Here is a 72,089-nt window from a genome sequence, read left to right on the forward strand (position 1 = left end):
CATTTATAGATTTTTCTGTATTTTCATGACTATGAAAATTGTACATTCACACTGAAGGCAACAAAACTATGAATTAACACATGTGGAATTATATACTTAACAAAAAAGTGTGAAACAACTGAAAATATGTCTTATATTCTAGGTTCGTCAAAGTAGCCACCTTTTGCTTTGATGACTGCTTTGCACACTCTTGGCATTCTCTTGATGAGCTTCAAGAGGTAGTCACCAGAAATGGCCTTCCAACAATCTTGATGGAGTTCCCAGAGATGCTTAGCACTTGTTGGCCCTTTTGCCTTCACTCTGCGGTCCAGCTCACCCCAAACCATCTCGATTGGGTTCAGGTCTGGTGACTGTGGAGGCCAGGTCAACTGGTGTAGCACCCCATCACTCTCCTTCTTGGTCAAATAGCCCTTACACAGCCTGGAGGTGTGTTTGGGGTCATTGTCCTGTTGAAAAATAAATGATGGTCCAACTAAACGCAAACCGGATGGAATAGCATGCTGTGGTAGCCATGCTGGTTCAGTATGCCTTCAATTTTGAATAAATACCCAACAGTGTCACCAGCAAAGCACCCCCACATCATCACACCTCCTCCTCCATGCTTCATGGTGGGAACCAGGCATGTAGAGTCCATCCGTTCACCTTTTCTGTGTCGCACAAAGACACGGTGGTTGGAACCAAAGATCTCAAATTTGGACTCATCAGAACAAAGCACAGATTTCCACTGGTCTAATGTCCATTCCTTGTGATCTTTAGCCCAAACAAGTCTCTTCTGCTTGTTGCCTGTCCTTGGCAGTGGTTTCCGAGCAGCTATTTTACCATGAAGGCCTGCTGCACAAAGTCTCCTCTTAACAGTTGTTGTAGAGATGTGACTGCTGCTAGAACTCTGTGTGGCATTGACCTGGTCTCTAATCTGAGCTGCTGTTAACCTGCGATTTCTGAGGCTGGTGACTCGTACAAAATTATCCTCAGAAGCAGAGGTGACTCTTGGTCTTCCTTTCCTGGGGCGGTCCTCATGTGAGCCAGTTTCTTTGTAGCGCTTGATGGTTTTTGCAACTGCACTTGGGGACACTTTCAAAGTTTTCCCATTTTTTTGGACTGACTGACCTTCATTTCTTAAAGTAATGATGGCCACTCATTTTTCTTTACTTAGCTGCTTTTTTCTTGCCATAATACAAATTCTAACAGTCTATTCAGTAGGACTATCAGCTGTGTATCCACCAGACTTCTGCACAACACAACTGATGGTCCCAACCCCATTTATAAGGCAAGAAATCCCACTTATTCAACCTGATAGGGCACACCTGTGAAGTGAAAACCATTTCCGGAGGCTACCACTTGAAGCTCATCACGAGAATGCCAAGAGTGTGCAAAGCAGTCATCAAAGCAAAAGGTGGCTACTTTGAAGAACCTAGAATATAAGACATATTTTCAGTTGTTTCACACTATTTTTGTTAAGTACATAATTGCACATGTGTTAATTCATAGTTTTGATGCCTTCAGTGTGAATGTACAATTTTCATAGTCATGAAAATAAAGAAAAATTTTTAAATGAGAAGGTGTGTCCAAACTTTTGGTCTGTACTGTATGTCCGGAGAGAACTTTGGGACTGCTCAAGTTCACAAGTTCAAGACCTGACCTTAAAGGGGGCGTTTGACCAGGTTACTGTATGTAATGGGGTTGCCCAAGAGCCGAGGGCTGACACCAAGTTCCCCCACTTTGCAGTGCAGGGGGAGTTGCTATATCAGGTGGCCAAATTAAGGGGCGGTGAGATAGTAGAACAGCTGTAGTACTGGTGTTGCTGAAACTTCATAGGACTATCTGCAGCTGGAAAAGGCCTTGCTGGCTACAGGACTCATTTCATACTTTTGTTTTCCCGTTAACCCAAAGAGGGACTGTTTATCCTTATAGGACGCTGCTGGAGTGTATGCCACAAAATAAACCCGCAGGAAGTTTACCCAACCTGTGTGTCCTGTGTCTGCCTCCGGAGAACCGATCAAGTCGCTTTAACACAAGGGGTTAACAGACTTAGCAGCCGCGAATAGTCAGGAGCAGAGATGAGCAACTGTTTCAATATTCGATTCGGATTACGATCGCCGAATTAGCAATATTTGCAGATTAATTCGTCGAATATTACTAAATGCCATTGGATTTATAGTAACATAGTAGCATAGTTTTTAAGATTGAAGGAAGACTACAATTACATTACAACATCATTCGGCAGAGAGTTCCATAGTCTCACTGCTCTTACAGTAAAGGATCCGCATCTGTGATTATGATTAAACCTTCTTCCCTCCAGACGTAGAAGATGCCCCCGTGTCCCTGTCTCAGGTCTCAGAGTAAAAAGATCAGTAGAAAGGTCTTTGTACTGTCCCCTAATATACTTGTACATAGTAATAAGATCACCCCTAAGCCTTCGTTTTTCCAAACTAAATAATCGCAAGTGTAATAACCTGACTTGGTATTGCAGACCCCCCAGTCCTCTAATAACCTTGGTCGCTCTTCTCTGCACCCGCTCTAGTTCAGCTATGTCTTTCTTATACACCGGAGACCAGAACTGTACACAGTATTCTAAGTGTGGTCGCACTAATGACTTGTATAGAGGTAAAATTATGTTCTCCTCATGAGCATCTATGCCTCTTTTAATGCATCCCATTATTTTATTTGACTTTGCAGCAGCTGCCTGACATTGGGCACCAAACGTGAGCTTGTCGTCCACCAATACACCCAGGTCTTTTTCAGTGACAGTTTTGCCCAGTGTTTTACAATTAATCATATAATTATACATTTTATTTCCTCCCAAGTGCATTACCTTACATTTATCCCCATTAAAGCTCATTTGCAATTTATCAGCCCAAACTTCTACTTTACATTGATCCTCCTGTAATATAAAATTGTTCTCATCTGTATTGATTACCCTGCAGAGTTTAGTGTCATCTGCAAATATTGAAATACTACTCTGTATGCCCCCTACAAGGTCATTAATAAATAAGTTAAAAAGAAGCGGGCCCAGTAATTACCCTTTGTTTCCTATCATTGAGCCAGTTATTAACCCACATACATATATTTTCCCCTTTCCCCATTGTTCTCATTTTATGTATCAACCTTTTGGTGGAATCGTATCAAAGCTTTTGAAAAGTCCATATACACAACATCCACTGCATTACCTTGGTCATGTCCAGAACTTACCTCCTCATAAAAACTGATCAGATTAGTTTGACAGGAACGGTCCCTCGTAAACCCATGTTGATATTGGGTCATGAGGTTATTTTTCTTCAGATACTCTAGTATAGCATCTCTTAGGAAACCCTCCAGGATTTTACCCACAGTAGTGGTTAAGCTTACTGGCCTATAATTTCTAAGTTCGTTTTTTGTCCCCTTTTTGAATATTGGCACCACATTTGCTATACGCCAGTCCAGTGGTACAGACCCTGTTATTATGGAATCTTTAAAGATTAAAAATAATGGTCTATGACTTTACTTAATTCCTGCAGTACTTGAGGGTTTATCCCATCTGGACCCGGGGATTTGTCAACTTTAGTGATTTTTAGACGCCGCCGTACTTCCTGCTGGATTAAGCAAGTGACATTTAATGGAGAATTTTTGTTATCACTAATCATGTTTTCTGTAATGCGATTTTCTTGTGTAAACACTGTTGAAAAAAAAATCATTTAACATACTGGCTTTTTCCTCATCCACTATTTCACCCAGACTATTTTTAAGGGGGCCAACACTATCATTTTTTAGTTTGTTACTATTTATGTAGTTAAAGAATGTTTTGGGATTATTTTTACTTTCTCTGGCAATGAGTCTCTCTGTATCAATCTTTACTGCCTTGATTTGGTTTTTACAGAATTTATTTAATTTTCTGTATTTCTGTTAACAGACTTCGCAATTGCCAGTCGCGATTAGTCAAGAGTAGAGATGAGCGAATGTTTCAATATTCGATTCGGATTACGATCGCCGAATTAGCAATATTTGCCGATTAATTTGTCGAATATTACCGAATGCTATGGGATTCAATGGGGGGCAAAAAAATGCATATACAACACCTTCAAAAGGGCCCAAAAGCTTCCAAAACACATCAAATTAGGGATAAACACCTGGAAAGTGCCATCAATTGACCCAGAGTACAAGTGCTATAGTGATTATTATTACAGCAACATTTATTCTGTGGCACTTTACATGTCAACAGGAGTCACCGTCGGTAACTCACTGACTGGTATAAGAGAAGGAGAGGACCCAAACTGTGAGGGCACACAAACAATCTTCAAGGGATGGGTGAGGATACAGTAGGTCAGGGTACAGCTAGTCGTGCAGCGGTATGCTGGAGCGAGTGTTACCGCAGATTGTACGTTTGTCACAAGAAGTGGGTCTTCAGCTTCCTTTTCAAGGTTTCCATGGTTGACAACAGCCTGATGTGTTGTGGTACAGCGTTACACAGTAGGTGAGATGCACAGGACATATCTGCTGAGAGCCTAAATCACAGTAAGGTTTCAGGAGCTCACAACTGAGTAGATTAACCCCAGCACCTATTAATATGAAAGCGGAAGGCTTCTAATGACTGCAGGAGTGGGAGGAATAAGATGCTGGGGTCTTCTGGCTCTTCTCTGTCATGGTAAACCCGTGACACCTTGCAAGCTTCAACACAATGTTCACAAGGTAGACAGAAACAGTGGTCGGTCTCCTAGACAACGAGCTAACACCTTTATGATGATAGAGGTCACCATCTCCTTAGCTTGCTGCTGGTCTGGTACTTTTCTGTGGAAATGAGCTAGTCTCCAACCAGCCTAGAATATTTCCAGTTAATTATGGTACGACGCCATGGTATTAGCAGAGCACCCAGTACCAGAAGCGAAGCAATCCAAAATTTCCTTCTCAGGAATTTTATTTAGTAGACGGAGTGGCTGTCCAAGCACTACTCTCTCACAAAGGAGCTGAAGACACTGAGTGGCAGTAGGTGCAAGTTTCTCCAGCATGTTAGATATCAGAGCTGGGAGAACAGAGAGAGCAGCTCAGTGGTTAGTACTGCAGCCTCTGTAGGTAGTTTGTATGTTTTCCCCATGTTTGCGGGGGATTCCCCCAGGGTGCTCCGGTTTCCTCCTCTGTTAAAAAAAGCAGCCATACAGGATTGTTCACAGTTAGTGCTGAGTTAGAATGCTCGAGTGCTCGGACCGAGTATCGAGCCCAAAGTAAGTCTATGGGAAACTCGAGCATTTTTACGGCGCCTGCCCCCGGCGGTCTGCAGAGGGGCATAAAAATTGGCCAAATAGATGGGAACAGTGCTCAACTGACATGGGATCAGCGTGGGGAAGACCCCTTGAAGCATTTTGGACTCCCAGGTCACTGCTGTCAACAATGTTGTCAGAGGTATTACGCCACTTTTACGGACTCACAATAAAACATGCAAAAACTCAACCAAAATGTATTTTCCCGGGAAAAATGTTAAGGAACATTCTTTCCAGGGTAATGACTTTTATATAAAGCAAAATAAATAAACTAAAACAAAAATGTTCCTCCACACCTGGGGCTATGTTCACACGTAGCGTTCTTGATGCGTTTTTGCACTTTTGCATTGCTTTCAACCATGACAAATGCATTCACTGGGAAATGTAATTTTAACATTTTTACAACCTTATCTGGCCATGTGGTGTGTGACACATCATGAGACACATGCATACAGTGCTGAAAAGACATGGGAACAGCATGGGTAAGACCCATGGAAGCATCTCTGAATCCCAGGTCACTGCCTAAAAGTACGCCCATCACAAGTGATCCTTGGCGCATGCGAAGATGCCTCTGTCGTTACAGACTTGCAACAATCACCGTCCATGTCCTTGTCCCAGTGCAGTGTTCAGTTGTCCCTACCCCATTCCTTGGAATGCAAGCACAAGTATGCAGCCAGCCAAACACAGGCTGCAATACTAAACTGCCAAATTTTAGGCAGGTGCTTGCACTTGAAATGTTACCTTTTAGGCTAGTGGAGGTGGAAGCTGTCCACAACCTCATGGCGGCGGCCGGGTGTCCATACTCGGTCCCCAGCCACCACTATTTCTACAGGTATCGTCTCCGCTTTCCACAAGCATGGGTCCCACAACATTACCCGAGCCCCCCACCAGTGCACTGGGAGGGACCGTCTAACTACAAACACATGGACAAGTGAATGTGGTCAGGGATGGTACAGAGCCAGTCCACAGCTTGTCGGTGAGAGTTGTACTTCACCACAGCCATATTCTTTAGCTCGGTGAAAGGACTTGGGAAACCGTATCTACTCCAGCTGTCATTTCTCCCAGGAAGTCCTCTAATGCAGCTTGTCGCATAAGCAATGGCAGCCCGTCCAACATCAGCTCGCACTTGTTGGTGGTGCTTCGACACACAAAAATCTTTCTTTGTGCCTTTAATTTCATGACTACATAGTTTGGCAATGGCCTGATCTACAATGCGGTTTGAGAAATGACATGCATAAGCACGTCCAATCCACATTAAAAAAGCAGCCATAGAGTTCCGGGAACCTTCCCATACCCACACACTTTTCTTAGCCAGGGCTGCTTCTCTGCAGGGTTAGACAGGCCCACTAGAGAACCGGAGACTCCTCCGGTGGGCCCTGGCTTCTCCTTCAGGAGATTTTATAGTGCCGAGGTGAGGTCATGATGATGATAGAAGCCACCATCTGCTTAGTTTTCTGTTACTTAGAATGCAAGCACAAGTATGCAGCCAGTCACCCACCCACAGGCCGCAATAGTACACTGCCAGATTTCTGGGCTTCTGCTTGCACTTGAAATGCAGCCTTTCAGGCTCTTCACAACCTCATGGCGGCGGTGGCCAGGTGTCCATCCTCGGTCCCCAGCCACCACTATTTCTCCCGGTATTGTCTACGCCTTCCACAAGCAAGGGTCCCTGTACATTAGAGCTGGTACTTTTCTGTGGGAATCTGCTTGCCTCCTACCAGTCTGTAATATTTGCAGTGAACTCTGGTACGACGCCATGGTATTAGCACTGCCCCAAGTACCGGTAGCGAAGCCATCCCCAATTTCCTTCTATGGAATTCTATTTGGTAGACTGAGTGGCTGCCCAAATACATTAGTTTCTCACAAAGGAGCTGAAGATAGAGTGGCAGTAGGTGCAAGTTTCTCTTGCCTGTTAGATATCAGAGGATGAACAGCAACATATTGGCTTAGTGGTTAGAAACTAAAGCCTTGCAGCGCTGGGATCCTGGGTTCAAATCCCAGCAACGACAACATCTGAAAGGATTTTCTATGTTCTCCCCGTGTTTGAGTGGGTTTCCACCTCAGTTAGAAAGGAGTCATAGAGTGTACGGGAACCTTCCCACACACTTTTTTTAGACAGGACTGCTTCTCGGCAGGGTTGGACAGTACCACCTGAGAATCCTCGGGTGGGCCCTGGCTTCTCCATCAGGAGAGTTCATGATAGCTCAAACTTTGCCGCAGCTATGGAGCTCTTGAGTGGAGGAGAAAGGTGAGCACTCAGAATCAAATCCCTGGTGGGCCCAATGTTTTTCAATTTGAAATTGCTTCTCAGTGGGAGTTGTATTTCACCACAGCCATATTCTTTAGCTCAGTGAAAGGACTGGCATAGAGGGAACTGTTTCTACTCCTGCTGTCATTTCTCCATCACCAGATTCTGCCCATTGTCAAGTTATACAGATTTCTGATTCAAATAATGGACAGTATTTACAGATTGTCACACATGACCATGCCTGGCTGTATGTTCATCAGTAAAAGCCACAGATCAGGCGGCTGTGTTACAGCTTTCAAGAACTCTGCAGCAGTGGGTGGTTTTTCACCTAAGCATTACGCATGTTATCTTCAGCACAGCCTGCTGCCGCTTGGCCAAGGCAGTGCTGCAGTGCTTTCAGTTTGTGACTGATGTGGTAATTTCGGAGATGGAGGCCGAACTGGAGAAGGAGGTGCAGGAGCTGAACAATGTGATTACATTGGGGTTACATTGGCGACTCTGGTTTTTATACTAAATAAATATCCTACTGTGTTTTTATTTTTATTATTTTTTTTTTTTTTACGTTATTTTGTAAGACAAATGCATTCACCGGGAAATGTCATTTTTACATTTTACAACCTTATGTGGCCATGTGGTGTGTGACATATCATCAGACACATCCTGTTTCATTTATGATGGAGGGACTCTGAAGGTCACAAAGCCTATTTTTATAGGGTCATCAGTAGAGATGAGCGTTGTTCTACTCGAACTGTTCGCCAATCTCAAATTCGAGCTGTTTTGGGCGGTGTTCGAGCCGTTCGGCGAACACGAACAATTTGAGAAAAATTCGGCTGTTAGAGGTTATGTTCGATAACTGTTCGTGCACCAAAATCATAACTGGATTTTTTCTCAGTAATGATGAAAATTAATGTTAATACGCAGTTTGAGTGTACAGCGGGGTGGGGGGAGGGGCAGGAGATGGATCTCTGCAGGAACAATGAAGATATCCATTTTTTTTTTCTCTTTCCCGCATTTACAGTGGGGAGGTGCAATCTGTCAGCCTATCAGCAGCGCACACACGGAGCGAAGTGCTTTTTTTCACACAAGCAAGGGCATGTGTCATTGGCAGTGTATGTCACATGTCCTTGCCCTATAAGACCAAGCCATTTTCCCCGTCGCCACCATTTTCTCACTGCTGCAGCTGCGAGTTAGACGGCACCGCTGTTGCTGTGTGCGCTATACCTTGTTAATTTCAAGCCAATTTTCGCACAAATCTACAGATAGCTTGGGAGTAGGGAATAGTTGTGATTGCAGTCCTTTTAAGGACTAGGTTACAGCATTTCCTATGACTTTTATCAAGCAGGTCTGTGCTCTTAAATAGATAGATTGTGGGAGTAAAGACTAATTGTAATTGGAGTCCTTTTCAGGACTAGGTTACATCAGTTCCTATCAGTTTTTGCCAGGCAGGTCTGTGCCAGTGCTGTGCAAGTTTTTTTCACAGCATTTGGCTGAATCTAGCAAAGCTAATCCTTTTTGGCCTATTGCAGAGTGTGTTAGTCAGTGGAGTAGCCTATCTGTGTTGCAAGATATACCACCTGTGTATAGAATACCAATTTTTTTACTGCACCTAGTGAAGTAAAATCTTTTGGGCATAGCATCATTCTATTAGACCATCTATACTGACCTCCATCAGGTTGCAAATTGAATATAATTTTTTTCTGCATCTAGCTCTCAAAAAATATTGGGCTTCTAGCTGTGTGTGGGACTTGTTGTATTAGTCCATCTATACTGACCTCCATCAGGTTGCAAACTGAATATATTTTTTTCTGCATCTACCTCTGAAAAAATATTGGGCTTCTAGCTGTGTGTGGTACTTGTTCTATTAATCCATCTATACAGACCTCCATCAGGTTGCAAACTGAATATATTTTTTTCTGCATCTACCTCTGAAAAAATATTGGGCTTCTAGCTGTGTGTGGGACTTGTTGTATTAGTCCATCTATACTGACCTCCATCAGGTTGCAAATTAAAAATAATTTTTATCTGCATCTACAGTACCTCTGAAAAAATATTTGGGCTTCTAGCTGTGTGTGGGACTTGTTCTATTAGTCCATCTATACTGACCTCCATCAGGTTGCAAATTGAATATAATTTTTATCTGCATCTAGCTCTGAAAAAATATTTGGCCTTCTAGCAGTGTGTGGGACTTTCTCTATTAGTCCATCTATACTGACCTCCATCAGGTTGCAAATTAAAAATAATTTTTATCTGCATCTACCTCTGAAAAAATATTTGGGCTTCTAGCTGTGTGTGGGACTTGTTCTATTAATCCATCTATACAGACCTCCATCAGGTTGCAAACTGAATATATTTTTTTCTGCATCTACCTCTGAAAAAATATTGGGCTTCTAGCTGTGTGTGGGACTTGTTGTATTAGTCCATCTATACTGACCTCCATCAGGTTTCAAACTGAATATATTTTTTTCTGCATCTACCTCTGAAAAAATATTGGGCTTCTAGCTGTGTGTGGGACTTGTTCTATTAATCCATCTATACAGACCTCCATCAGGTTGCAAACTGAATATATTTTTTTCTGCATCTAGCTCTGAAAAAATATTTGGCCTTCTAGCAGTGTGTGGGACTTTCTCTATTAGTCCATCTATACTGACGTCCATCAGGTTGCAAATTCAAAATAATTTTTTGTCTGCATCTAGCTCTGAAAAAATATTGGGCTTCTAGCTGAGGGTGGGACTTGTTGTATTAGTCCATCTATACTGACCTCCATCAGGTTGCAAATTAAAAATAATTTTTATCTGCATCTACAGTACCTCTGAATAAATATTTGGGCTTCTACCTGTGTGTGGGACTTGTTCTATTAGTCCATCTATACTGACCTCCATCAGGTTGCAAATTGAATATAATTTTTATCTGCATCTAGCTCTGAAAAAATATTTGGCCTTCTAGCAGTGTTTGGGACTTTCTCTATTAGTCCATCTATACTGACCTCCATCAGGTTGCAAATTAAAAATAATTTTTATCTGCATCTACCTCTGAAAAAATATTTGGGCTTCTAGCTGTGTGTGGGACTTGTTCTATTAGTCCATCTATACTGACCTCCATCAGGTTGCAAATTGAATATAATTTTTATCTGCATCTAGCTCTGAAAAAATATTTGGCCTTCTAGCAGTGTGTGGGACTTTCTCTATAAGTCCATCTATACTGACCTCCATCAGGTTGCAAATTAAAAATAATTTTTATCTGCATCTACCTCTGAAAAAATATTTGGGCTTCTAGCTGTGTGTGGGACTTGTTCTATTAATCCATCTATACAGACCTCCATCAGGTTGCAAACTGAATATATTTTTTTCTGCATCTACCTCTGAAAAAATATTGGGCTTCTAGCTGTGTGTGGGACTTGTTGTATTAGTCCATCTATACTGACCTCCATCAGGTTGCAAATTAAAAATAATTTTTATCTGCCTCTACAGTACGTCTGAAAAAATATTTGGGCTTCTAGCTGTGTGTGGGACTTGTTCTATTAGTCCATCTATACTGACCTCCATCAGGTTGCAAATTGAATATAATTTTTATCTGCATCTAGCTCTGAAAAAATATTTGGCCTTCTAGTAGTGTGTGGGACTTTCTCTATTAGTCCATCTATACTGACCTCCATCAGGTTGCAAATTAAAAATAATTTTTATCTGCATCTACCTCTGAAAAAATATTTGGGCTTCTAGCAGTGTGTGGGACTCATTGTATTAGGCCATCTATACCAAGCTCCACCAGCTTTGAAATTAATAATAATTTTTAGCTGCATCTAGCCCTGAAAATAATTTTTCCCAATAGTGGTAGCAATAGAAATATGGGGCGCGCGCCTGGCTAACAAAAATATACGCTTCATAACACAAAACACCAGCCTAGCGCACTGCATTAATAAGATGGCATCATCGTCTCTCCCAGTGCTAGGCCTACTACGCAGGCTAGTATTCCTGTGCCTAAAACACAATGTATGGGTCCGCGCTAGCCACTATGCTGAGGGGTATAAAGCTGCTGCTAACGCTTTATAACAATTCAATTGGCAGATTTTCACAGAGCTCTTCCACAACGCCCACCCATCGGGCAACAGTTGCCCACCCTCCCTATGGGATCTAGTGGTGAATAGTTGATGCCATTAATCAGAGCGTCAGTTGCCCCGTCAACGTGGCAAGCATACGGTAAGGCATGGGAAGAGTGGACATGACTAGTAGCAGGCAGACGGGTTGACCAATGTGAACAAGCCAGATCACAAGTCACCATAGAATTTCTCCACCAGCTAATGATGAGGGGCATATCAGGGGCGTCAGCGCAGCGGTGTCTGACCGGAGTAGCATTTCACTTCCAACTACTGAATTGGGGAGATGTGACAAAGATTCATCATCAGACAATCCATAAAAGGGTGGAAAAGGGGTCAGCCAAGTCAGGAATGTAGACGTCCCGTCCCGTGTCACTAAAACTGATTTCTCACATCTTATCCCTAACACCATTAACATGACACTCACAATTTGAAGCAGCACTAATGTCTACTGCATTTGTGATCGCCTTCTTCGGGGCGCTATGTATAAGCGAATTAGTCCCTCAATCCAAAATTACCACCAGTGGACGCTTATTACACCAGGAAGTAGTCATAGCCAATAATGCAATACGTGTACGCATACACCAATCGAAAACGGTTCCAGCGGGCAGGGGCACTTGGGTACTTCTACAACCCACAAACGGTACACTGAGTCGGGTAACAATAGTAAAAACATATCTAACCATAAGATCACAAAGTAATTTCTTCGTATCACACATTGATGGAACGCCATTATCAAGATACCTGTTCCAAGCTATATTTAATAAATGCATAACATCGGCAGGGAACCACCCCAAAGATTACGGGACACACTTATTCCGCATAGGTGCGGCCACGGAAGCAGCAAGAGCAGGACTGTCAGAAACGGAAGTTCAGAGGATAGGGAGATGGCGATCCACGTGTTTGGCGAGATACATAAGACCGGACTTGTTATCCTAACGTGGTTTGTTTCTTTTACAGGTGACGCTAAGCCAACAGTGTGAGTGATAGGCCACTCGTATATATATTGGGCACAAAAAAGGGCGAAAGTCCGCCCAGGCGGGAGGAAATTAGAGTTTCATAACACATATTTCAACTGGAGAGGTATTAGAGGCCTGCTATGGCCACAGGTACTAATGGAGGTAATCAAGGTAGGGAGAGAGGCAAGAGGTCCGGTCATCTTAGTTATACAGGCCGGGGGAAACAACCTAGGTCATCACAAGAGCGCATAACTAATGGCAATAATGAAACTAGACACTGAGCGCTTCAGAGAATTTTTCACAAAATTAGCTATAGTATGGTCAGAGATTGTGCCGATAGCGGTATGGCAAGGTGCGCGAGACATCACGGCCATCGAATGGACAAGGCGGGTAATAAATATTCGGATGGCAAAATTTAGAAGAGACAGAGGCGGTGTAGTGATACGACACTGACAACTGGAAGGAGATAAAGCAGGCCTCATACGGCCCGACGGTGTTCACTTAATAGATATTGGACTGGACATATTCCTGTCAGGACTCCAGGACGGAGTGGAACAAGCGTTAAGAGTGATGGGTGGGGGTCAGAGTCCTGCATACGAGTACGCTGGATCCTCCGTGGCCTGGAAATAGAAAGGACATGTTGGAGAGTTACACTTGTTGGCCAACTTGCTGGAGTGGGGACCCAGGGCATGCTGCAACAAGCTGAATTATTTTAGAAATAAAATGCCTTTCTAATGGAATGAGTATAAAGAGTTAATAAAGCTGTGACCGATCCTCACCCATCCAGTTGTAAGAGTTATTGGGTTGTCCATGAAAGGGGGGCGGTAGGGGGGCTGAGCATCTGGGTTTGGTTGGGGGTCCCCACAGTCTGCCTAGGCTAGATTAATTTAAAAATTCTTATTAGATACACAGGCGGTGGAGCTTGCTTCGCAGCTGGGCTACTACGCCCAAAGTATTGCCTAGGCTAGATGCAGTTAAAAATTCTACGCTGACTAGCAGACACTGAAGATTTGGAGCAGACCTCTGAGTAAACAGCTCTTCAGACTCAACCATCTGTGTTACCCCAAGCCATAGTGTATGTAGTTTCTTACAGTTAAAAGGGGGGGGTGCGACCCAACCCACCTGGAAATGACGATGCCAACGTCACGTAAGACACAGCAAGGGGACTCCCAAAATTGTGGCACAGACACCACTTAACCCTAGAACGCATACCTGTGGCCTTGCAGGCCCGCCCAGTTAATTGTTTTCTATTTTCTGCAAGATTGCTTTAGTTAGAATTTTGAAACTCTAGGTATTCTTCATGTATATAGTTGTTTGTCATTTGAGTTTGAGTTATTCCATGTTATTTGCACACGGGCCTAAAGTGACCCAGGTATGTGAAAGTGTAGATTTTTATGGTCATGCGTTCTAGGGTTAAGTGGCATCAATTGCCCCACTGTTGCTTAAAACGGTTGGTGAGGTGATTTTACCAAATCCCCAAGCTTTTAGTCTCCCAAGGATGACACAGGGGTAGAAATGTCCTTGCGAATCCATGATTTGATCATCTTTATGAACGTGAGTCTGTCTACATTCTCAGTGGACAGCCGCGTGCGCTTATCTGTCAGCACACCACCAGCAGCGCTGAACACACGTTCAGAGAGAACGCTGGCTGCATGGCATGACAAGATCTCCAAGGCGTGAGTGGCGAGCTCCGGCGATTTTTCAAGATTGGAATACCAAAATGAGCAAGGGTCCAGTGACACAGTCATGGCTTCGATGTTCACTTGGAGATTCTCCTGTACCATCCTCTCTAGGCATTGACTATGTGTCAGACTTCTTGTCTCCTGTGGCCTTGCAAAGGATGGTCTAAAAAAGTGGTGAAACGATTCCACAAAATTGCTGTTACCAGCAGATACTGTGTTACTGTTACTGTTTGAGTGATGAAGACTCGACAGTCCCACCGTTGGCAAGTTAGAACTGTGAGATTCACTACGTGCACCACTGGTGTTTTGTGGAAAAGCACATGTAAGATTCTGCAACAGATACTCCTGCATTCGTCAATACCTTTTTATGGCAGGAATTATTTCGGCAAATATACTTTTGTACCGGGGATCTAAGAGTGTGGCAACCCAGTAGTCGGGATTACTTCGAATTCTGACAATCCGGGGGTCATGTTGCAGGTAGTGCAGCAAGAAGGCACTCATGTGTCTTGCACATCCAGAAGGACCAAGTCCTTGTTGTGTTGGTAGCGAGGTAAGAATCATGCTTCCTTCCTTTGCCCTTTCCCTCCAACCTCGCACAACAGAAATGTGATCAAGGTCTCCCTCATCTTATGAGTCTTCCATGCCCATTGCCAGTTCGTCCTCCACTTCTTCCTCGGCTCCTGCACCTTCCTCAACAGTTTGGCTGCTACCATGCGCCCTGGTTAATCCCTCTCCCCCACCCTCCCATGCCTGCCGCCTTGGTGCTGCCAACCGTCTGGACCTTGGAGATGTTATCCCTTCCGCATACGACTCCTCCTCTACTTCCTCCACCTCCTCTTGTCCCACCATCTGACTCCGAATTCTGTTTAACATGTGCTCCAGCATGTAAATCACCGTAATAGTCATGCTGATAATGGCATCGTCAGCACTAAACATCTTCGTCGCCATTTCAAGACTGTGCAGAAGGGTGCATAGGTCCCTGATCTGAGATCACTCTTCCAGCATGATTTGCCCCACCTCTGGATCTCGTTGGCCCAGGCTATACGTCAGAACGTATTGCACCAGGGCTTGTTGGTGCTGCCACAGTCGCTGCAACATGTGCAGAGTTGAATTCCACCGTGTCGGCACATCGCATTTCAGCCGGTGAACTGGCAGGCCCAACGACTTCTGTAGAGATGTAAGTCGTTGAACTGCGGGATGCGAACGGAGGAAGTGAGCACACAGCGACCGTGCACTCTGCAGAAGGCCATCTAGTCTGGGATAGTGGGCTAAAAATTGCTGGACAACCAGGTTCAACACGTGAGCCATACAAGGCACGTGTGTGACATTGCCCCGGCGAAGGGCCGCACCCAGGTTTGCAGCATTGTCGCACATGGCCTTCCCTGGTTGCAGGTCCAGTGGAGACAACCTTTCATGAAACTGGGTCTCCAGAGCTGACCAAAACTCCTCAGCTGTGTGACTCACATTTCCCAGACATTTCAAAGTAAACACTGATGCGTTGAGCCCTGCTGCCAGCATAGTAAGGAGGTGTGCAGGATTCCTTCTGCGCAGTTAGAAAGCAGGTGGCATTACCAGACAGGCTTTGGGTGCAGGTGGAGGACCGAGAGGAGGTTGAGGAGGCAGAAGCAGTGGAGGAAGTTTGAGATAAAGAGGATTAACACACAACTCGTGGGGACGGTAAGACTTGGACAGCAGCCCCTTGTCCTGCTGTCACCATAGTTACCCAGTGCCCAGTCAGCGACATGTAACGCCCCTGTCCATGCCTTCTCGTCAAAGTGTCTGTGGTGAAGTGCACCCTGTCACACACAGAGTTTCTCAAAGAAGCGGTGATGTTGTGTGCGACATGCTAGTGGAGCGCAGGCACACCTTTCTTTGAGAAGTAGTGCCGACTGGGCATCTGGTACTGGGGCACTGTGACGGACATAAGGTCTTGAAAATCCTCTGTGTCCTCCAGGTGGAAAGGCAGCATTTCTGTAGCCAACAGCTTGCAGATAGTGAAATTCAACCTCTTAGCTTTCTCATGGCTAGGAGGAAATGGTCTTTTACTTTTCCACATCTGAGGGACCGAGGGTTGGCTGTTGTGCTTAGACGGTGTTGAGTAGGGTGTCCCCGGCAACTGCCGGTCTGTGAGGAAGATGCAGGCGGACATGTTAGGTTGCCTTGATCCAAAGGTGGTGCTCTCGATGTCGGAGAGCGCTCAACACTAGCAGGTGTTTCCACTTCCCAATGAACTGACGACCTGCCAATCACACTGGCTGTTGCGGGTAAATAGGTGGCAGGTCTGCGTCCAAAAACATGTGTGACTGCTGTCCCCCCAGTCACAGAGGATGAAGAGGCTGCGGATGCACAAGATGGGGCAGACGGTGGTTGGCCCAGCCGGCTAGGCCGCATTGTAGCACAGTGAGCTTCCCACTGCAACTTATGCTTCATATCCATGTGACGGTACATGCATGAAGTACTCAAACTATGTATTTTTTGGCCTCTACTTAGCTTTTGCTGACAAATAATACAGATAACACGAGTTGGGTCATCCTTATCGATCTGAATAAATGCCCAGGCTATGCAAGGCTTAGAGCCCATGTGACCTGAAGAGCCACTACGACTTGTGGTCAGAGGCAGAGTTGTGGTTGAGGATGCAGTTGTTGACGTGCTTCCAGTACTCCGTCTCTGTTCAGGAAGGCGCAACCTAACCTCGTCGTCAATAGCATCTGTGATGCCCCGCTGCGCTTGGTATCACAGATCCTACAAGAGTGCATTGATGGAATCCTCCACAAGAGGCCCCCATAAACATTCACACATCTCCACCTTCCACCTCAGACCAGCAGAGGGAGCCCGTTAGGGATATAAATAGGGAAGGTGGAGCTAGGCAGTTCAGTTCCTCTGAAGAGTTCCTGCAGTAGAGAAGCCTAAGAGAGGTCAGTCTGCAGTGGAGCTCAGTCTAGTCTAGAGAACGCAGTTAATAGTTCAGCAGTGGAGCACGAGGCTCCTGCTTGCTAGATTCAGGGAGCCCAGATAGAGCTTAAGGTGTGCCGGTGCCGTAAGATCAGTGAAGCGCGGCAAGCTGCCGTTAGTGTGTATAGCCTAGTGAGTAGGCCGAAGGCGAGTGGCGAGTTAGTACATAAGGGGCAGAGGAGCTTAACCAGCTCATCCCCAAGCATTTACCGGACACAGGATCCGAGCTTACCGGTATCTCTATGACCCAGTAAGGCATAACCGGAATCCCTGGAGAACTACAAGTCCCAGGATCGCTAAGGTGCTGATATGTAACAGAGCCAGGAGATGCTTAGGCCCCGCATACTGGGAGCGTGAACTCCAAGAGAAGGCCCTACCACAAGGTCAGCCAGCGCAGGACAGAGACAAAGTTAGGCCTAGCTCCAGGCAGGTCAGTAACTTACCACGCAGAGGCAAGAAACAGGAGGCCCTACACCCGCTCATTGTGGAGGATCCTGATATGCACCCTTCACCCTACAGTGCTCCGGGATGTGCCTGAATTTCCACCAGTAAAAGGTACTGAAGTGACTACCGTGTCCGTTCCCGTTCTTGCTCTGACCCAGCTGGGTCTCGCCTGTCCTGCATTCCCCCTGCATACGCTGCCCTGAGACCTAGCTCCACCTGTGGGGAGCTATACCATCGAGCTGCCTTATCACCGGCCTCAGTGGACTGCTGCAGCGCTGGTGCTTGTCACCAGATACCACAGGTGGCGTCATGAACTCTTATAAAATTAACAATTATCCACCCTTTTAAAGAGAGACCCCAGGGTACGGGCCAGGGAGCCGACCACTGCGACATCCCCAAGGCCAGGCAAATGCCCGGGTACCGAGTCATCCCCATCCCCAGGGCTAGTCACATCCTCCCCCACCTCCTCTGCTGACCTCATCGACTGTCTGACTGTGGGTTGACAGTAAGTGGGATCTCCAACCTCGTCATCATCACCCTGTGTGTTATCACACCCGTCGCCCTCAGAGCCAACCTCTTCCTGCCCTGACCGAAAAGTCAAGTTGTCGCTCCAATCAGGTATTTGAGTCTCATCATCGTCTTCATCATTGTCTCCACCAACAGGAGTTACAGTTTGGGAACAAGGGTCTACATTATGCTCAGAACCTTCTTCATCTGGTCCTGGATCCAACTTATAAAGATTCTGGGCATCGGATCAGATCATTTCCTCATCTGGATAAACAGAAGCTCTGGAGCAGACCTCCGTTTCCCAGGCTATAGTATGAGTAAACAGCTTGGCAGACTCAGCCATCTGTGTTACCCCATACTCAGACGGGCAGCTGGAGACTTGGGAGCTGTGAGGAAGCAAGTGCGATTGGGGTGACACCTCTGAGGACTGGAGTATTTGTGATGTTGAAATTGAGGTGATGGAGAGTCCACTTGAAGGAGCACTTGATATCCGTTGGAGCACCTGCTGTTTTTGTGCCTCATCTAGAATTTGTAGCGATGGGCGTGTCCGTAAAAATGGGATCGTATCACATTGTCCACGAAAAGAAGTCTTAGTTTGGCTGGAAGATGGTCTTTCTTCTGCAGATGTTACTCCCCCCCCCCACCGTGGGGGGCCTCGACCCACCGGCGGACAGGCACCAATATTGGGATAGGGGGGCTGGCCGTCAGGGTCCACCGCGGCTCTGGCACAAACCCGGCGACACAGAGGTGGCACAGGCAGGAACGGACTGGCCGTGTCGGCTTCTCACTTTTTGGATTTTAGAAGGGCATGACATCCCTATATCTGTGTCTCCCCCTCCTTTTACTCCTCCACCTCTTTTATTTTCGCATGACTATATGTACTTGTCACTTTTCCATGTGTTAGTTGTGTCTTCTGAGCAGTTTGTCAGCTTTTGGACACCTTTGAAGGTGTTTTCTATGTGTTTCTATGTGTTTTTGTTTGCCTGCCATTGGTTTTAACGGTGTTCGAAGGTGTTCGACGAACAGTTCGACGAACAGTTCGGCGAACACACGGGTGTTCGACGAACCGAACCGAACTCGAACACTACGGGGGTGGCTCAACACTAGTCATCAGGCAGCCCTTACTATTCTTAAAAGGCCAGCAGTCGGCCCTCGCTATTGTTAGAGAGCCATCAGCCGGCTATGTTGTTGTTGTTCCCATTATTAACGAGTGGGTCTCCTATACTGTTATTGTGTATGCAGTGACTGCAAGGCCTGCCAAAAATTTGGACGCAACCCAATACCCCTTTGAAGAGACAGAGAGGAGGGTCTCAGTAAAAACAATCTTCCCATTATAAAGGAGCGGGTCTCCTCCTATAGTGGTAATGCCCATGGTGTGACTGCAAGGGCTGGCAAAATTTGGGAAAAACCCCAATAACAATTTAAAGACACAAAGAGATGGTCCACAGTAACGACATATTTCCATTAGAAAGGAGAGGGTCTGCTATACAGTTATCGTGTATGAAGTGAGTCCAACGGCTGCCAAAATTTAGGAAAAATACCAATAACAATTTAAAGACATATAGAGATGGGCCTCAGTAATGACATATTCTCATTAGAAAGGAGCTGGTCTTCCATACCACGCCTCCTGACGAAGCCGGAAGGTGAAACGTGCGTCGAGGCTAGCGCACGGACCCCCAGCATACTCTAATCTATCGTACATCATGACACAAGGTAATTCCTATGCTATATACTGTCCCTAAGCCTATATTGGGACATTGAGAGATAGAATTAGGTTGCATATAATTTTTTGCGATGACCTATAAAACTAATCACCAACAACATTTCAGTATGCCCCATGGCTCTATATGATCATTAGGAAACCTTACCCATATGCATGGGATCCAGAGTATCTCTGTAATTCTTTTACTGTGATGGACATTTGAGGCTAGCGCACGGATCCCTAACATTTTCTAATTTATTGTACATCATGACATAAGGTAATTCCTATACTATATATTGTCCTTAAGCCTATATTGGGACATAGAGAGATAGAATTGGGTTGCATATAATCCTTTGTGATGACTTATAAAATTAATTACTAGCAACCATATGCATGGGATCCAGTGTGCCTCTGTAACTCTTTTACTGTGATGGACATTTCATTATTTTGTATATAATGCCATTTCAGTCCTCTCCTTCTTTTCATCCCAAACCTTTTATATAATCTATTTCTATGCTGTATATTTATACTGTATTAAATAAAATTTATCATCTTTTCATAAAACTGACCCCACAGTTTGTCTGAATTCCTGTCTGTTCTTAATGGAATATAACAATGATAGATCACCAGTTTGGTGATATAGATTTGGGAATTCGCTGTTTTTTAGGTCTCCCATACTGTTTGCTTATGCAGTGAATGCAACGGCTGTCAAAAATTTGGAGGAACTCCAATGCACATTGCAAGAGATGTAGAGGTCGGAGGGAAACCTGAAAACAATGTTCCCATTATTAGGAAGTGGGTCTCCCATACTGTTTGCCTATGCAGTGAAGCAACAGCTGCCAAAAATTTGGAGGAACTCCAATGCCCCTTGCAAGAGATGTAGATATGTTGATATGGTACATATGGTGATGATATGGTGGTGGAGGATGAGGATGCAGAGAAGGAGGAGGACAAGAGTAAATAGACAAAATCAGGTAGCGTATACACATGTCAGGGTGTGAAGACAGAGGTGCATGGGAATAGAGTTAGACTTCCCCAAAAGAAGACACTGTACTTGAGTTTATGTTACGCTGCTATCATTCGGTGGTATTGAGAAGTCTGGCCCAATGCAGCCCTTGTTCAATTTTAAAAGAGTCAGCCTGTCAGCATTTTCAGCTGATAGGCGGATGCGCCTATCGGTTATAATTTCACCGGCGGTACTAAAAACCCGCTCTGACAAAACGCTAGCGGCAAGGAAGGCCAGAACCTCCAATGAGCAGAGAGCCAGTTCATGCCACGTGTCCAGCTTGGATACCCAATAATTATGAGGCACAGAGGAATCACAGAGGATGTTGGTACGGTCGACAAGGTACTCCCTCACTATCTTTCGAAACTTTGCACTCCTTGAGAGAGTACCCCGCACGTCAGGGCCTGTGCGCTGGGAAGGACTGAGAAAACTGTCCCAGAGCTTTGACAGTGTTCCTCTGCCTCTGCTGGATTGCATTTGTGTCTCTCTCACCTGTACTCCTTGGTTGTCCAACGAACTGTGACCTTTGCCACCAGCATTTTCAGATAGGATTTTTTTTAATAATTCCACAACAAGTGCCTTCTCGTACTGCACCATTTTATTAGGCTTGTCCTGCAAGGGAATAAGAGACATAAAGCTCTCCCTGTAGCTTGGGTCTAGAAGCGTCACCAACCAGTAATAACTGTCACCCAAAGTTTGGACAACATGAGGGTCATGGGAAAGGCAGCGTAACATAAACTTAGTCATGTATGCCAGACAGCAAAGAGGCAAGACTTCCGTGTCCTCACCAAGAGGACGACTGACCATGCTGTCCTCCTCATCTTCTTCCTGTTCCTCCTCCTCCCTGTCCTCAGGCCATCCACGCTGAACAGACGGTATGACAGTTGTGCAGGTAGTACCGTCTATAGTGCAGGAAACTAGCTCCTGTTCTTCCTACTCCTCTTCCTCATTGTCACCCAATCCACGTTGGGATGAGATGAGGCTGGGCTGACTTTCTAAAATGGGCACACAGGCGGCATACTTTGACAAGCAGATCCAGCAGATTCGGGAAGGTTTTGAGAAACCGCTGAACCTTGAGGTTAAGCACATGGGCCAGGCATGGTACATGTGTGAGCTCGCCTCTCTTCAGAGCCGCCACCAGATTCCGTCCATTGTCACACATGACTATGCCTGGCTGTAGGGTTAGCGGTGTAAGGGATAAATCTGCCTGCTCTTTCAGAGCTGTCCACAACTCTTCAGCGTTGTGTGGTTTGTCACCTAAGCATATTAGCTTCAGCAAAACCTGTTGCCGCTTGGCCGAGGCAGTGCTGCAGTGCTTCCAGCTTGCAACTGATGTGGTTATTTCATAGATGAATGCTGAAGAGGAGGAGGTGCAGGAGCTGTAGAATGTGGGGGCAACCCTGATTGACCCAGGGCCCACAATCCTCGGCATCGGGAGGACATGTTCTATCGCAAGGTCCGACTGGGTCCTGGCTTCCACTATATTAACCCAGTGTGCCGTCAGCAAGATGTACCATCCCTGCCCACAAGCACTTGTTCACGTGTCCGTGGTTAGGTGGACTTTCCCAGTAACTGCGTTGTTGAATGCACATCTAATATTGTAGGACACGTGCTCGTGTAATGCGGGGACGGCACACTGGGAGAAATAGCGGCAGCTGGGGACCGAGTACCGAGGGATGGCCGCCGCCATCAGTTTGCGGAAAGCTTCCGTATCCATGAGCCTAAAAGGCAACATTTCAAGCGCAAGCATTCACGAAATGTGTGGCCTGTGGGGCATTAGCTACATATTTGCGTTCCAAGGACTGAGGTAAAGACAACTGAACGCTGCGCTGGGACAAGGACATGGATGTTCTTGCTGTGAGAGAGCCAGAGTAACGCATGTTGATTGTGCATGTGAAGGCTCATGCATGTAGTAGTCAAATTATTGCACTTTTTCCCTCTACTGAGTTTTTTATCGCAAATTTTGCAGATAATGTGTGTCATCCTCGGTCTCAAAAAAGGCCCAGGCTAGGCAACCCTTGCCGTCCCTGCGAGCTGTAGATCCGCGACCGCTGCTGACCACAGCCACAGCTGTGGCTAAGGATACAGTGCTTGTCGCAGTTGCTTCACTAAGTGTGTGCACCATAGGATGCAATGTAACCTCCTCATTTTCCTCCACTTCTTCACATGAGCTACTCGTCTGCGTGCCTCTGGGTTTACACCAAGTAGGATCTACAACCTCATCATCATCCAATGTGCTATTCCATTCTTCGCATTGACAGTCATCCTCCTCCTCTTCTTGCCCTGGCAGCACAGTACAGTCCGCGTGGCCCTCAGGTACCTGAGTCTCTTCAGGATCACCTCCCCCCACCCAGGAGTTAATGTCTTAGTATGATGGTCAGGAAGCTGCTCGGACCCAACTATAGTATAGTCTGCTTTCTATACCATATGCTTTGAGTTTATCATGTCTGTATACCCCTGTGTGAAGAACAATATCTGCACCAAAGAATTAAAAGATGAAATATAACCTGTTTTATATTCCATGTTAGAAAGAAAACCAATTTCTATTTTATCATGTGTACCCCTGTTAGAACAATATCTACACCAATAGTTAATTTCAATAGAGTATAACTATTATAATGGGGACCAACAACTATTCCACTACAGCCAGCCCAGTAGATGGAGACTCAATCAGGAGTGTTCACATTTCCCTAAATTAGGGCCTAACACCACCAAAGTGGCAGCAATTTCACCACAGTAGAAGTAGTTTAATGGAGACCAAAACCTCCTCCACTACAGTCAATTTAGCAGATGGAGAAACTCAATCAGGATTCTCCACATTTCCAAAAAATAGAGGCAGACCCCAGAAAAGTTTCACTACAGTAGAAATAATATAATTAGGAATGACACCTCTTCCAGTAGAGCCAACCCGGGAAATGGAGACCTAATCAGGAGTGTTTACATTTCCCTAAATTAGGGTCTAACACCACCGAAGTGGCATAAATTTCGCTAGAATAGAAGTAGTTTAATGGAGACGAAAACCTCCTCCACTAGAGCCAACTCAATAGATGGAGGCCCCAATCAGGATTTTCCACATTTCCAAAAATTAGGGCCGAAAACCAGCAAAGTGGCATCAATTTCAGTAGAGTAGAAATTATAGAACATCTCTTCTACTACAGCCAACCAAATAGATGCAGATCCAATCAGGATTCTCCACATTTCCAAAACTTTGTGGCAGACACCACCGAAGTGGCATCAATTTCAGTAGATTAGAAGTAGTATAATGGGGACAGACACCTCTTCCACTACAGCCAACCCATTAGATGGAAGCCCAATCAGGATTCTCCACATTTCCAAAAATTTGTGGCAGACACCAGCAAAGTAGCATCAATTTCACTAGAGTATAAACAGTATAATGGGGACCGACACCTCTTCTACTACAGCCAACCCAGCAGATGGAGGCACAATCAAGATTGTTCACATTTAAAACAAAAATTAGGGCCTAAAACCTGCAGCAGCAAGAACAGGCAGAGAAGCCATATCACAGACTGCAATTCAGCAAGATCAATGCAGCACACTAAAAACTACAACATCACCTAGTCCGTACAGTCTGCAACTGGGGTGTAAAAGTCCTTGTAGATCCATGACTTGTTCATCTTGATGAAAGTTAGGTGGTCTACACTTTCATGGGACAACTGGCTGCGCTTATCCATCAGGACACCACCAGCAGTGCTGAAGACACATTCTGAGAGAACACTGGCTGCTGAGCATGATATAACCTCCAAGGCGTGACAAGTGAACTCAGGCCATTGATCCATTTTTGAAGACCAAAATGTAAAAGGGTCCATATCCTCCCTGATGGTATTCATATTGAGCTTTAGATACTCCTACACCATCCTCTACAGTCGTTCACCACGTGTCAGACTTGTTCTCTGTTGTGCTAGTGTACAATCTGGCGTAAAAAAATATGTGAAAGGACTCACAGAAATTGCTTCTGCCATTTACTCTGCTGCTGCTGCTAATGTTTTGGCGTTGATGAACTGAGGTCCCGGAGGTTGAAAGACTACAGCTGCGATGCACACTGTGTGCCTCACTGCTATCTTGGTGAACACCTCTCTTATGGTTGCCTAAAAGCTGGTTTCGATACTCCAGCATTAGTGGGTCCTTTTCCAGGGCGGGAAGCATCTGACAAAATGTACTCTAATAATGTGGATCTAACAGAGTGGCAACCCAGTAGTCAGCATTATTTCGAATCTTAACTATACGGGGAGCATGTTGCAGATAGAGCATCAAGAAGAACCTCATATGTCGGGCTCTTCCAGGAGGTCCAAAGCCATGCTGGGTAACGCTGATGCTTTTTTCCTCTGTTCAGTCCTGCCAACCACCACGTTCAACAGAGAGGGGATGATTATCCTCTTCATCTTCTGACTGTTGCTTGCCCATCACCTCTACCTCCTCCATTTGTTCCTCGGCTCTTGCACCTTCACTAACAATTTGTCTGGTATCACCAACCCTCCTCGATCGCAGTAATTAGTGATGAGCGAATTTATTTGAAATGCGATTTTACAGCTTAAATTCAACACGAATATGGCACATTTGTGATCGGAAAGGCGAGCTAAATTTCTTAAATTCAGGAAAATCGGCCACGTTAGGCGAATAAAAGCGGGAACGTGATTGTGGGGCAACTACAGCATTTTGAACAGTTTGGCTAGCATAGTGCCTGTTTATGATGAGCGAGGGGATGTGGTAGATGAGTGGAGGGGCTAGGGAAAGATCAGAACAGGTCAGATCAGCAGCCCGCTTGTAATCTTCAGCTGTTGAAAATAGATTTTTTTCTCTTGCTAGGCAGAGTCCAAAAAATAATTTTTTGTGTGACAAACATGATACACTCTGGTAAATAAACAAAAAAGCAGCCTCACCGTGTCCTATTTATATGACGCAGTCCGTCTTACTATGTTGTGGGTCTTCAACCAGTAGCCGTGACTTATGGCTTGACATAAGAAAATAATTTTGGTGAGTCCCAAAAATAATTAAAATCCTCAATTTATTACAAAATAATTTAAAAGATTATACAGGTTGGGAATACATCTCAATGCGTTTCTGGCAAAAAGCCCTTATTCACTGAGACGTGAATAAGGGCTTTTTGCTAGAAACACGTTGAGATGTATTCCCAACCTGTATGATCTTTTAAATTACTTTGTAATAAATTGAGGATTTTAATTATTTTTGTGATACACTCTGCTCTATATCAGCTACTATGTTAGTGGTGGTGAACTTCAGCTGTTTTCAGAGTAAAAAAATATTTTTTTTCTGTTGCTAGCCACAGTACACCAAAGATTTGTTTGTGTGGCAAACGTGATACACTCTGCTAAAAGCCACCTACTATTTTAGTGGCATTGAAGTTCGGCTGTTTTCACAGTAAAAAAAAAGATTTTTTCTGTTGCTAGGCAAGGTCAAAAAAATAACATGTTCCACTCTGCTATAGGTCCCCTAGTCCTTTAGTGGCGGATAAATTCATCTGTATGCAGAGCTTATGCAGAGTAGAAAAATATATTTTTTGCTGTTCCTAATGTGATACAGCAGGCTAGATCTGAGTTTGAAATAGTTTGGAGAATATCTTGTATTTTATACAGGCCTAATCCACACTAAAAAAATGCTTTGTTCGGTTCCTAATGTTATACAGCAGGGACATCTCAGTTTGAAATAGTTTGGAGAACACCTCCTATGTTATACAGGCCTCATCCACAGTAAAAAAAATACATTGTTCGGTTCCTAACATTATACAGCAGGGACATCTCAGTTTGAAATAGTTTGAAGAATATCTCGCATGTTATACAGGCCTCATCCACACAAAAAAAAAATACTTTCTTCTGTTAGTAACGTTATACAGTAAGCCATATCTTACCTTGTCATTCAGTGCTGCTAAAATTCAGGTGTGTGCAGAGCTGTTGCAGAGGAAAAAATGTAATTTTGTTTTGCTAATAGCATGCTCCTACCACAGTATCTGAGCAACATGAGTGGGAAAAAGAGCGGTCGTGGTGGAAGGGGGAATAGGCTTGGTGTTGAAGGTATATGTGGGTTAGGTGGTAATGTTAGTGGAATCACTAGTGAACCAACACCGTCATGTCCTATCTGAAGACAACTGACAACTTCTGTTACAAGACGGGCTACTCCACTCCCTTTCTTTGACAGCCGCACAGCGATACGCCTTGTTGATTAGGGCCAGAAAGAGTAGGTGCTCCAGTAGATGGCAAGTGCTGCTTCAAGTGGCCTCTCTTCTTCTTCCTCCACCTCAGCATCACACACAGTACAGTCCACAGAGGTGGCACCCCAATTACCCTTGCTTTCCTTCACATCACAACTGTCCAACTGCCCAACTGACTGTAGGAAACCACAGATGGGTGAATCTGTAGGACCGTTCACCCATTCTATACCATGGGCATCAAAAGTGTACTCCAAACATTCACAGAGTCAAGAAGAGGAGGAAGGCATCTGCACCAATTCCCAAATTTTTTTTAGTTTTAGGTTGGATTCGGGACAGGAGGAAGTAGGGTCGGAGCAGGTTCCTAACCCTTGTCACCAGAAGTTAAACACCGGGGAGGGAGGTGATCCTGATGAGACTCTCATACCTGAGGCTCATGCGGACTGTACTGTGCTGTCAGGGCAACAAGAGGAGAACGGTCACTCTGAGGGTGAGGAATGGGATAACACAATAGATGATGACGAGGTTGAAAATCCTACTGGTGTGAACCCAGAGTCACGCAGCAGAGTAGCTCATCTGAGGAAGTGGAGGAGGAGGAAGATTAGGAGGTTTACATTTTGCCCTATGGCGCAGACACGGAGTGATGCAAGCACGATGAGCACTACATCCATAGCCACAATTGTGGCTGTGGCCATCAGTGGTTGTGTGTCTGCAGCTCGCAGATGCGGCAAGGGTTGCCTAGGCTGGCCCTTTTTTGAGACTAAAGGATGAGCCAGCTCACTTTATCTGCAAACTTTGCAATAAAAAACTCCGTAGAGGGAAAAAGTGCAATAATATGACTACTTCATGCATGAACCTTCACATGCGCACACAACATGGGTTACGCTGGGAATCTCACAGCGCTAAAATGCAGACCAGCGGACCTCAACCACCATCAGCTGCCCCATCAATCGCATTCAAAGCTTTTTCCTCCTCCTCTGTTACCGTGCCAAGTATTGTCATGCAGGTCTCCCACCACAGAACCTCTGGTTCTCTACCCGCTCTAGTCAGGCTGAATGAGAGCCCATCAGCTGTAATGGAAGCAGACTTACCTGCTGTGTTTGTTTCACCGACACACCACATCTTTCTCAATCCACCGTAACATCTCCGCCTGCACCTCACTCACGGTCCAGCAGTTTGTCCGGTTCATCATACTCCACGCTCTCTCAGCACTTCAGCCAGCCCTCGGTCCCGCAGTTGTGGTCACATAAAAGATTGTTTCCTCCTACACATGACAAAGCTAAGAGGTTGAACTCCACCATCTCCAATCGGCTGGCCACAGAAATGGTGGTGTCAGGCCCTAATTTTTTTAAATTTGAACACTCCTGTTTGTGTTTCCATCTGCTGGGTTGGCTGTAGTGGAAGAGGTGTCGGTCCCCATTAAAATGCTTATACTCAATTTAAATTAATTGTTTGGTGCAGATATTGTGAGAACCAATGATAAAATAGAAACTATTGGTTTTCTTTTTGCTGTGGTATATAAAGCAGGCTACATCTCAGGTTAAAATTCTTTTTGGCAGATATTTTACTCCTCACAGGGTACACAGACCTGATAAACTCAAAATTGGTATATAAAGCACGCTACATTTCTGCTTAAAATTGTTTGGGGCAGATATTCTTCTCCACACAGAAGTACACACACAAGATAAACTCAAAATTGGTATATAAAGAAGGCTACATCTCTGCTTAAAATTGTTTGGGGCAGATATTCTTCTCCATAAAGGGAGAAAAAAAAAGGTTGGGTACGAGCAGCTTCCTGACCCGCGACTGTACTGTGTTGTCAGGGCAAGAAGAGGAGGACAGTGACTCTGAGGGCTAGGAATGGGATAACACATTGGATGATGATGAGGTTGTACATTCAACTTGGTGTGAACCCAGAGGCATGCAGCTGAGTAGCTCATCTGAGGAGATGGAGGAGGAAGATGAGGAGGTTACGTTAAGTCCTATGGCGCCGACACAGAGTGATGAAAGCATGAGGAGAACTCCATCCTTACCCACAACAGTGGTAGTGACCAAGAGCGGTCGCGGGTCAGCAGCTCGCAGGGGCGGCATGGATTGACTAGCCTGGGCCTTTTTTGAGACTGTAAAGGCTGAGCCAGCTCACGTTACGTGCAAACTTTGTGATAAAAATCTCAGTAGAGGGAAAAAGTGCAATAATTTGACTACTACATGCATGAACCTTCACATGCGTAATCAATATGCGTTACTCTGGCAATTTCACTGCGATAAAATGTGGATCTCAACAACTATCAGCCGCCCCATCAACCACATCTGCTGCTTCTTCCTCCTCCTCTGTTACCATGCCAAGTATTGTCACGCAGTTCTCCCACCGCAGAACTTCCGGACAGGCAGAGTGAGAGCCAATCAGCTGTAACGGAAGCGGACATGCCTGCTGTTTTTGACTGATCTCAGAAAACGATCACATCACAACTTTATAAATCCATCATAACATCTCCCCCTGCATCTCACTCATGGTCCAGCAGTTTGTCCGGTTCACAGTAAAATGCAGACCTCAACAGCCATCAGCTGCTCCATCAAAGGCATCTGCTACTTCTTCCTTCTCCTCTGTTACCGTGCCAAGTATTGTCACTCAGGTCTCCCACCGCAGAATTTCTGGTTCTCTACCCTCTCCAGTCAGGCTGAGTGAGAGCCCGTCAGCTGTAACGTAAGCGGACATGCCTGCGGTGCTTGTATCACCAAGCACACCACATGTTTCTCAATCCACCGTAACATCTGCACTTGCACCTCACTCACGGTCCAGCAGTTTGTCCGGTTCAATGTACTCCATCCTCTCTCAGCACTGCAGCCAGCCCTCGGTCCCGCAGCTGTGGTCACTTAAAAGATTGTTTCCTCCTACACATGACAAAGCTAAGAGGTCGAACTCCACCATCTCCAATCTGTTGGCCACAGAAATGGAGGTGTCAGGCCCTAATTTTTTGAACTGTTTACACTCCTGTATGACTGCTTTTTTACTGAGGAAGAAACCGAAGAACCTGGGGGAAACAACCGCAAACACGGGGAGAATATGCAAACTACTTGCAGATGTAGTCCTCTATCATCATAAAGGTGTCTAGGAGACTGACCACTGTTGCTGTCTACCTTGTGAACATTGTGTTGAAGGTTGCAAGGTGTCACGAGTTAACCATGACAGAGAGGAGTCTGAAGACTGCAGCGTCTGATTCCTTCCACTCCTGCAGTCATTAGAAGCCTTTCGCCTTCATATTAATCGGTGCAGTGGTTAATCTGCTCAGTTGTGAGCTCCTGGAAGCTTACCGTGATTTAGGCTCTCAGCAGATTTGTCCCGTGCATCTCCCCTACTGTGATAGCTCTGTACCCCAACACATCAGACTGTCACCTACCATGGAAGCCTTGAAAAGGAAGCTGAAGATCCACTTCTTCTGACAAGCATGCAATCTGAGGTAACCCTCGCTCCAGCATACCTCTTCACGACTAGCTGTACCCTGAACTACGGTATCCTCACCCATCCCTTGTAGATTGTTTGTGCGCCCTCGCAGGCAGGGTTCTCTCTCCTCTTGTACAGTCGGTGAGTTACCAACGGTAACCCCTTTTCACATGTAAAGCGCCACGGAATTAATGTCGCTATAATAGTAATAATAATTATAGTACTTGTACTTTGGGTCGATTGATGGCACTTCCCTGGTGTCTACCCCTGATTTGATGTGTTTTGGCAGCTTTTGGGCCCATTTGATGGTGTTGTATATGCGTTTCTTTGTCCCCCCATTGAATCCTATGGTGTTCAGAAATGTTCGACGAACATTTGGCGATTAAATTCGGCGAATGTTTAAATATTCGGCGAACATTTCCGTACCGAACATTGAAATGTTCGCTCATCTCGAACAGTAATCCACCCTCACTTTGCATCCACCTGTGTGATGACAGTCTGGAACTTTGAGACATTTTTATCCTCTTCTTCTGGGACAACCACTTCCTGCCTCAGGCTATTCAAAGTTTGCTCGCATGTAGACGACCGGAATAGTGATTCTGATGATTGCATCGTCAGCGCTAACTATTTTAGCAGCCATTTCAAAACTGTGCAGAAAGGTGCAGAGGTCCTTAATCTGTATCCACTCCATAAACGTGATATGCCCCACGTCCGTACTTTGTTGGCCCTGGCCATACAACATAACATACTGTATCAGGGCTCTTTGCTGCTGCCACAGTCACTGAAACATGTGCAGAGTGGAATTCCAACGTGTCGGCACATCACATATCAACCTGTATTCTGGAGAAAGACCTCTGTATCGATGCAAGTCGATGACATGAGGGGTACGAATGGCGGAAGTGAGCACACAACTTGCGTGCTTTCTGAAGCAGCTCATCCAGGCCGGGATAGTGGCTGAGAAATCACTGTACCACCAGGTATAGGACATGAGCCATGCAAGGCATGTGTGTGAGCTTTCCTCAGCCTAGGGCCGCAACCAGGTTCGCACTGTTATCGCACACGGCTGTCCTGGCTCTAGGTTCAGCGGAGACAGCCATTGCTCAAACTGAGCCTAGAGAGCTGTCCACAACTCTTCAGCTGTATGACTGTGATCTACAAGGTATATTAATTTTAAGAATGCCTGATTGCGGTGAGCCCTGACTAAGCAGTACAGAGGTGGTGTGGATTCGCTCTGCACTGTTGTCTCGTTAAGCCAGAGGTTGAGTGCACAGGTGGAGGCCCTAGAGGAAGTGGAGGAGGGATTTCTTCCCCGCCTGCTCCCAAAACCACCAGAGTCACCCAGTGCCCAGTCAGCGAGATGTAATGCCCTTGACCATGCTTACTCGTCCAGGTGTCTGTGGTGACATGCACCCTGGCAAACAAAGATTTACTCAAAGAACGGGTGATGTTGTCTGTGACATGCTGGTGTAGTGCAGACACAGCTTTCTTAGAAAAGTAATGGTGACTGGGCAACTGGTATTAGGGGACTGTGACGGCCATCAGCTTTTGGAAACCATCTGTATCTACCAGGAAGAAAGGCAGCATTTCCGTGGCCAACAGATTGGAAATGGTGGAGTTCAACCTCTTAACTTTGTCATGTGTATGATGAAACAATCTTTTACGTGACCACAACTGCGGGACCAAGGCCTGGCTGCAGTGCTGAGAGTGGAGTACGATGAAACAGGCAATCTGGAGTACTGTGAGTGAGGTGCAGGTGCAGAAGTTATGGTGGATTGAGAAACATGTGGTGTGCTTGATGAGACAAACACAGCAGGCATGTCCACTTCCGTTACAGCTGATGGGCTCTCACTCAGCCTGACTGGAGCGGGTAGAGAACCAGACGTTCTGCGGTGGGAGACCTGCATGACAATACTTGGCACAGTAATGGAGGCGGGAGAAGCAGCAGATGCGGTTGATGGGGCAGCTGATGGTTGTTGAGGTCCGCTGGTCTGCATTTTAGCACAGTGAGATTCCCAGCATCACCCATGTTGTGTGCACATGTGAAGGTTCATGCATGTAGTAGTCAAATTATTGCACTTTTTCCCTCTACTGAGTTTTTTCTTGCAAAGTGTGCAGATAACGTGAGTTGGCTCATCCTTTGCGGACTCAAAAAAGGCCCAGCCTAGGCAAACCTTGCCACCCCTGCGAGCGGCAGACCTTCGACCGCTGCTGGCAACAGCCACAGTTGTGTCTAAGGATGCAGTGCTCCTCGTGCTTTCATCACTCCGTGTCTGTGCTGTTGGGCGAAAAGTAATCTCTTCGTCTTCCCCCTCCACCTCCTCAGATGAGCTACTCAGCTGTGTGACTCTGGGTTCACACCAAATAGGATCTTCAACCACGTCATCATCCAATCATCCAATGTGTTATGCCATTCCTCGCCCTCAGAGTAACCCTTCTCTTCTTGTTTCCCTGACAGCACAGTACAGTCCACATGAGCCTCAGGCATTTGAGTCTCATCAGGATCACCTCCCCGGTGATTAACATTTGGTGATGAGGGTCAGGAACTGCTCGGACCCTACTCCATCCTGCCCCGAATCCAACCTAAAACAATTTTGGCCATCGGTGCAGATGCTTTCCTCCTCTTCTTGACTCTGTGAATGTTTGGAGTACACTTCTGATGCCCATGGTATAGAATGGGTGAACAGTTCTACAGATTTATCTACACTATTTAACTTCCACACAAGCGCCCATCTATCTAGCTAATATCTGTCATTACACAGCACACTCAGCAGCGTCTGTCACTTTTCCAAGTGATACTAAAATCGTTTGGAAAAGCGCTTGATAACCAGCATGCAGAAATGCATGCAAAAACGCTTGACAAACGCTTCTACCTGGCAGGAAAAATGCATGTAAAATCCACATGTGTTTTTCCTGCCAGGGAGAAGCGGAAAAAATATGCAGCTTTTCTGCATCATGGACACTTAGCCGTAATTCTACTCTGGCTGTGAAATAAAAAAAGGAGTGGTCCTTTAATTATGTGATCCAAACCTCTAAACAATGGCATACTACTGAGAATTTTATATTTTAGAATATACAGTATGGGCTTTATAAGCCAATGAGCTCGTTGCTTAATTTCATTTAATACATCATTGTAAACATTTATTGAAAAGTCTTAATTTAAAAAGATATTCTGAGGGTTCAGGCAATTCTCTGCAAATTTGACACACAAATTGAAGATCGGTGCATAAACCAACAAACCTTGTCAGTTCATGTCATTGGAGGTGTAACAGTGTGATGTTCCTAAATGACTTGTAACATGTCAAAGTTCTTTTTTATCTACAGCCATCAAGCTGTTTGCTCACATTAGTTAACACTTTGGATTTCCTTTCTAGAGGTGTCACTGTTTGCCATTTAGTATTAACTAAGAAGAACTGGTGAGTGGTTTAAAGCTTATGGATTTAGGGAGCAATGAAAGCTGATTAACTATTCATGAAGAATAATCATAGTGAAAAACGGAAAGGCTGTATAAAGCATTCTTTTCCTTCCAGTGTAACAATCTTCTAATTATGTTGTCAAGCTCACTGTCGTATCTGCTACCCTGTGCCATTAAAAACCTTTTCTATGTAAAAAGAGACTCGCGATTCTGATACTGTTTTCAGATTTTAGCCATTTCTATAGTATTAAAATTAAAAGTGCATTGCAGACAACAATGCAAAATGCATATTATGTATCATTTTAGAATCTGACATAAGATTACAGATATATTAGTTTAACATTGACCTATTTAGCCAATTTGGAGAATGCATTGAATGACACACTAAGTGTGCACTAAAAAGGTTGTCCCCGAAAATAGACAACCTTTTTTGGTTGTCCTAGTGGATTAACTGTTACCAGCTTTGGTCATGTACGGAGCAGAGCACTACAGCACTACAATGCTAAGAAAAATAAACTAAAAACTGCAGAGCATGGCACATGGCATAATATTGTATAATGCAAGATGGAAAGAACCCAAGATACATAGATTCTCACCTAGTATGGTTGTGACAGTCACAACAACTGTAATAGCATGTAAATTATCCAACTTGTTAGATATACCACTGCAAGTGTTTCCATTGATGCCTAAGATGGTGGATAAGATCACCATCCGGCATGCATGTAGTGTAGATGACTAATCCCCCAGACTGTGTTTGGTGCTGTTCTGTGAACAATATACATAGATGTGCATGCAACCATATAACTTTATTTGTCTTTTTATCTGAAAAAGGGGAATATTCCCTGAAACTAATTATTTTAAGATTAAATAAACTTTACATGCAATATAGCGCTAGTGCCCCGTGATTATTTGTTTACAGCATATTGTTTAGTGGCTGCTCTCGAGTACTGCAATTCAGCTCCTATTTAACAGAGATATTTAAGATCACATTCCTCATTACAAATATTAATTAAAGGGGATATCCGAGATTTTGACAAAAAAGGCATGTAGTTGCTAACCGAGGCAACTACCTCTCTCTTGTACCCAGCGCCAGTCATTGACAGCTCCTGCCAGAGATTCAGCTGCTCCCTGTAAACAGAGAAGCATTTTCTCTTCATGTTGACATTGCAGAACTACTGGTGTCATGCTGATTGATAGCCGGCTCCCTGCTGCCTAATTGGGGAAGCCGGCTGTCAATCAGCATGATGCCAGTAGTCCCTGTCCACAGGAAGAAAAACTGCTGCTCTGTTGACAGAGAGGGGCTGAATCTCCAGCAGGAGTGGTCAATGACTGGAGCCGGGTACAACAAGCAGGTAGTTGCTTCTGCTAGCAACTACATGTCTTTTTTTTTAAAGTCCTGGATATCCACTTTAAGAGGTCTGCTGAATGCTGATTTACTAAACGTTTACTTATAAATATTCGATTCGATATTGAGCTTGTAAATGTATTTACAGCATTGAAATATGTACATTGTCTCCTTCATCAGATGAGGTCAGTTTTCTACATGTCAGATATACAGTGAAGAGCAAAAGCGAAACAATGTTTTGAGCTTTTGAATTTCAGACTCCATATCTCACCATCCACTACAGCTTCCAATGCGAGATTACCATCATTTTATTGACAATCATCTTGACTATCTCATACATAAATTTGACTTCCAACTACTTAGCATATGATTAGTTATGCAGATTATTGTCATGTCACAGCTTTGTTACTGTTTTGCTCCAAAAAATCAAAATTTTAATGTGTATTATTTTGTTAGTATTTTGTAAATCCACCTTTGGCTTTCAACACTGCCTGAATGCTTCTGGGCATGTTCCCAATCAGACTTAAGCCCTCTTAAGATCCCTGCTACACGTTCCCAAAGTTGGTGCATACTGGTCAACTCACTTGGGTATGTATACAGCTTTTTTTTCAACTCTATCCACAAGTGTTTGATTGAGTTGAGGTCTGGGGACTGTGGGGGCAAATCCAGCACCTGTACTTCATTCTCATTTAACCATATCTTCGCCATTCTTGACGTGTGCTTTGGGTCATTGTCCTTCTGGAACACTGTGTCATCCTTTTCTTAGAAAACAGCAAAAAGGCAATGGTACTCACCAGCCAAGATGTCAAAAAAATGCACACCAGGACACAGCCGGCCCCCTTTTGTTAGTAGGAGGTAACACAGGTGCAGAATGCTGATGAACAATCACTCTCATCCCCTCTCACTGGAGGAGCGACTGCCTAGCACTAAAACCGCACACAGATGAAACTTGCAATAGGGTGCAATTCACACACAAGTGGCACCGTGCCTAGTCAGCATCCTATTACACGCCGCTACTATTCAATTAGGTAGAAAAGTTCAACGGGGCCAAATACTTTCACAACGCACTAGAGCTCAGCATTGAGGCAACCTTCAATCCTGGTCAAATATACAACATCTTTGGCTGTGAAACAACTCCATATCATTAGGCTTCCTCCACTGAAATTGACAGTTTCTTTAATTTCTCGATCCGTTAGCCCCTTTTTTCCTTGTTATTTCCAGAACCATTTGCACCCATCAGAGCTTAGTCTATTGACTTTCATCTCATCGCTCCAAATCACCCATTTTCATTCTTCTACTGTCCACTTTTTGTATTCTTTTGCAAACTCGAGCTGACGCTTCTTATGATGATATTGAAGTTGATGCTTCTTCACCTTTTTTTGGGCCACTCTTCCAGACTTGTGTGTCGCATTATGCCTGCATGGGTGTCTGTTATCTCACTATTATGAAGCATATGAGCCACCTCCACTGCCATATTTGTCGCGCCAGAACTGATAGACCTTGTGATGTACCGACTTGTTGACTCCATTTTTTTGCCTGGACCTCCACTTCTTGGCTTTTGAATGGATGAACGGACTTCATTTCATATTATTTAAATTGTCATGGCACTCACATGACGCAGTTTGGCAATCTTATTGGCCAAAAGACTGCTATTAGTAATGAGCGAGTACTAAAATGCTCGGGTCCTCGTTGCTCAGGTCGAGAAAATCGTAATGCTCAGGTGCTCGACCCAAGTAACAAGTACAATGTAAGTCAATGTGAAACTCAAGCATTTTCCTGGCGGCTGCCCCCGGAGATCTGAAAGGGTTCTAAAAATTGGTGAAATCGATGGAAACAGTACTGAAATTACATGGGAACAGCATGGAGAAGACCTCTGGAAGCATCTCTGAATCCCTGGTCACTGCTTTGAACAATGTTGTCAGAGTATTATGCCACTTTTATGGACTGACAGTAAAACATACAGAAATTAAGCTAAAATGGATTTTCCTGGAAAAAATGTTAAGAAACATTCTTTACAGGGTAATGACATGTATATAAGACAAAATAAATAACTGAAAACAAAAAAGCTCCTCCACAACTTCGGCTATCGGGCAGATCAGATTAGAAACATCCTGTTTCATTTTAGAAAGCGCGACTCTGGAAGTCACAAAGTCTATTTTTACAGGGCCATCAGATGGCCCTTACTATTGTTAAAGGGCCAACAGTTGGCCCTTACTATTGTTAGAGTGCCATCAGCTGGCTATGCTTTGCATAGCTGTATATTGCTACTGCAGTATAACGTAGCCATCTGAGGTGATCAAATTTTATTTTTTGTATATATTCTGTAAAGTTTTAAGCGTGGATGTCCAGCAGGTGGCTGCCACTATTTTTTACAGGGCCAGCAGGCATCTTGGGGACAGATGAGACCAAGATAGAGCTTTCTGGTAACGCACATCATTCAACTGTTTACTGTAAATGGAATGAGACCTACACATAAAAGAACACAGTACTTCTAGTCAAATATGGTTGGGGTTCAAATATATTTAGGGGTTTATTTTGATTCCTGTGGCACGTGTCTTGACTGTGTGCAAGGCATCATGAAATGTGAAGATTCCCAAAGGATTTTGGTTTGAAATGTAGTGCCCAGTGTCATAAAGCTGGGTTTGCATCCTAGGTCATGGGTCTTCCAGAAGGACAATGATCCCAAACATACTTCAAGAAGCACCCAGAAATGGATGGATACCAAGCACTGAAGAGTTCTGAGATGGTAATTCCAGCTCCAGTAGCTTCAAGTTTCCCTCCACTACCTCTTACATTCAGAAGCTACAAAGAAACTGCGAATGCACACATTAAATCAGGAATTTATTTTAACTTTGAATAATTTCTGTCAAATTTGAAACATTTCTGCCAACTTTGATGTATTTCTGTCAACTATGAAACATTTCTGTCAACTTTGATTAATTTTTGAGTATAGATTACTGTTAAAAATTATGAATCGGTGAATGATTGCATGGAAGACATCAATCAAGTTATGCACTGTGGAAGATATGTATGTGACCAGAATATGAACAATCATTTCCAGCTGATGATACCTAGCACCTGTCCAGAGCATTATCAATACGGAATAGAATTTTTTTTTGCAGCACAGAGTATAATCACAGAGTATAATACAATAATCCCTGACTAGATGCCTGTTATACGCTATCCCTACTGCTATAACTCACCTGTATACGAATCGAAGATAAGAAAGGTAATATTGTACTATAAAAAATAGATTTTAACCGGCCCCAAAGGGTTTTTTGGGGTACGTGGCAGCACCAAATTATGGAGGAACGCAAGCAACCCAGCCTGCTCTGATGAATTTCTGAGTGCAGACTATATTAAAAAACATGAATCTGTCAATGATTTTTTTATAAAAGAAATCAAGTTATGGATTGCTATAGAGATGTATGCGACCAGAATGAACTCTCATTTCCAGCTGATTATACCACCTAGCACTTGTCCCTATTCAAAAAGCAACAAACAGCGGTATCAATAGGGAATAACTTTTTTTTTTTTGCAGCATGCAGTATAAGGCAATAATCCCAGGCTGGATCCACGTAATACGCTATCCATACTGTGATAGCTCACCAGTACACGAATTTCAGATAAGAGAGGTAATATTGTAGAATAAAAATAGATTTTAACCAGCTCCAAATAGGTTTTTACCATGCAGGAATGCAAGCAACCCTGCCTGCTTCGATGAATTTCCCAGTGTTGATTGTATTAAAAAACATGCATCTATCAATGATTTTTGGAAAAAAGCAGTCAAGTTATTAGACAGTGTAAAAGATGTATGCAACCAGAATGAACAATTATTTACATTTCATGATAGCTGCATTTAGAATAGGAACAGGTGCTAGGTAACAGCAGTATTAATAGGGAATAGATTTATTTTTTGTTTGCTTGCAGCCACAGCAAGAGTATAACGCAATTATCCCTTTCCGGATGCTTATAGTAATATGTTATCCATAGTGCAATAGCTCACCCGTACATGAATTTCAAATAAGAGTTAATTGTAGCGTCGGCGTCCCTGCCTCCTGCTAGGCAGGGACGCTGTTCCCCTCACCTCTCCACTCCGTGCCCGGCGTCCTCCTCCCGCTCTGCTGGCAGCGCGCGCTGCTTCCCGGCCACTGTGCTTAGGGCGCGCGCTCCCCCTCTCTTAAAGGGGCCGCGCGCGCCGTCCTAAGGAGTCCCCGGCCAATGGCCGGAGGACCTAACCATATATAAGGCACCTCCTCCAAAATGGAGGTGCCCGAGCAATGTTGTTGCAAAGCCTTCACTCTGCTTCAGCCCTCAGGTCCCGTTAACAGTTACCTGCCAGTCACCTGTCAGATTCCTGCTTGATACCTGCCTGATATCCGTTTACCTGCTTGCAAGCCTGCGGTCCGACGGTCTGCCTTCCGACACCTGTCAGTCTGTCTATGGACCAGCCTGCCCGCTCACCTGGGAGCGCTCATCTGCTACCTGCCTGCTAGCCTGCCTGGAGGCTCCGCCGTCACTTGCCGTGACCACCTGCCTGTCCAGAGACTCTTGTCTGCTCACCTGGGAGTGCTCATCTGCTACCTGCCTGCTAGCCTACCTGGAGGCTCCGCCGTCACTTGCCGTGACCACCTGCCTGTCCAGAGACTCTTGCCTGCTCACCTGGGAGCGCTCACCTGCTACCTGCCTGCTAGCCTACCTGGAGGCTCTGCCGTCACTTGCCGTGACCACCCGCCTGTCCAGAGACTCTCGCCCGCTCACCTGGGAGCGCTCACCAGTCACCTGCCTGCTGTCCTTCTACCCAGAGACTGTCCCTGTCACTTGCCGTGAGTACCCGTCCTTCTACCCAGAGACTGTCCCTGTCACTTGCCGTGACTACCTGCCCTGCTACCCAGAGACTGTCCCTGTCACTTGCCGTGTCTACCTGCCCTTTTACCCAGAGACTGTCCCTGTCACTTGCCGTGACTACCTGCCCATCTTCCCTGGGAGCCACCCGCTTCCTTACAAGGACCGCCCCCTTGTATAGTTGCACAGAGGTTCCGCCTCCCAGACCCGTTACAGTTTGCTCAGGCCATGGAACCCGGTGGCACCCAAGCTCCCTCGCTCTTGGACCTATGTCATGAGCTGTCCCGTCAGAGGTCCCAACAGGAGTCCATCCTGAGTCATCTGCGGAATGTCAACTCTCACCTGGACACTCTGACTGCTCCTCCAGCAACCACCCCTAGTGTCATGACTCGCAGCCCGGCAGCGCCGCTGCACACCAATACCATGGCATCCTGCCCCGGACCCCGGCTTTCTGCACCTCCTCGCTTCGGAGGCGACCCCGCTCAAGCTCGGGGCTTCATAAACCAATGCACCCTGCATTTTGAACTCCTGTCCCACCAGTTTATCTCCGACTGGGCCAAAGTAGCCTTAATCATGTCCCATCTCACGGGGGAGGCACTGGCTTGGCTAAATCCTCTATGGGAGAGAGGAGACCCCCTGGTGTCCAACCTGCCAGCCTTTCTCACGGCTTTCCGGAAAGTCTTCGACGAACCCGGACGGAAGACCTCATCCGCATCATCTCTGCTACGTCTCCATCAAGGAAATCTCACCGTGGGCCAATATGCCATACGGTTCCGTACCCTTGCTTCGGAGCTGGCCTGGGATAACGACGCCCTGGTGTCTGTCTTTTGGTAGGGTCTGTCCGGCCGTATTAAAGATGAACTCGCCGGTCGGGACATACCTACCACTCTCGACGACTTAATAACTCTTGCCACCCGGATTGACATCCGGTTCCAGGAACGCGCCAAAGAGGTCACCAGTGAGAGGAGGTTTCCACGTCTAGCCCCTACCTTTCAGAAACCTGTCCCTTCTCCTGCTACTCCCCAGGTGCACTCACCCGAGCCTATGCAGGTCGTCCAGACCAAGATGGTCAAAACCCGTCAAGAGTTACGCCGTGCCGAGGGGAGCTGCTTCTACTGTGGCAGTAAGGAGCACCGGATCCCGGAGAGGTCGGGAAACGCCTGTGTCTAGGATCGCTCAGAGAGGTCATCCTAGACAAGAGTAAACCCTCTCCATCCCTGTTGCTGTCGGTCTCTATCATCTGCGGGGAGAACCGTTATTTTGAACTAGCCCAAATTGACTCTGTAGCTGCCGGAAATCTCATTTCTCTGTCTCTGGTAGAGAAATACCGCATTCCCACCAAACCTCTAGCCGTACCCTTATCTGTCGCTGCCGTGGATGGGGGCCTCTTACCACATCCCATCCAACTCATCACCGAATCCATAACCTTGCAGGTGGGAATGCTGCACTCTGAGAGAATCTTCTTTCATGTTCTGCCTGGACTCTCTCACGCTCTATTGCTAGGCCTACCTTGGCTTCAGAAACATGCACCCGTGCTTGATTGGCAGACCGGAGAAGTCCTTCGCTGGGGACAGGACTGCCATAAGACTTGTTTAGTTCCCGTCCATCCTGTCCATCCTTCTCCTACTCCAGCCAATCTACCTGGTCTTCCGGCTCCTTATTGGTCGTATGCGGACGTCTTTAATAAAAAGGAGGCAGAGACATTACCCCCTCATAGACCATACGACTGCCCAATCGACCTGATGCCCGGCGCTACTCCTCCCCGTGGGAGCATTTACCCTTTGTCCGCTGCTGAGACCCGATCCATGTCAGAATTAGTGTTGAGCCACCCCCATAGTGTTCGAGTTCGGTTCGGTTCGTCGAACACCCGTGTGTTCGCCGAACTGTTCGTCGAACTGTTCGTCGAACACCTTCGAACACCGTTAAAACCAATGGCAGGCAAACAAAAACACATAGAAACACATAGAAAACACCTTCAAAGGTGTCCAAAAGCTGACAAACTGCTCAGAAGACACAACTAACACATGGAAAAGTGACAAGTACATATAGTCATGCGAAAAGAAAAGAGGTGGAGGAGTAAAAGGAGGGGGAGACACAGATATAGGCATGTCATGCCCTTCTAAAATCCAAAAAGTGAGAAGCCGACACGTTCAGTCCGCTCCTGCCCGTGCCACCTCCGCGTCACCGGGTTTGTGCCAGAGCCGCGGTGAACCCTGACGGCCAGCCCCCCTCTCCCAATATTGGTGCCTGTCCGCTGGTGGGTCGAGCGAGCCCCCCTGTGGTGGAGGCAGCTCTAAGCTTTTTAATTTAAATTGTCTCTCTAATTTGAATGAATACACTTTAAATCCATTTACAAGGATCTATTGGAGGGCAAGTCTCATGCCAGCAGCCGCGTAATTCCAGCTCCAGTAGCGTCCACTAAAGCTGCTGCAGTTAAAAAGCTTTTATAAGGATCGAGCTCGGCTGTCCACCGCAAGGCATCCTACTGCCAGTCCCAGCCCCTATGCCTTGGGGTGCCTCCTGATGCTCTTCACTGAGTATCCCGTGGTCCCGAAGCATTTCCTTTGAAAAAATTAAGTGTCCAAACTACAGGTGGTGTAGCTTGCTTAACAGCCGGGATAATCCGCTGACTAGCAGACACTGCTACTAGGCACAAAGTATTTCCTGGGCTAGATGCAGTTAAAAATTTGTAATTAGATACTCTCGTTGGATGCTGAGAAAGCATTCCATAGAGTCTCCTGGCACGCCATATATGATTCTCTTAAAAAGCTTGGGGTAGGGGTCTAGGGGACCCTTTTATAGCCAAAATCACGGCCCTGTATCGCAATACGTCACCTAGGCTGAAGATAAATGGAACTGTAGCACCCTGAGGGCTCGGTTGCTACAGAGGTATTGCACCTCACCCAGAGGTGTGATATCTCACTCTCAGGTAAGGATGTAGTGTGGATCAGGACCCGACACCTGCATGCATTACACCACATTGCCGTGGGGCAGGGCGACCAATATGCCCCTGAGATGGGCACGACAGTCCCTGTCCCTGGCTGGAGTGGGGGGAGGGAACACTGAGGAAGGGGAACCCTGTAGTGCAGGAGCAGGGAGGAAGCAGTTCCTGGGTGCATTGAGAAGCGAGTATAAAAGGTGGGCACCATCTTAGTTCAGTGCAGAGAAGTCTGAGCAGAAGTGGCAGGGAGCAGGGGCTCTGCATGAGCTCTGCTCCGGAGGCGGGCGTAGTAACAGAGGCCCAGGCCTGGAAGAGGGAGAAGGAAGGAAGAGGAGCGGAGAAGGCTCCAGGAACGAGGAACGAAGGGATCCCAGGGGTGCGGACGGGCGAGTCGCCACCGCACGCCCGAATCCACCTGCGTGGAGGGGTCAGGCCAAAGGGGGAGACCGGTCCCCGAAACTAGTGGAGGCAGGAAACGACCCTCAGCTAGAAACAGGAGGCTGTGACATTTTATGTGGCGCAGCCCCTCGCTACACCCGCTAGTAAGGCACCACATAGGGTCAGGGAAACTGGTGCCAAGTTTACCAAGAGGAGGCCCGAGGCAGCCGGACAGAAGGGTTGGTAAGAAAGGCCAGACAAAGGACACACAAAGGGGGTCCTGTGAAGCGCTCCAAAGTTATCTGGGAGTTGTCTGAGCCCCTCACCTGGTGAGCACAGTACGACGTGGGCAGCCGTTACCTGCAGACGTGGTCTGGATAATAAGAACTGTGAGTAAAGGCCCTGGACTGCATCACTGACTCCGTGTCGTTACTGCTGCTGCCCTGCACCATCACCCCCATCCTCCGCATACACTGCCCTGAGGCTATACTCCTCCCGTGGGGAGTTATGCTACGCTCTGCTGCACCCACAACACCAGCCTCAGCGGTCTGCCCTGGAGCGGCGGTTCACTCTGACCGCAATCCACGGGTGGCGTAGTCGGACATTTAAACATCAAAACCACATAAATAGTTCCGCCACTGGTTTGACCGCCCTGAGCCACGGAACCGGGTCGCCGCCACGGAGACTACAACCACCAGCATCCACCAAAAAGGGTCCGGCTCCGGGTGTCCCAAGGCCCAGGGGGCGCATCAGAACATTTTCATCACCTTTCACAATCACCAATGGGACAAGGCAGGGATGTTCTCTGTCCCCTCTCTTATACATCCTAGTGACGGAGCACCTGCTCTCATCAATTCGCCATAACCCCAATATTAGGTGGATTGAGGTGGGAGGCACCGAGTACAAGTGCTCTCTATTTGCTGATGATGTCCTAGTATATATCACTCAATCACATATATCCATCCATGCTGTTATGGCTGAAATAGATCACTTTGTTACATGGTCAAATTTTAAAATCAATGCAGCGAAGTCTGAGGCCCTCGATGTCTCCCTCCCCAAATCCATATAGGATTCCATCCAGTCCAACTTTCCCTTTGCCTGGCCCTCACAGGGTATCAAATACTTAGGAATTCCTATTCATAGAGACCTCTCCCATCTATGTTATCTTAATTTTGGGCCCTTTATTGAACAACTCCATACAGACCACGGATGGCAAGTTAGAACTGTAAGATTCACTACGTGAACCACTGGTGTTTTGTGGAAAAGCACATGTACACTGTGTTCCAAATTATTATGCAAAAAGTGTTTAGGAGTGATAAGGGAAGAATTTGTTTGTTTGTCAGTTAAACTCATTGATGGTGATGTGTGTCAGGGCTCTTTATATCACTGTAAGCAATTGCAGACACCTGTGCTAATTAGTTTGACAGGTGTGTCCAATGAAAGGCAAGACTACTTAAGAAGGCTGTCTCACATTATTAAGCAGCCTACATTTTCTGCCAAAATGGGAAAGAAAAAGGATGTGTCGGCTGCTGAGAAGCAAAAATTGTGGAGTGTTTAGGTCAAGGCATGACTACAATCAACATTGTGCGATGATCAGGATGAAGTGTCTTGGCAATCAAGAAGTATGTAGCTGATTCACAGTACACACGTGTGCTTGCTGATAAGGGCAAATTGAGGACTCTTTCCTACAGGCAATTACGTCAGGTTGAAAGAGCAACGGCAAAAAAGCCTTGTCATAGCAGCAGACAAGTTTTTGAAGCTGCTGGTGCCTCCAACGTTCCCCGAACAACAAGATGCAGGGTGCTTCAGAGGTTTGCAGCTGTGCATACGCCATCCTGTCGACCTCCTCTATCCACTTCACACAAGCAGAAACGGCTCCAGTGGGCCAAACATTACATGAAGACTGATTTCAAAACTGTTTTGTTCACGGATGAGTGCCGTGCAGCGCTCGATGGTCCAGATGGATGGAGTGGAGGATGGCTGGTTGATGGACACCCCACGCAAACACGGCTACAGCGCCAACAAGGAGGAGGTGGAGTAATGTTTTGGGCTGGAATCATGAAGAGAGAGATTATCGGCCCCTTTAGGATCCCTGAAGGTGCTAAAGATGAACTCCATAATGTATGTGGATTTTCTCAAACAGCACTTCCTGCCATGGTTCAAGAAGAAGAACCGTGTATTTCACAGCAAGATCATTTTTTTGCATGATAATGCACCATCTCATGCTGCACATAAAACATCTGCATCTCTGGCTCATATGGGCATAAAAGGGGACAAACTTATGGTGTGACCCCCATGCTCCCCTGACCTCTACCCCATTCAGAACCTTTGGAGCATCATTAAAAGGAGTGTCTATGATGGCGGGAGGCAGTTCACATCTAAGCAACAGCGCTGGGAGGGTATTCTGTCCTCATGCAAAACAATTGAAGCAGAAACCATCCAAAACCTGACAAATTCAATGGACGAGAGAGTTCAGAAGCTCCTTTCGAACAAGGGGTCCTATGTGAAAATGTAACATCACCTAGAATAAAGTTTTGAGTTGAAAACTGTTTGATTTCAGTTTCTAACAACCTGCTAATGCTTATAATTTCAAAAATTTTTTTGGTCTTTATTAAAATGAAAAGGTTGATCGAAAAGTTTGGGGGATCTAAGAGTGTGGCAACCCAGTAGTCATGATTACTTCGAATTCTGACAATATGAGGGTCATGCTGCAGGTAGTGCAGCAAGAAGGCACTTATGTGTCTTGCGCATCTCGGAGCCCCAAAATTATTTTCCGGGCTAGATGCAGCTAAAAATTATTATTAATTTTAAATCTGGTGAAGCTTTAGTATAGATGGCCTAATAGGATCAGTGCTGCACACTGCTACAAAGCCCAAATTATTTTCCAGTCAAGATACAGATAAACATGATTAGTAATTTTAAATCTGGTGGAGCTTATTATAGATGGCCTAATAGAATCAGTGCTGCACACTGCTACAAAGCCCAAATTATTTTCCAGCCAAGATACAGATAAACATGATTATTAATTTGAAAGCTTAAAACGGTTGGTAGGGTGATTTTAACCAATCATCAAGCTTTTACTCTCCCCAGGATGACACACGGGTAGAAAAGTCATTTCGGATCCATGATTTGTTCATCTTTATGAACGTGAGTCTGTCTACATTATCAGTGGAGAGCCGCGTGCGCTTATCTGTCAGCACACCACCAGCAGCGCTGAACACACGTTCAGACAGAACGCTGGCTGCGGGGCATGACAAGATCTCCAAGGCGTAAGTGGCTAGCTCCGGCCATTTATCCAGATTGGAAGCCCAAAAAGAGCAAGGGTCCAGTGACACAGTCATGGCTTCAATGTTTACTTGGAGATACTCCTGTACCATCGTCTCTAGGCGTTGACTATGTGTCAGACTTCTTGTCTCCTGTGGCCTTGCAAAGGATGGGCTAAAAAAGTGGTGAATTAATTCCGCAAAATTGATGTTACCAGCAGATACTGTGGTTCTGTTACGGTTTGAGTGCTGAACACTTGACGGTCCCACGGTTGGCAAGTTGGAACTGTGAGATTCACTACGTGCACCACTGGTATTTTGTGGAAAAGCACATGTAAGATTCTGCAACAGTCTCTGCTGATACTCCTGCATGCGTGCATCCCTTTCTATGGCAGGAATAATTTCTGCAAATTTACTTTTGTACCGGGGATCTAACAGTGTGGCAACCCAGTAGTCAGGATTCTTTCTAATTCTCACAATTCTAGGGTCTTGTTGCAGGTAGTGCAGCAAGAAGGCACTCATGTGTGTTGCGCATCCAGGAGCACCAAGTACCTGTTGTGTTGGTGGCGAGGTAACAATCATGCTTCCTTCCTCTGTCCTCTCCCCCCAACCTCGCACAACAGAAATGTGATCAAGGTCTCCCTCATCTGATGAGTCTTCCATCAGTTCGTCCTCCACTTCTTCCTGGGCTCCTGCACCTTCTTCACTAGTTTGGCTGCTACCATGCGCCCTGGTAAAACCATCTCCCCCACCCTCACATGCCTGCCGCCTTGGTGCTGCCGACCGTCTGGACCTTGCAGATGTTAGCCCTTCCGCATACAACTCCTCCTCCTCTACTTCCTCCACCTCCTCTTGTGCCACCACCTGACTCCGAATTCTGTTTAACATGTGCTCCAGCATGTAAATCACCGGAATAGTCATGCTGATAATGGCATCGTCAGCACTAAACATCTTCGTCGCCATTTCAAAACTGTGCAGAAAGGTGCATAGGTCCCTGATCTGAGACCACTTCTCCAGCGTGATTTGCCCCACCTCTGGATCTCGATGGCCCCGGCTATACGTCAGAACGTATTGCACCAGGGCTTGTCGGTGCTGCCACAGTCGCTGCAACATGTGCAGAGTTGAATTCCACCGGGTAGGCACATCGCATTTTAACCGGTGAAGTGGCAGGCCCAACGACTTCTGTAGAGATGTAAGTCGCTGAGCTGCGGGATGCGAACGGCGGAAGTGAGCACACAGCAACCGTGCCCTCTGCAGAAGGCCATGTAGTCTGGGATAGTGGGCTAAAAATTGCTGGACAACCAGGTTCAACACGTGAGCCATACAAGGCACGTGTGTGACATTGCCCCGGCGAAGGGCCGCACCCAGGTTTGCAGCATTGTCGCACACGGCCTTCCCTGGTTTCAGGTCCAGTGGAGACAACCATTCATGAAATTGGTTCTCCAGAGCTGACCACAACTCCTCAGCTGTGTGACTCACATTTCCCAGACATTTCAATGTAAAAACCGCCTGATGACGTTGAGCCCTACTGCCAGCATAGTAAGGAGGTGTGCAGGATCCCTTCTGCGCAGTTAGAAAGCTTGTGGCATGACCAGACAGGCTTTGGGTGCAGGTGGAAGACCGAGAGGAGGTTGAGGAGGCAGAAGCAGTGGAGGAACTTTGCCATAAAGAGGATTGACGCACAACTCGTGGGGACGGCAAGACTTGGACAGCAGCCCCTTGTCCTGCTGTCACCATAGTTACCCAGTGCCCAGTCAGCGACATGTAACGCCCCTGTCCATGCCTACTCGTCCAAGTGTCTGTGGTGAAATGCACCCTGTCACACACAGAGTTTCTCAAAGAAGCGGTGATGTTGTGTGCGACATGCTGGTGGAGCGCAGGCACACCTTTCTTTGAGAAGTAGTGCCGACTGGGCATCTGGTACTGGGGCACTGCGACGGACATAAGGTCTCGAAAATCCTCTGTGTCCACCAGGCGGAAAGGCAGCATTTCTGTAGCCAAGAGCTTGCAGATGGTGAAATTCAAACTCTTAGCTTTCTCATGGCTAGGAGGAAATGGTCTTTTACTTGTCCACATCTGAGGGACCGAGGGCTGGCTATTGTGCTTAGACGGGGTTGATAAGGGTGTCCCCGGCAAACTGCCGGTCTGTGAGGAAGATGCAGGCGGACATGTTAGGTTGCCTTGATCCAAAGGTGGTGCTATCGATGTCGGACAGTGCTCAACACCAGCTGGTGTTACCACCTCCAAAGAAAATGATGACCTGCCAATCACGCTGGCTGTTGCGGGTAAAGAGGGGGCAGGTCTGCGCCCCAAAACAGGTGTGACTGCTGTCCCCCCAGTCACAGAGGATGAAGAGGCCGCGGATGCACAAGATATGGCAGACGGTGGTTGGCCCAGCCGGCTAGGCCGCATTGTAGCACACTGAGCTTCCCACTGCAACTTATGCTTCATGTCTATGTGCGGGTTCATGCATGAAGTACTCAAACTATGTATTTTTTGGCCTCTACTTAGCTTTTGCTGACAAATGTTACAGATAACACGACTTCGGTCATCTTTATCGATCTGAAAAAATGCCCAGGCTATGCAAGGCTTAGCACCCATGCGACCTGAAGAGCCACCACGACTTGTGGTGAGAGGCAGAGTTGTGTTTGAGGATGCAGTTGTTGACGTGCTTCCAGTACTACGTCTCTGTCCAGGAAGGCGCAACCTGACCTCGTCGTCACTAGCATCTTCCTCCACCTCCTCTGCTGACCTCATCTCTTGGCTGACTGTGGGTTGACAGTAAGTGGGATCTCCAACCTCATCATCATCACCCTGTGCGTTATCACACCCGTCGTCCTCAGAGCCAACCTGTTCCTGCCCTGACAAAAAACTAAAGTTGTCGCTCCAATCAGGTATTTGAGTCTTATCATCGTCTTCCTCATTGTCTCCACCAACAGGAGTTACAGTTTGGGAATGAGGGTCTACATTATGGTCAGAACCTTCTGCGTCTGGTCCTGGATCCGACTCATAAAGATTCTGGGCATCAGTGCAGATCATTTCCTCGTCTGGATTCACAGAAGCGCTGGAGTCGACCTCTGATTCCCAGGCTATAGTATGAGTAAACAGCTCTGCAGACTCAACCATCTGTTCTACCTCATACTCAGATGGGCAGCTGGAGATTTGGGAGCTGTGAGGAAGCAAGTGCGATTGGGGTGACACCTTTAAGGACTGGAGTATTTGTGATGTTGAAGTTGATGTGGAGGAGAGCCCACTTAAAGGAGCACTTGATATCCGTTGAAGCACCTGCTGTTTTTGTGCCTCATCTGGAATTTGTAGCGATTGGCGTGGCCGTAAGAAAGGGATCTTATCACATTGTCCGCTAAAAGAAGTAGACATTTTAGTTTGTCTGGAAGATGGTCTTTCTTCTGCAGATGTTACTGTTGCTTTAACACCTACCCCACGAACACAACCTTTTTTCCCCTTCCCAACACGCCTATTCCCCTTTCCACCAGCAGCAGGCCTTTTTCCACTCATTTTGGTGGTTAACTAATTCACAACTCTGGAGTTGTTTGCACAAAAAAACAATGGATGGGAACCGAGCAGAGCTGAGTGGCCAAACTGTGGTATTAGGCCAAAACTATTGGCTGGGTTAGATGCAGAAAAAAATTATATTCAATTTGCAACCTGATGGAGGTCAGTATAGATGGACTAATAGAACAAGTCCCACACACAGCTACAAGCCCAATATTTTTTCAGAGGTAGATGCAGAAAAAAAATATATTCAGTTTGCAACCAGATGGAGGTCAATATAGATGGACTAATAGAGAAAGTCCCACACACTGCTAGAAGGCCAAATATATTTTCAGAGCTAGATGCAGATTAAAATTATATTCAATTTGCAACCTGATGGAGGTCAGTATAGATGGACTAATAGAACAAGTCCCACACACAGCTAGAAGCCCAAATATTTTTTCAGAGGTACTGTAGATGCAGATAAAAATTATTTTTAATTTGCAACCTGATGGAGGTCAGTATAGATGGACTAATAGAGAAAGTCCCACACACTGCTAGAAGGCCAAATATTTTTTCAGAGCTAGATGCAGATAAAAATTATTTTTAATTTGCAACCTGATGGAGGTCAGTATAGATGGACTAATAGAGAAAGTTCCACACACTGCTAGAAGGCCAAATATTTTTTCAGAGCTAGATGCAGATACAAATTATATTCAATTTGCAACCTGATGGAGGTCAGTATAGATGGACTAATAGAACAAGTCCCACAGACAGCTAGAAGCCCAAATATTTTTTCAGAGGTACTGTAGATGCAGATAAAAATTATTTTTAATTTGCAACCTGATGGAGGTCAGTATAGAAGGACTAATACAACAAGTCCCACACACAGCTAGAAGCCCAATATTTTTTCAGAGGTAGATGCAGAAAAAAATATATTCAGTTTGCAACCTGATGGAGGTCAGTATAGATGGAGTAATAGAACAAGTCCCACACACAGCTAGAAGCCCAAATATTTTTTCAGAGGTAGATGCAGATAAAAATTATTTTTAATTTGCAACCTGATGGAGGTCAGTATAGATGGACTAATAGAGAAAGTCCCACACACTGCTAGAAGGCCAAATATTTTTTTAGAGCTAGATGCAGATAAAAATTATATTCAATTTGCAACCTGATGGAGGTCAGTATAGATGGACTAATAGAGAAAGTCCCACACACTGCTAGAAGGCCAAATATTTTTTCAGAGCTAGATGCAGATAAAAATTATATTCAATTTGCAACCTGATGGAGGTCAGTATGGATGGACAAATAGAACAAGTCCCACACACAGCTAGAAGCCCAAATATTTTTTCAGAGGTACTGTAGATGCAGATAAAAATTATTTTTAATTTGCAACCTGATGGAGGTCAGTATAGATGGACTAATAGAGAAAATCCCACACACTGCTAGAAGGCCCAATATTTTTTCAGAGCTAGATGCAGAAAAAAATTATATTCAGTTTGCAACCTGATGGAGGTCAGTATAGATGGACTAATAGATAAAGTCCCACACACTGCTAGAAGGCCACATATTTTTTCAGAGGTAGATGCAGAAAAAAATATATTCAGTTTGCAACCTGATGGAGGTCTGTATAGATGGATTAATAGAACAAGTCCCACACACAGCTAGAAGCCCAATATTTTTTCAGAGGTAGATGCAGAAAAAAATATATTCAGTTTGCAACCTGATGGAGGTCAGTATAGATGGACTAATAGAATGATGCTATGCCCAAAAGATTTTACTTCACTAGGTGCAGTAAAAAAATTGGTATTCTATACACAGGTGGTATATCTTGCAACACAGATAGGCTACTCCACTGACTAACACACTCTGCAATAGGCCAAAAAGGATTAGCTTTGCTAGATTCAGCCAAATGCTGTGAAAAAAACTTGCACAGCACTGGCACAGACCTGCCTGGCAAAAACTGATAGGAACTGATGTAACCTAGTCCTGAAAAGGACTCCAATTACAATTAGTCTTTACTCCCACAATCTATCTATTTAAGAGCACAGACCTGCCTGATAAAAGTCGTAGGAAATGCTGTAACCTAGTCCTTAAAAGGACTGCAATCACAACTATTCCCTACTCACAAGCTATCTGTAGATTTGTGCGAAAATTGGCTTGAAATTAACAAGGTATAGCGCACACAGCAACAGCGGTGCAGTCTAACACGCAGCTGCAGCAGTGAGAAAATGGTGGCTTGGTCTTATAGGGCAAGGACATGTGACATACACTGCCAATGACACATGCCCTTGCTTGTGTGAAAAAAAGCACTTCGCTCCGTGTGTGCGCTGCTGATAGGCTGACAGATTGCACCTCCCCACTGTAAATGCGGGAAAGAGAAAAAAAAAATGGAGATCTTCATTGTTCCTGCAGAGATCCATCCCCTGCCCCTCCCCCCACCCTGCTGTACACTCAAACTGCATATTAACATTAATTTTCATCATTACTGAGAAAAAATCCAGTTATGATTTTGGTGCACGAACAGTTATCGAACATAACCTCGAACAGCCGAATTTTTCTCAAATTGTTCGTGTTCGCCGAACGGCTCGAACACCGCCCAAAACAGCTCGAATTTGAGATTGGCGAACAGTTCGAGTAGAACAACGCTCATCTCTAGTCAGAATATATTGAGGAGAATCTGGCCCGGGGATTCATCCGGAAATCTACTTCCCCGGCGGGAGCAGGTTTTTTCTTCGTCAAAAAGAAGGATGGCTCACTCCGTCCCTGTATAGACTATAGAGGCCTTAACCAGATCACGGTGAAGAATAAATACCCCCTTCCGCTCATTCCGGAATTATTTGACCGTCTGAGGGGGGCTAGAATCTTCACCAAGCTGGACCTCCGTGGGGCGTATAACCTGGTCCGTATCCGTCAGGGGGATGAATGGAAGACGGCATTCAACACCCGGGACGGCCACTATGAATACCTGGTAATGCTCTTCGGTCTCTGTAACGCTCCCGCCGTCTTTCAAGAGTTGGTCAATGACATCTTCCGGGACCTTCTCTACTCCTGCGTAGTGGTGTACCTGGACGACATCTTGGTCTTCTCTCCGGATCTCCCCACACACCGGAGGGATGTTTGTCAGGTTCTGCTCCGGCTCAGGCAGAACCACCTCTACGCTAAATATGAGAAGTGCCTCTTTGAGCAGACCTCGCTTCCGTTTATGGGCTACATAATTTCTCAGACCGGCCTACGAATGGATCCTGAGAAACTGTCTGCCATCGAGAAGTGGCCTCGACCAGAGGGGTTGAAGGCTATTCAGCGGTTCCTGGGCTTTGCCAACTACTACCGCCTCTTCATTCCGCACTTCTCTTCCCGGACTGCCCCAATCTCTGCGCTCACCCGTAAGGGCACTAATCCCAGAGAATGGCCGCCCGAAGCTGAGGAAGCCTTTCTTTCCTTAAAACAGGCTTTCTCTTCCGCCCCGGTGCTGCATCGCCCGGACGGCAACAAGCAATTCTTCCTGGAAGTTGACGCCTCCTCCTCTGGAGCCGGAGCGGTACTTACCCAAAAATCGTCTTCCGGGAGAATGGTAACTTGCGGCTTCTTCTCCAAACTCTTCTCCTCTTCCGAGCGCAACTATTCTATAGGAGACCGAGAATTATTGGCCATTAAGCTGGCATTGGAGGAGTGGCATTACCTGCTCGAGGGGGCTCTTCACCCGGTAATAATTTACACGGACCACAAGAACTTGGCTTACCTCCAGAGTGCCCAGAGACTTAACCCGCGCCAAGCCCGGTGGTCCTTGTTTTTTGCTCGCTTTGATTTTGTTCTTTATTTTCGCCCGGCTGACAAAAACATCAAAGCTGACGCCTTGTCCCGATCCTTCCTGGTGTCTGATCTTGAGGAGGAACCTAAACACATCATCGATCCCGCCAGAGTAATGCAGGTGGCCCCCGTGAGTCTAAATCGTCTCCATCCCGGTAAGACGTTCGTAACGGTTCCTGATCGGGAGAAGATCCTACACTGGGGTCACTCGTCTAAGCTTGCTGGCCATGCCGGTCAGAAAAAGACCCTCCAGCTTATCACCCGGCACTACTGGTGGCCTACCCTGCACAAAGACGTAATAGACTTTGTTTCTGCCTGTGTGTCCTGCGCCCGCAACAAGGTTCCGAGACACCTGCCAGCTGGTCGCCTCCTTCCTCTTCCAGTACCTGCTGCCCCCTGGCAGCATATAGCTATGGACTTCATAACAGATCTCCCTGTCTCTGCCGGTTGTACGGTCATTTGGGTGGTCGCTGACCGCTTTTCCAAAATGGCTCATTTCATTTTCCTGCCAGGCCTCCCGTCTGCACCCGAGCTGGCTGAAGACTTTATCCGCCACATCTTCCTTCTCCATGGCCTGCCCCTCCACATCGTGTCGGATCGTGGGGTTCAGTTCACCTCACGCTTCTGGAGAGCCACATGTAAGCTGCTAGACGTCACCCTGGACTTCTCCTCCGCATACCACCCACAGTCCAATGGTCAGGTGGAGCGGATCAATCAGATCCTGACCAGTTACCTCCGGCACTTCGTTAATGCCCACCATTCAGACTGGGTGGATCTCCTGCCATGGGCAGAATTCTCTTACAATAATCACGAGAGCGAATCTTCCTCCAGATCCCCGTTTTTTGTAGTCTTCGGTCAGCATCCTCGGATCCCATTTCCCGTCTCCACCTCGGTGGACAATCCGGCTGCGGAATCTCTCGTTAGCAAATTTTCCTCCATTTGGGAGGGTACCCGATCCGCACTCCTTCAGTCGTCCGAGCGGATGAAGAAACACGCTGACAAAAAATGCCGGGATCCTCCACAATTCCGTCCTGGCTCTCGTCCAAGTATGTCCGGCTCAAGATTCCTTCCTACAAGTTAGGGCCTCAGTTCATCGGCCCACTAGAAGTTATCAAACAAATCAACCCAGTGGCCTATAAATTGAAACTCCCGGCCAACTTGCGGATCCCTAACTCCTTCCATGTATCTCTCCTCAAACCCGTGGTACTTAACTCTTTTTCCAAGTCTACAGGTACGCCTCCTGCTCCGGTTTCCGCTGAAAACGAGTTTGAGGTAGAGAACATTCTGGCCACCAAAAGGGTAAGAGGAAAAACCTTTTTTCTGGTAGATTGGAAGGGGTTTGGTCCTGAGGAGAGAACGTGGGAGCCCCAGGAGAACATCCATGCCCCTCTCATCCTTGATAAATTTCTGTCTGGCCTAAAAAAGGGGGGGCCTAAAGGGGGAGTACTGTAGTGTCGGCGTCCCTGCCTCCTGTTAGGCAGGGACGCTGTTCCCCTCACCTCTCCACTCCGTGCCCGGCGTCCTCCTCCCGCTCTGCTGGCAGCGCGCGCTGCTTCCCGGCCACTCTGCTTAGGGCGCGCGCGCTCTCCCTCTCTTAAAGGGGCCGCGCGCGCCGTCCTAAGGAGTCCCCGGCCGATGGCCGGAGGACCTCACCATATATAAGGCACCTCCTCCAAAATGGAGGTGCCCGAGCAATGTTGTTGCAAAGCCTTTACTCTGCTTCAGCCCTCAGGTCCCGTTACCAGTTACCTGTCAGTCACCTGTCAGATTCCTGCTTGATACCTGCCTGATATCCGTTTACCTGCTTGCAAGCCTGCGGTCCGACGGTCTGCCTTCCGACACCTGTCAGTCTGTCTATGGACCAGCCTGCCCGCTCACCTGGGAGCGCTCATCTGCTACCTGCCTGCTAGCCTGCCTGGAGGCTCCGCCGTCACTTGCTGTGACCACCTGCCTGTCCAGAGACTCTTGTCTGCTCACCTGGGAGCGCTCATCTGCTACCTGCCTGCTAGCCTACCTGGAGACTCCGCCGTCACTTGCTGTGACCACCTGCCTGTCCAGAGACTCTTGCCTGCTCACCTGGGAGCGCTCACCTGCTACCTGCCTGCTAGCCTACCTGGAGGCTCTGCCGTCACTTGCCGTGACCACCCGACTGTCCAGAGACTCTCACCCGCTCACCTGGGAGCGCTCACCAGTCACCTGCCTGCTGTCCTTCTACCCAGAGACTGTCCCTGTCACTTGCCGTGAGTACCCGTCCTTCTACCCAGAGACTGTCCCTGTCACTTGTCGTGACTACCTGCCCTTCTACCCAGAGACTGTCCCTGTCACTTGCCGTGTCTACCTGCCCTTTTACCCAGAGACTGTCCCTGTCACTTGCCGTGACTACCTGCCCGTCTTCCCTGGGAGCCACCCGCTTCCTTACAAGGACCGCCCCCTTGTATAGTTGCACAGAGGTTCCGCCTCCCAGACCCGTTACATTAATATTGTAGAATATAGAATCGATATGAATTGGCCTTCCCATTATTTAGGAGTGGATCTCTATACTGTTATTGCATAGGTAGTACGTGCATGGGCTGTCAAAAATTAGGACGCACTCCAATACCAATTTGAAGAGACATAGTGAAGGAACTCAGAAAATTTGTTTAAAAATTGATTAAGGAGTGGGTCTCCTATACTGTTATTGCCTATGCAGCAAGTTCAAGGATTGCAAAATTAGGACGCACTCCAATACAAATATGAAGAATCGTAGTGGAGGACCTCAGTACAAAAATGTATTTTCCATTGTTAAGTAGTGCGTCTCCTACACTGTTACTGCGTATGCAGCAAGTTCAAGAGTAGTGTTGAGCCACCCCCGTAGTGTTCGGGTTCGGTTCGGTTCGTCGAACACCGGGATGTTCGAGGAACTGTTCGTCGAACTGTTCGTCGAACACCTTAGAACACCTTAGAACACCGTTAAAACCAATGGCAGGCAAACAAAAACACATAGAAACAAATAGAAAACACCTGCAAAGGTGTCCAAAAGCTGACAAACTGCTCAGAAGACACTCTCTTTAAAAAAGCCAGCCGGCAAATTCAGCAGCGGCATACACCGGTACCCGACAATTTAGACAAGAAGGAATAGAGCATCACACATAGCTTAGATAGATAGAAACATGTCAGTCACACATATAAGAAGCACAGTGACAGTGTTGGTTACTGCACTTGTCATTTAGTGTAAAGGATTTATTAAAAAAAATATTAGTGTTTTCATGCACCGTCTCTTTAAAAAAGCCGGCCGGCAATTCAGCATCTGTACCCGACAATTTAGAACAGAAAGAATAGAGCTTCACACATAGATTAGATAGATAGAAACATGTCAGTCACATATATAATAAGTACAGTGACAGTGTTGCTTACTGTACTTGTCATTTAGTGTAAAGGATTTATTTAAAAAAATAATAGTGTTTTCATGCACTGTTTCTTTAAAAAAGCCGGCCGGCAATTCAGCAGCGGTACCCGACAATTTAGAACAGAAAGATAGAGCATCACACATAGATTAGATAGATAGAAACATGTCAGTCACATTTATAATAAGTACAGTGACAGTGTTGGTTACTGTACTTGTCATTTAGTGTTAAAATAAAGGATTTATTAAAATAAAAATTGGCGTGGGATCCCCCATAATTTTAGGCTCTAGCGGAGGTTAAGCAGACGGCTGGGGCAGATGTTTGAAGCCTCGGAAGGGGGTAATACCCACGGAGCTTACCAGGCTACTAATATCAGCCCCCAGCTGAATACTTAGACTTTACTAGCTATTAAAATGGGGGACCCCCCAAAAAAAATGACGTGGGGTCCCCCCTATTTTAATAGCTAGCAAAGGCTAGGCAGACAGCTGGGGGCTGATATTAATAGCTCAGGAAGGGTGCCATGAATATTGGCCCCCTCCCAGGCTAGAAACACCAGCCGTCAGCCGCCCCAGAAATGGCGCATCCATAGGATGCGCCAATTCTGGCACTTAGCCTCGCTCTTCCCACTGCCCTGTAGCGGTGGCAGTGGGGTAATAGGGCTGGGGTTGATGTCAGCTTATAATGCCAGCTGACATCAAGCCCAGGTTAGTAATGGAGAGGCGTCTATAAGACACCTCCATTACTAACCCCATAGTCAAAGTTAAAAAAAACACAAACACCCAGAATAAAGTCCTTTAATTGAAATAAACACACAATTCTTTATTGTTCTAAATTAAACCATACTTACAATCACGCCCATTCCAGCTGAAGCCAACGATCTCCTGTAATAAAAATAAAATAATAAACCAACATCATCCTTACCTTTCCATGGTTCCCAGGACAGCTCCAGCTCTGCTACATCGAGATGACTGGCTGGACCGCAGCAGAACGCTGCCATCCAGCCTGTCATCCCGCGGACACTGAGAAGCGCAGGCATGCTTGCGCTCCTCACTGTCTCGCTGTGACGGCATCCAGATGAGCCGAGGTCATGTCCAATGAACTCGGCTCACCTCATGCACGTCACTGACAGCGTGGGAAAATTCTCACGCTGAAGCGCTGAGTGCAGGAGAATTTTCCCACGCTGTCAGTGAGGTGCATGAGGTGAGCTGAGTTCATTGGACATGAGCTCACATCATGCACGTCACTGACAGCGTGGGAGAATTCTCCTGCACTCAGCACTTCAGCGTGAGAATTTTCCCACGCTGTCAATGACGTGCATGAGGTGAGCCGAGTTCATAGGACATGAACTCGGCTCATCTGGACTTTATTCTGGGTGTTTGTGGTTTTTTTTAACTTTGACTATGGGGTTAGTAATGGGGGTGTCTTATAGACGCCTCTCCATTACTAACCTGGGCTTGATGTCAGCTGGCATTATAAGCTGACATCAACCCCAGCCCTATTACCCCACTGCCACCGCTACAGGGCAGTGGGAAGAGCGAGGCTAAGTGCCAGAATTGGCGCATCCTATGGATGTGCCATTTCTGGGGCGGCTGACGGCTGGTGTTTCTAGCCTGGGAGGGGGCCAATATTCATGGCACCCTTCCTGGGCTATTAATATCAGCCCCCAGCTGTCTGCCTAGCCTTTGCTAGCTATTAAAATAGGGGGGACCCCACGTCAATTTTTTGGGGGGTCCCCCATTTTAATAGCTAGTAAAGGCTAGGCATTCAGCTGGGGGCTGATATTAGTAGCCTGGGAAGCTCCGTGGGTATTACCCCTTCCCAGGCTTCAAACATCTGCCCCAGCCGTCTGCTTAACCTCCGCTAGAGACTAAAATTATGGGGGATCCCACGCCAATTTTTTTTTAAATAAATCCTTTATTTTAACACTAAATGACAAGTACAGTAATCAACACTGTCACTGTACTTCATATATATGTGACTGACATGTTTCTATCTATCTAATCTATGTGTGATGCTCTATTGCTTCCATTCTAAATTGTCGGGTACAGATGCTGAATTGCCGGCCGGCTTTTTTAAAGAGACGGTGCATGAAAACACTATTATTTTTTTTAATAAATCCTTTACACTAAATGGCAAGTACAGTAATCAACACTGTCACTGTACTTCTTATATATGTGACTGACATGTTTCTATCTATCTAATCTATGTGTGATTCTCTATTCCTTCTATTCTAAATTGTCGGGTACAGATGCTGAATTGCCGGCCGGCTTTTTTAAAGAGACGGTGCATGAAAACACTAATATTTTTTTTTATAAATCCTTTACACTAAATGACAAGTACAGTAATCAACACTGTCACTGTACTTCTTATATATGTGACTGACATGTTTCTATCTATCTAATCTCTGTGTGATGCTCTATTCTTTCGGTTCTAAATTGTCGGGTACCGGTGTACCGCTGCTGAATTGCCGGCTTTTCATGTTTCACTGTGAGCACTGTTCCCATCGATTTGGGCAATCACTCTAATGCCACAACCACCATGTCTGTGGCATTACAGTGAGTGGCAGACATTCCCTGCATGATTGGTGCTCTAAATAGCGCCAGACATGCAGGACACGCTTTTGGTGCACGAACAGTTATCGAACATAACCTCGAACAGCCAAATTTTTTGTAAAACGTTCGGGTTCGTCGAACAACTCAAACACCGCCCAAAACAGCTCGAATTTGAGATTGGCGAACAGTTCTAGTCGAACACCGCTCATCTCTATTCAAGAGCTGCCAAAAATTAGGACACACTCCAACACCAATTTGAAGAGACATAGTGGAGGGCCTCAGTAAAATAATGTATTTTCTATTATTAAGGAGTGGGTTTTCTATGCTGTTTTTGCGTATGCAGCAAGTTCAAGGGCTGAAAAAAAATAGGACGCACTCCAATGCACATTTGAAGAGATGTAGTGAAGGGCCTCAGAAAAATTGTTTTAAAAATTATTATGGAGTGGGTTTCGTATATTGTTATTGGGTATGCAGCAGTTCAAAGGATGCCAAAAATTAGGACATACTCCAATATCAATTTAAAGAGATATAGTGGAGAGCCTCAGTAAAAAAAATATTTTCCATTATTAAGGAGCTGGTCTCCTAGATTGATAATGCCCATGCGCTAAGTGCATGGGCTGAAAAACATTTACCCCTGGGGGGGTATCCATATACAGTACAGGCCAAAAGTTTGGACACACCTTCACATTTAAAGATTTTTCTGTATTTTCATGACTATGAAAATTGTACATTCACGCTGAAGGCATCAAAACTATGAATTAACACATGTGGAATTATATAATTCGCTAAAAAAGTGTGAAACAACTGAAAATATGTCTTATATTCTAGGTTCTTCAAAGTAGCCACCTTTTGCTTTGATGACTGCTTTGCACACTCTTGGCATTCTCTTGATGAGCTTCAAGAGGTAGCCCCCGGAAATGGTTTTCACTTCACAGGTGTACCCTGTCAGGTTTAAAAAGTGGGATTTCTTGCCTTATAAATGGGGTTGGGACCATCAGTTGTGTTGTGCAGAAGTCTGGTGGGTACACAGCGATAGTCCTACTGAATAGACTGTTAGAATTTGTATTATGGCAAGAAAAAAGCAGCTAAGTAAATAAAAATGAGTGGTCATCATTACTTTAAGAAATGAAGGTCAGTCAGTCCGAAAAATTGGGAAAACTTTGAAAGTGTCCCCAAGTGCAGTTGCAAAAACCATCAAGCGCAACAAAGAAACTGGCTCACATGAGGACCGCCCCAGGAAAGGAAGACCAAGAGTCACCTGTGCTTCTTAGGATAAGTTCATCCGAGTCACCAGCCTCAGAATTCGCAGGTTAACAGCAGCTCAGATTAGAGACCAGGTCAATGCCACACAGAGTTCTAGCAGCAGACACATCTCTTCAACAACTGTTAAGAGGAGACTTTGTGCAGCAGGCCTTCATGGTAAAATAGCTGCTAGGAAACCACTGCTAAGGACAGGCAACAAGCAGAAGAGACTTGCTTGGGCTAAAGAACACAATGAATGGACATTAGACCAGTGGAAATCTGTGCTTTGGTCTGATGAGTCCAAATTTGAGATCTTTGGTTCCAACCACCGTGTCTTTGTGCGACGCAGAAAAGGTGAACGGATGGACTCTACATGCCTGGTTCCCACCGTGAAGCATGGAGGAGGAGGTGTGATGTTGTGGGGGTGCTTTGCTGGTGACACTGTTGGGGATTTATTCAAAATTGAAGGCATACTGAACCAGCATGGCTACCACAGCATCTTGCAGCGGTATGCTATTCCATCCGGTTTGCGTTTAGTTGGACCATCATTTATTTTTCAACAGGACAATGACCCCAAACACAACTCCAGGCTGTGTAAGGGCTATTTGACCAAGAAGGAGAGTGATGGGGTGCTACGCCAGATGACCTGGCCACCACAGTCACCAGGCCTGAACCCAATCAAGATGATTTGGGGTGAGCTGGACCGCAGAGTGAAGACAAAAGGGCCAACAAGTGCTAAGCATCTCTGGGAACTCCTTCAATATTGTTGGAAGACCATTTCCGGTGACTACCTCTTGAAGCTCATCAAGAGAATGCAAAGAGTGAGCAAAGCAGTCATCGAAGCAAAAGGTGGCTACTTTGAAGAACCTAGAATATAAGACATATTTTCAGTTGTTTCACACTTTTTTGTTAAGTATATAATTCCACATGTGTTAATTCATAGTTTTGATGCCTTCAGTGTGAATGTACAATTTTCATAGTCATGAAAATACAGAAAAAAATTTAAATGAGAAGGTGTGTCCAAACTTTTGGTCTGTACTGTATATATATTATATAGAATGTTAGAGGTAGGCCTCTAAAAATATTTCCTACGGGCATCAAAAACACCCTTAAAAAAATTATGTGGCCGTTGCACGATGGTCACCCTGGTGATATGATGGTAGAGGAAGAGGAGAAGGATAAGATCGAGGATGACATGAAATAGACAAAATACTGATGCGTATACCTATATCTGGGTGTGAAGTGGTGCATACGAATAGACCCTCGCCAAAAAAACACTGGATTTGAGTTTATGTTCCGGTGCTATCATCTGGTGGTTTTGAGAAATCTGGCCCAATCCAGCCCTTGTTCATATTGATAAGAGTCAGCCTGTCAGTATTTTTAGTTGACAGGAGGATGCGCCTATCAATTATAATACATGGGATGGCACTAAAAACCCACTTTGACAAAACGCTAGTTGCAGGACAGGCCAGGACCTCCAAGGCATAGTGTCACGCCAGGTGTGAGTGCAATACAGAGAGTCACGCCAGGTGTGAGTGCAACACTGAGGGGAAAGGGAAATGGAGCCCAGACACTAGGGAAAGGGGGAAGAGGTGACCTCCTAATCTGTACTAGTGTCACCTTGCCTCTCCCTAACGTCCCTATACAGGCTCCGCAGCTGTCGCCAATCACGTGCTTCGCCCTACTATCCCTGGCATAAGGCTTTAGCTGGGGGTGGAAGGAGATGAGCACTGGTCAACCTCCGCTAGCACTCTAAAGACAAAAGGGTAAGACAACACAGGTGAACAACAACTCAGCTATAGAAGAACTCCAGCAGGGCACACGGCCTGAAGACTCCAGAGAGGACGTGATGCTGCTTCAGCCAAGTTCCAAGTAGAAATGAGTATAACCGGTGATGCCCACCTAGACACACCAGGTATATACAGTACAGACCAAAAGTTTGGACACACCTTCTCATTTAAAGATTTTTCTGCATTTTCATGACTATGAAAATTGTACATTCACACTGAAGGCATCAAAACTATGAATTAACACATGTGGAATTATATACTTAACAAAAAAGTGTGAAAAAACTGAAAATATGTCTTATATTCTAGGTTTTTCAAAGTAGCCACCTTTTGCTTTGATGACTGCTTTGCACACTCTTGGCATTCTCTTGATGAGCTTCAAGAGGTAGTCACCGGAAATGGTCTTCCAACAATCTTGAAGGAGTTCCCAGAGATGCTTAGCACTTGTTGGCCCTTTTGCCTTCACTCTGCGGTCCAGCTCACCCCAAACCATCTCGATTGGGTTCAGGTCTGGTGACTGGAGGCCAGGTCATCTGGCGTAGCACCCCATCACTCTCCCTCTTGGTCAAATAGCCCTTACACAGCCTGGAGGTGAGTTTGGGGTCATTGTCCTGTTGAAAAATAAATGATGGTCCAACTAAACGCAAACCGGATGGAATAGCATGCCGCGGCAAGATGCTGTGGTAGCCATGCTGGTTCAGTATGCCTTCAACTTTGAATAAATCCCCACCAGTGTCACCAGCAATGCACCCCCACACCATCACACCTCCTCCTCCATGCTTCACGGTGGGAACCAGGCATGTAGAGTCCATCCGTTCACCTTTTCTGCGTCGCACAAAGACACGGTGGTTGGAACCAAAGATCTCAAATTTGGACTCATCAGACCAAAGCACAGATTTCCACTGGTCTAATGTCCATTCATTGTGTTCTTTAGCCCAAACAAGTCTCTTCTGCTTGTTGCCTGTCCTTAGCAGTGGTTTCCTAGCAGCTATTTTACCATGAAGGCCTGCTGTACAAAGTCTCCTCTTAACAGTTGTTGAAGAGACGTGTCTGCTGCTAGAACTCTGTGTGGCATTGACCTGGTCTCTAATCTGAGCTGCTGTTAACCTGTGATTTCTGAGGCTGGTGACTCGGATAAACTTATCCTCAGAAGCAGACGTGACTCTTGGTCTTCCTTTCCTGGGGCTGTCCTCATGTGAGCCAGTTTCTTTGTAGCGCTTGATGGTTTTTGCAACTGCACTTGGGGACACTTTCAAAGTTTTCCCAATTTTTCGGACTGACTGACCTTCATTTCTTAAAGTAATGATGGCCACTTGTTTTACTTTACTTAGAATTTGTATTATGGCAAGAAAAAAGCAGCTAACAGTCTATTCAGTAGGACTATCAGCTGTGTATCCACCAGACTTATGCACAACACAACTGATGGTCCCAACCCCATTTATAAGGCAAGAAATCCCGCTTATTAAACCTGGCAGGTCACACCTGTGAAGTGAAAAGCATTTCCGGTGATTACCTCTTGAAGTTCATCAAGAAAATGCCAAGAGTGTGCAAAGCAGTCATCGAAGCAAAAGGTGGCTACTTTGAAGAACCTAGAATATAAGACATATTTTCAGTTGTTTCACACTTTTTTGTTAAGTATATAATTCCACATGTGTTAATTCATAGTTTTGATGCCTTCAGTGTGAATGTACAATTTTCATAGTCATGAAAATACAGAAAAATCTTTCAATGAGATGGTGTGTCCAAACTTTTGGTCTGTACTGTATAAACCCAGACTAAAGGGAGGTAGTCACTGGGTCCTAAACACAGCCTCCTATCTAAGCAGCTGTCTGCATTGCCAAACGTGGAGATCTTCTGCAAACCACTGCAGGACGACTGTCTGTCACCTCTGAAACAACCGTGACACAGAGAGCCAGTTCATGCCACGTGGCCAGCTTTTATACCCAATAGTTGTAAGGCACAGAGGAATCACGGAGGACGCTGGTACAGTAAGCAAGATACTCCTTCTGCATCTTCCAAAACTTTTCCCTCCTTGTCAGAGTACCCCGCGCATCAGGGCCCCGGCACTGGGAGGGTCTAAGAAAACTGTCCCAGACCTTTGACAGTGTTCCCCTGCCACTGTGGCATCTGGTTTATGTCTGCCTCGCCTGTACTCCTTGGTTGTCCAAGGAACTGTGACCTCTGCCACGAGCATTTTCAGATGGGAATTTTTTTAATAATTCTTCAACAAGGGCCTTCTGGTACTGCAACATTTTATTAGACCTCTCTGCCACAGGAAGGAGAGATAGAAAGTTCTCCTTGTAGTGCGGGTCTAGAAGTGTGACCAACCAGTAATTACTTTACCCAAAATGCGTACAACGTGAGGGTCACAGGTAGAGATGAGCGAATATTTCAATATTCGGTTTGGATTACGATAGCCGAATTTGCAATATTCGCCTATGTATTCGTCAAATATTTGCCGAACGCCATTGGATTCAATGGGGGGCAAAACAGATGCAAACACAACACTTCAAATGGGCCCAAAAGCTGCTAGAACACATCAAATTAGGGGCAGACACCAGGAAAGTGGCCTCAATTGACCCACAGTACAAATTTTATAATGGTACAGCAGCAATCAGCCATGCATGAGGTATCAGGGTCTAGGCCAGCATTTACAGCTTTGAATTGAGCTTCAAATTAAGATGAGGTAGGTGAGGGATCGGTGTTGGTCTGCTGTGCTGGGAGCCCTGATACCACATGCAACAGATCAAGCTGCTTTTATGCTCAGCCACACTCATATGCAGAAAAATAAGCTTCATAGATTAGTATTGGTACAAAAAGGTAAGGATAGTAACATGTGTAGTTGACTGAAAGTAAGTGGAGGCCTGCCGGTCTAGGAGGTCCACTGCTACAGGCAACACACATAAAGGAGACCCAACCAGGAGTCTCCCCATTTCCAAACAAAAATTAAAGGCTGACACAACCATCAATTTCACCAGAGTAGAAATATTATAATTAGGACCTACACCTCTTCCACTACAGCCAACCCAGCAAATGGAGTCCCAACAAGGAGTGTTAAAATGTAAAAAAATTAGGGCCTCACACCACCAAAGTGGCAACAATTTCAGTAAAATGCAAATATTATAATCAGGACCGACACCTCTTCCACTGCAGCTAACCCAGCAGATGGAGACCCAGCCAGGAGTGTTCACATTTCCCTAAATTAGGGGCTGACCCCACCAAAGTGGCAACAATTTCACCACTACAGCCAACCCAGCAGATGGATACCCAATCAAGAGTCTCCACATTTCCAAAAATTAGTGGCAGACACAACCAAAATGGCATCAATTTCACTACAGAAGAGATAGTATAATTAGTACCGACACTTCTTCCCCTACAGCCAACCCAGCAGATGGAGACCCAATCACAAGTGATCACATTTCTAAAAATTTGTGTTAACACATGCAGCAGCAGCAACAGCAGGCAAAGAATATCACAGACTACAATTACGCGAGATCAATGCAGCACACTAAAAACAACAACATCGTCTAGTCTGTACATTCTGCGATTGGGGTGCAAAAGTCCTTTGAGATCCATGTCTTGTTCATCTTGATGAAAGTTAGGCGGTCTACACTTTCAGAGGACAGCTGGCTGCGCTTATCCATCAGGACACCACCAGCAGCACTGAACACATGTTCTGAGAGAATGCTGGCTGCTGGGCATGATAAAACTTCCAACGTGTGACAGGCGAGCTCAGGCCACTCATTCATTTTTGATGACCAAAATGTAAAATGGTTCAAACCCTCCTTGATGGTATTGATATTGAGCTCTAGATACTCCTTCACCACCCTCTCCAGTCATTCACCACATGTCAGACTTGTACTCTGTTGTGTTAGTGCACAAGCTGGTGTACAAAATGTGTGAAAGGACTTACAGAAATTGCTACTGCCACTTACACTTCTGCTGCAGCTAATGTTTTGGCATTGATGAATTGACGTCCTGGAGGTTGAAAGTCTAGAGCTGCGATGCACACTATGTTGGGGCTGAGGGACGCGTGCATGCCCTAAACAAAGCTCTTCCATTATCATAGTTAATTTATGGCTATTTGGGGGTATTCATAGACAGCTGATTGTTGGAGTGCTGCATTCTATTTTTTCTAAGGTCCAAATTCTTTGCCGTACCAATTGTATTTGGTTTTGAGAATTTTTCTATCCTATACCGGTACTGTTTGCACTTTGCACTTTATTCTTTTCAGTCCATGGATCCCATAGTAGTTATTACCATATGGATTAAATGAGTATGTGAATTGGACTGGCAGTTTGCTGATTTATGCCACTTGAGCTATTATTTATTATATTGATGAACTCTTCCAATTAGATGTATTCAGCTGTATTTTGATCTCTAGAGCTACAATTTTTAATAGGACATAGCTAATTGTTGTCCCTCATAACTGAGGTACCTAGCTTTGTGTATTTTAACATTGTTAATTTTGTTGTATAATAAACACTAATTTTAATTACAATTGTAGCGGTCATGGTTTGATTACTCCACCATGTATTTTGGTTTTGGGGTGTCATTTTTTGATTTGATATAGTGCTTATGACCATATTAATTTTGGACCCATTGATTTGCATGATGCACACTGTGTGCCTCACTGCTGTCTTGGGGAAAACCTCTCTTAAGGTTGTGTAAAAGTGTTTCGATACTCCAGCATTCGCAGGCCCCCTTTTCAGAGTAGAAAGTTTCTGGCAAAATTTACTCTCCTATAACGTGGTTCTAACAGAGTGGCAACTCAGCAGTCAGCATTATTTTGAATCATAAATATACGGGGATCATGTTGCCAAGTGCATCAAGAAGGCACTCATATGTCTGGCTCTTCCATGAGGTCCAAGTCCATGCTGTGTTGGTGGCTGTGTAACACTGATGCTTGTTTCCTCTATCCCCTCCTACCAACCACGAACAACAGAGAGGGGATGATTATCCTCTTCATCTTCTGACTGTTGCTCGCCCATCACCTCTTCCTCCTCCATTTTTATCACGCAAGGTGTGTGAAAGACTAAGTGCAACACAAAGGGAAAGGGGAAAGGGAGCACAGACTCTAGGGAAAGGGAGGAGTGGAGACCTCCTAGGCTGATCTGATATCACCCTGTCTCCACTAACATCCCTATATTGATTCCTCACCAATCGCCGCATGCAAAACAAAACCCTGTATTTCCCTAGCGCTTGGCCCTGTATAGGGAAGTGGGGATGAGCACTAGTCGATCCCCACTAATTACTAAAGGCAGCAAGTTAGACAAACACCGGGGAAAGTAGCTTAGCTTTAGCCGACTTTAGAGCAATAACTTCATGCGTCCTCCTAGCACCACAGAGGAAGATAGCAGTCTGAGAGTTCCAAGAAATCACACGGAAACATGTAAGTATCACCGGCACCTTCCAGCTGCAAAGTGAAACTATTTAAACACCCAGGTCAGGGTGTCAATTAGCAGGAAGGAGGTAGCCACTGGGTCCTAGAGTGAAACAGCTAAGAAGTTGTCTGTAATGCCAAATGAAGAGATCTTCTGCAACCAACTGCAGGGTGACTGTTTGTCACATCTGACACACCCGTGACAATTTGTTCCTTGGCTCTTGCACCTTCACTAACAGCTTGTCTGGTATCACCAGCCCCTCTCGATTGCAGTAATGTACCCTCACTTGGCATCCGCGCGTATGATGACAGTTTGGAACTTTGTTACATTCTTATCCCTTCTGCATCCTCCTCTTCTTCTGGGACCACCACTTCCTGCCGCAGGCTATTCAAAGTCTGCTCCAGTATGTAGATGACCGGAATAGTGATGCTGATGATGGCATCGTGAAAGCTAATCATCTTAGTAGCCATTTCAAAGCCGTGCAGAAGTGTGCAGAGGTTCTTAATCTGTGCCAACTCCGTAATCGTGATATGCTCCACATCCGTACTGTGTTGGCCCAGGCTAAAAGACATGACATAGTGCATCAGAGCTCGTTGCTGCTTCCACAGTCGCTGCAGCACGTGCAGAGTGGAATTCCAATGTGTCGGCACATCACATATCAACGTGTTAACTGGCATGAAGAAAAGACCTCTGTATCTATGCAAGTCGATGACCTGAGGGGTGTGAACGGCGGAAGTGAGCACACAGCTTCTTTTCATTCTGCAGCAGCTCATCCAGGCCATGATAGTGGCAAAGACATCTCTGTACCACCAGGTTGAGGATATGAGCCATGCGAGGTACATGTGTGAGCTCGCCTCGGCGTAGGGTCAGCACCAAATTTGCACGATTTTTGCACATGGCCTTCCCTGGTTCCAGGTTCAGCGGAGACAGCCATTGCTCAAACTCAGCCTGGAGAGCTGTCCACAACACTTCAGCTGTATAACTGCGATCTCCATGGCATATTAATTTTAACACTGCCTGATTGCAATGAGCCCTGGCTATGCAGTACGGAGGTGGTTGGAATTCGCTCTGCACTGTTGGAACACGTGTCTGATTAAGGTAGATGTTGAGTTTGCAGGTCGAGGCCCTAAAGGAGGTGGAGGAGGCAGAAGCAGTGGTTGAAGTGTGAAATACAGAGGTTTGCTCTTCAAGCCTTGGGGATTCCAAGACTTGTGGAGCAGCCTCTTCTCTGCCTGTCCCCACAGCCAACATAGTCACCCAGTGACCGAGATGTAACGCTCTTGGCCATGATTTCTCGTCCAGTTGTCAGTGGTGAAATACACCCTGGCAGACATAGATTTAGTCAAGGAACGGGTGATGTTGTCTGCAACATGCTGTTGTGTGCAGGCACACCCTTCTTCAAGAAGTATTGGCGACTGGGCAACTGGTACTGGAGGACTGCGACTGCCATCAGCTTTTGGAAACCATCTGTATCTACCAGTTGGAAAGACAGCATTTCTGTGGCCAACAGATTGGAGATGGTGGAGTTCCACCTCTTAACTTTGTCATGTATAGGATGAAACAATCTTTTACGTGACCACAACTGAGGGCTGGCTTCAATGCTGAGAGAGGGCGGAGTATGGTGAACCGGACAAACTGCTGGACGATGAGTGAGGTGCAGGCAGAGATGTTATGGTGGATTGAAAAAGATGTGGTGTGCTCAGTGAAACAAACACAGCAGGCATGTCCACTTCGGTTACAGCTGACAGACACTCACTCAGCTTGACTGGAGCAGGTAAATCACCGGAGGTTTTGCGGTCGGAGATCTGTGTGACAATACTTGGCACGGTAACAGAGGAGGAGGAAGAAGCAGCAGATGTGATTGATGGGGCAACTGATGGTTGTTGAGGTCTGCTGGTCCACATTTTATTGCAGTGAGACTGCCAGAGTAGTGCATGTTGATTGTGCATGTGAAGGTTCATGCATCTAGTAGTCAAATTTTTGCCCTTTTTCCCTCTACTGAGTTTTTTCTTGCAAAGTTTACAGATAACAAGAGTTGGCTCATTCTTTGTGGTGTCAAAAAAGGACCAGGCTAGGCAACCCTTGCCGCTCCTGCAAGCTGTAGGCCCGCCACCGCTGCTTGCCACAGCCACAGTTGTAGCTAAGGATGCAGTGCTCCTCATGGTTGCATCACTCCATGTCTGTGCCGCAGGGTGCAACATAACCTCCTCGTCTTCCTTCTCTTCCACCTCCCCAGATGAGCTACTCAGCTGCATGCCTCTGGGTTCACACCAAGTGGGATCTACAACCTAATCATCATCCAATGTGTTGTCCAATCTTCGCCCTCAGAGTCACCCTTCTCCTCTTCTTGCCCTGACAGCACAGTACAGTCCGCGTGAGCCTCAGGTATCTGCGTCTCATCAGGATCACCTCCCACCAGGGGGTTAATGTCTGGTGACAAGGTTTAAGAAGCTGCTCAGACCCGATTTTGTCCTGCCCCGAATCCGACCTAAAAGAAAATTTTCGACATTGGTGCAGATGCTTTCCTCCTCTTGACTCTGTGAATCTTTGGAGTATACTTCTGATATCCATGGCATAGAATGTGTTAACAGTTTTGCAGACTCACCCATCTGTGGTTCCCTACAGTCAGTTGGGTGGTTGGAGAGTTGTGACATGGGGGGGGGAGGGTAATTGGGGCGCCACCTCTGTGGACTGTACTGTGTGTGATGTTGAGGTGGAGGAAGAGGAGGAGAGGCCACTTGAGGCAGTACTTGCCATCTACTGGAGCACCTGCTCTTTCTGGTACTTTTCAACAAGGCGTACTGCTGTGCGGCTGCCAAAGAAAGGGAGTGAAGTAGCCCATCCAGTAACAGAAGTTGTCACTTGTCTTTGGATAGGACGTGACAGTATTGGTTCACTACTATTGCTTTCACTAACATTACCATCTACCCTAGGTATACATTGAACACCAAGCCTATTCCCCCTTCCATCACAACCTATTTTTTTCCCACTCATGTTGCTCAGATAGTGTGGTAGGAGCACGATTTTAGCAATAAAAAAATTAGATTTTTTTACTGTGCACCAGCTCTGCACACAGCTGAATTTCACCAGCACTAAATGACAAGGTGTAATATTGCTTGCTGTATCACGTTATTAACAGAAGAAAGTATTTTTTAGTGTGGATGAGGCCTGTATAATATACAAGATATGCTCCTAACAATTTGAAACTGAGATCTCCCCTACTTTATCACGTTAGTAACAGAAGAAAATATTTTTTTTAGTGTGAATGAGGCCTGTATAACAGAGAACATATGCTCCAAACAATTTCAAACTGAGATCTCCCCTACTGTATCATGTTAGTAACCGAAGAAAATATTTTTTTAGTGTGGATGAGGCCTGTATGACAGAGAAGATATGCTCCAAACAACTTAAAACTGAGATCTCCCCTACTGTATCACCTTAGTAACAGAAGAAAATAGATTTTTTTTCCTCTGCATATAGCTGAATTTAACCCCCATAAAATGACAAGGTGGGCTACTATGGCTTGCTGTATCATGTTAGCAACTGAAAAAAATAGATTTTTAAAGGTGTACTCGTGCATGGAGCACAATAGAAGCAGTACACAACAGACTTCTATGAAATGTGCCCATGAAATGTGAATGAATCCAGGAACAGCATTAGCAGCAGCCTCTGTGGCCTGTTATAGTGACAAAATGGCCATAAAACAAGATATCCGCTCTTTATATAGAGAGGAACAGGTGATTTCAGCAGTCAATGGCACAAGTCCTTGTGTCTGGACACTGTAGATGCTTCCTGCGGCCTGATTGGCTAGCCG

Source organism: Phyllobates terribilis, unplaced genomic scaffold (genome assembly GCF_046119375.1).
Source record: "Phyllobates terribilis strain yellow unplaced genomic scaffold, ASM4611937v1 Scaffold_2__4_contigs__length_985480577, whole genome shotgun sequence".
Taxonomy (NCBI): Eukaryota; Metazoa; Chordata; class Amphibia; order Anura; family Dendrobatidae; genus Phyllobates; species Phyllobates terribilis.